Source organism: Dreissena polymorpha, chromosome 11, assembly GCF_020536995.1.
Source record: "Dreissena polymorpha isolate Duluth1 chromosome 11, UMN_Dpol_1.0, whole genome shotgun sequence".
Classification (NCBI taxonomy): Eukaryota; Metazoa; Mollusca; class Bivalvia; order Myida; family Dreissenidae; genus Dreissena; species Dreissena polymorpha.
In genome coordinates this window covers 62,975,947-63,048,035 of record NC_068365.1, presented here as the reverse complement: position 1 = coordinate 63,048,035, position 72,089 = coordinate 62,975,947, and the positions used below count along the sequence as shown (strand labels likewise).

The 72,089-nt window shown below is 34.8% G+C and overlaps 4 protein-coding genes across 5 annotated transcripts; 2 read left to right on the top strand and 2 right to left on the bottom strand.

The window, feature by feature from the left end:
* The first annotated feature begins 15,426 nt into the window (after positions 1–15,426).
* Positions 15,427–17,216, top strand: LOC127849894 (cytochrome P450 4F6-like). The gene is made up of 5 exons (XM_052382645.1): positions 15,427–15,494; positions 15,926–15,988; positions 16,329–16,461; positions 16,955–17,078; positions 17,179–17,216. Exons 1-5 carry the CDS (start codon positions 15,427–15,429, stop codon positions 17,214–17,216), a joined length of 426 nt encoding a protein of 141 aa, XP_052238605.1.
* A 12,956-nt stretch (positions 17,217–30,172) lies between these two features.
* Positions 30,173–34,333, bottom strand: LOC127849893 (transient receptor potential cation channel subfamily A member 1 homolog). Its single transcript, XM_052382644.1, has 5 exons — positions 34,202–34,333; positions 32,388–32,588; positions 31,247–31,486; positions 30,838–30,963; positions 30,173–30,385 (listed from the first exon to the last, which is right to left on the bottom strand). The coding sequence occupies exons 1-5, from the start codon at positions 34,331–34,333 to the stop codon at positions 30,173–30,175; spliced, it is 912 nt and encodes a 303-aa protein (XP_052238604.1).
* A 317-nt stretch (positions 34,334–34,650) lies between these two features.
* On the bottom strand, positions 34,651–59,103 carry LOC127851713 (transient receptor potential cation channel subfamily A member 1 homolog). Of its 2 annotated transcripts, XM_052385567.1 has the most exons (21): positions 58,928–59,103; positions 58,206–58,286; positions 54,927–55,040; positions 53,290–53,452; positions 51,971–52,101; positions 51,271–51,471; positions 50,207–50,428; positions 49,431–49,530; positions 48,380–48,575; positions 47,406–47,589; positions 46,238–46,345; positions 45,729–45,817; positions 45,033–45,179; positions 43,838–43,949; positions 42,212–42,348; positions 41,027–41,142; positions 39,747–39,914; positions 39,496–39,558; positions 37,714–37,781; positions 35,523–35,692; positions 34,651–34,759 (listed from the first exon to the last, which is right to left on the bottom strand). In XM_052385567.1, the coding sequence occupies exons 2-20, from the start codon at positions 58,245–58,247 to the stop codon at positions 35,582–35,584; spliced, it is 2,472 nt and encodes an 823-aa protein (XP_052241527.1). In that variant the 5' UTR covers positions 58,248–58,286; positions 58,928–59,103; the 3' UTR covers positions 34,651–34,759; positions 35,523–35,581. The 2 variants fall into 2 exon arrangements, with proteins under 2 accessions (XP_052241527.1, XP_052241526.1); XM_052385566.1 differs by having other exon boundaries at positions 58,206–59,103.
* Positions 59,104–59,610: 507 nt separating this feature from the next.
* Positions 59,611–69,486, top strand: LOC127851716 (uncharacterized). The gene is made up of 2 exons (XM_052385571.1): positions 59,611–59,787; positions 66,472–69,486. Exon 2 carries the CDS (start codon positions 66,473–66,475, stop codon positions 67,688–67,690), a length of 1,218 nt encoding a protein of 405 aa, XP_052241531.1. The 5' UTR covers positions 59,611–59,787; position 66,472; the 3' UTR covers positions 67,691–69,486.
* Positions 69,487–72,089: the final 2,603 nt, after the last annotated feature.

The window sequence follows — 72,089 nt, the reverse complement described above, 5'->3', positions numbered from 1 at the left end:
GTGTTGAGATACCTTCAATATATTTTGGGGGTAAATACGTACATAAACTGACCCCATATAATATTGTTGAACGAGTGTACCTACTAAATATTCAAAATTGCAACACATCTTCAAGATGTTTTATGCATGCAAAAAATTGACTATTAACCTTTTTCTATTCGCAATCCCACATTTATGTGGGTTATAACCGGTAAATGAAAAAAGCCAAAGTTAAATGGTGTGACTGTTTCTTTGCATAAATGCGTAATACAAGTTAGGTATAATGTATGTACCTGGGAAAACAAAAACAGGAAGTCCACTTCTACCAGAAATCAACATTCGCCATTCGAATAAATGTCTGCGAGCGTTTCAATGATTGTGACTGTTTAGAGTAGTCTGTGTTATTCCGGTTTTTGAGGGGGAAACAAGTTATTGTTCATGATTGCATAAATTGTTTACTTAAAAGTGGTGATTTTGTTTTAAATGTTGTATTATTTTCGAATTGTTTCGGACATGGAGAATGTTCGGAACTGAAGACCTATTTTAATTGATTATTGGACAAAAATAATATATATCATGAGAAGAATACACAGGAACACTTATCTCTATGCGATACTAAACACTGTCAATGGATTCGTAACTTAATTCAATAGAAAGAACTCGCTTGCGTTATGTCGACTTTATCATTTGTGCACTTGAACATAAGTCCCAAAATAGCACACGCATAATTCTACGCGGTTAATTGACAGTGCGTCAGAGAGACTTATGAATATATTTTGACATGTTTGTAGTTCATCATTAAATGCTAAACATTAAGAAATTTCAACATTGGAACATCGGAACATTAGTGCTCAAACATTGAAGCAAGAATAAAATTGAAGAAGAAAAAAACGTTAACGCTCACTTGAAAAGAAACAACTCCGTTACCACTTCTTTATATCCAAGTTGTGTCACAAAATATAACGAAAACATCAGAAACTCTCAACATTATTATATCGTGTGGCGTTTGTAACGATCTATACTTTTATCAATTTCATTTGATCAATGATTTCTCATTAGCGAAAATGTTCCGTACGAATCGATATCAATCGTGTTATATCGTAACCTAATTCACAGTGTTTGTTTACTTCTGAATCTGTGACAAAAAGTCGGAAAGTTATATTTTCGACATGTTGTGAAAAAGAACCTTTTAGGATTTGAAACGCTACGTAACAATTGTGGAAAATTGAAATATGAATATGTACTTATTTTTTACATATGATTGAAGTGTTCCGTTGTCATTTCACATAATAAATAAAATCATATTTATAACTATTAAAGGGGCCTTTTCACAGATTTTGGCATTTTTTAACTTATTCATTAAATGCTTTATATCGATAAATGTAAACATTGGATCGTAAAAGCTCCAGTAAAAAATCAAGAATAAAATTAAAAAAAGGAAAAAAACATTGCCCGGATCAGGTTTCGAACCAGTGACCCCTGGAGTCCTGCCAGAGTCCTGAAGTAAAAACGCTTTAGCCTACTGAGCTATTCCGCCAAGTATACATACTTGACGTATTTTATACCTTATATAAGCAATCTTCGTAGTTTCACAAAATTTAACGACAAAAACAGAACTCTCCAAATTATTCAATCGTTTCGCGTTGCAACGCTTTATAATTTTTAGGTTTTAAAATCGTCAAAAGATGCATATAATGGTTATATTAGACCATGGTAAATGTTCAGTATAACTGTTTCCTCACAAATATCATAACTAAAACGAAAATTTGCGAATCTGAAACAACTTTTTTCAATTTTGTCAATTTACCAAAGCGTGAAAAGATCCCTTTTATGGAACAAATATTAAACGATTTTAAGGTCAGCGTTATAACACGTCTAAGTCCATGCATATAGAACGTTGTAATTTAGGTAATAAATTCAATGTTCCATCAAATTGTTAAAGTATAATACTGTTACATTTTCCATTGATAGCAATCTGCTGACTTTCGCATAGGTTTACTCTAGTTATTTTATACTGTCTTACTTAAATCTTATGATAAAAACTTACCTACTTTGTTACATACGGCTATACAGGTACACATTCGATAAAACAACAATTTTATTGTCTATCTTAAACATTACAATTTTAAAGGAGCCTTTTCACATATTTTGGTATGTTTTGAAGTTTGTCATTAAATGCTTTATATTGATAAATGTTAACATTAGATATAAAAAGCTCCAGTAAAAAATCAAGAATAAAAGAAAAAAAGGTAACCCTCAGCAGGGCTCGAACCACTGACCCCTGCATTCCTAGAGAAAAAAGTCTTCTACTAAGACCACTCGGCCATCCTTCCAGATGGAATATTAGGTGTACTGTATACTTTATATAAGCAATCCTCGTAGTTCCACAAAACAAAACGACAACAACAGAACTCTTCAAATTATTAAATCGTTTCGCGCTGCAACGCTTTATAATTTTCGGGTTTATAAATCGTCAAAAGATGCATATAATGGCTATTTTAGAGCATGGTAAATGCTCAGTATTACTGTTTCCTCACAAATATCATAACTTTAACGAAAGTTTGCTAATCTGAAACAACTTTTTTTTCAATTTTGTCAATTTACCCAAATGTGAAAAGACCCCTTTAATACATATTTCGCACTACAACTCATTTTAAATTAACGTGTCAACGCAATTTTTCTGAAATCAGTTACATGCAAATTGTGTCAAACTCGGGTATTTTAATTGCTAAAGCGTTACACATGCAGTCTAATCACACGAAACTATGAAAGTGTAAAACGTATAAGAATTACTTGATGTTGTTTTAGTACCAGTTGCTCCATACAAATTGTTATTTTGTATTAAACAAAATACATATTATAGAATGACATACTCAGACTCATTAAGATAGTACAGAAAGTAATTGACTTAATACACCAAATGCAAAATTGAAACTGAAATTATTTCCCCCTAATAGTAATAATAAGAGCAAAACTATTATAATAATAGATCTACTAGTTATAATAATTATACTTATAGTTATATTCGTAATACAACAAATAATGATGAAGATACTTGGATATTTGTTCATGTCAGCGTATGATCGTTTGTTATTTCACGAGAGATCATAGAAAATATATTTTTACGAGTGCCCCTTTTCAAGAAAATAATTAACAGCTGTTTTCATTTTGCTGAAAAGTTACCCTTTCTAAGCGTTTCTCCCGTGGCGTGCCTCAATACATTTCAAAACACAAAATGACGTCATTAGTATACAAGCGAAATTCTCCAGTTAAACTCTTTACAGTGTAAATAAACGATGACAAAAGCATAAAATAAAAAGAAAATGTGTTGGATACGGTGGAATGTCGATTTTAATTCACTCGTGATCATAGAAAATATAGATACAATTATTTATGATACTCTTAAAATAGAAAAAGGAGTTCCGAAAATTTGTTCGTTTCACTGGTGAAAATAACAATTTGTTCTTTTCACTGCTGTTTTTGTCACTGCAGAAATGTCATATTTTATCATTAGGTATAAAAGAAAATGATGTATATGATTCTAATAATGAATTATATAACGTGACTTGGAATTGCGAGATTCGACCAGTTCAACGACCGGACATGGCCAGTGTTTTGGAGGCGTTGCTAGGCGACTGACGAAGCTCAACGAGATACGTCGCAGTCATAGCAACGTGCTATTTTTGAACGCTGGTGACCAGTTAATGGGCACCCTGTGGATCTTCGTCTATAAAGGGAAGGCCGCTGCTCATTTCATAGATAAGCTTGGATATCACGTCATGGTAAGTTATGACGTAATAAACATATTTGTTGTACGTATTTAAATTGGTAAACGATGTTCCAATATTACCATATAAATTAATATGTTACAAATAAAGCCTATTTTGGTTTAATTTCTATGTTCCTTGAAGTGAATAGCGCGGTCACTAATATAGATATAGAATTTAGATATACTAAATCTCCTCATGGTAATAAAGTGGATTTTCACTGTCGCTATAATGCTAAACATTGATTCTCCACTAAAGTAGTAAATTAGGAGTAAATCCTGTCCCGCGTGTATATTTTCCTGTGATATTGCTGGAAAACATGTGTGCTGCTTGTATTTCTCGATAGTGTCATTACGTACTTAAAACATACAATAAATGATGTTTCGTGTGCGTTTTTTTCGATAATTCCAGCGTTTGGTTATACATCCCTTTACCAAAAATCATGAGATGAAAAAACTCCATCAAGTGTATACATCAAATTTTGTAAGAATATTTTATTTTAGAAAATATACATGTTGAAAACCCTGTCCCTGAACCATCGAACAGATACGTTACCACACTTCAGAGCTACTTGAATAACACTAGTATAACCCGTTTGATTATTTAAACTGCATTTTTTAATCACAAAACATCATATGTCATCATCTAGACATTAATACTGCTACCAGAAACATTGAAAAGCAATGATGGCTTCATTAAGGTAAGGCGACATGTAGTTTTCTTTAAAACGAAACAGATAACCAGATGATGCCATATAGCTGATGGCGTAATGCATTAAGCAACATCGCTGGACGGCGTTTTTCCGCCATTTTTGTTTAAAGCCACACACCTTGAAATGAAATACATGACATAGAAAATTTAAGTATAAATAAGAAACATATGTTTTCTATGCAAATTAGAATATATCTGAAGGTAACAAGGTAGAAATGTCTCTTTTGCGCTTTAAAACTTAAAAATAATCGCGTTTGTCGAAAATGGACGTATACGTCTAGAAATCCTACTTTCGGTTTTAAAAACGTACTGTTTGAAAAATAATAAATTACTTGCTAACTATGCTATAGATTTAACTGTATCTGCGTCAATTAAAATATATCTGGTGGTTACAAGGTAGAAATACGTCTTTTTTGCGCTTTATAACTTAAAAATAATCGCGTTTGTCGAAATGGACCAATACGTATAGAAATCCTACTTTCTAACCATGTTTCAAAGAAGAAAAAATGGGTTGGGTACGGGGGGTTGAGCGGGGGTATAATGTGGGGTGTAGTCATTTATTAGACAATCTTTTTAAAAAATATAAAAGGAAAACACAATTATTTTTGTTTCGGGGGGGGGGGGGGTGCAGGGATTCTGAGTTGGGGCGTGGGGTATTGGTTTGTTTGAGTGGATTCCATTGTGGTATTCAGGTAAGTATTGTATTGTCAAATTATGAATAAAATCTTATCATACATAAAGAAGTTATGGAAATTTAACTAAAATGTATTCTTGTGACCTTGAGAGTCAAGGTCATTCAAAGGTCAAGGTACAATTTAACTTGCCAGGTACAGTACCCTCATGGTAGTAAAAGAATATTTGAAGTTTGAAAGCAATAACTTTGATACATTAGAGGTCAAGTGGATCTAAACACAAAATTTAAGAAAATATTTAGTTACTAAGACAAAAAAGGGCCATAATTTTTACAAAATGCTTGATACAGTTGTCTGCTCTTGTTTATAGATTGGGGTTATGTTGGTAAAAAGTTTGCAAAATATGAAAGCAATAGGTCAAGGGACATTGAAAATATTTGAGGTGGTACGCAAACTTTGACATATATTTTTCAATAATATGCATATTCTAAGTGAAAAAATGGCCCTCATTCTTACAAAATGCTTGATACAGTTGTCTGCTCTTGTTTAAAGGCACGTACAAGGTGACAATCCGTAATTATTACCGATTTTAAATATTGTTTGAATATTTTATTTATAAAGGTTATCACAAAATAAAAGATATGTTATAGGACATTACCATAAAAAAAGAGCAATACAACTTGTTGAGAGCTCAAAATACAGTGTCCTCCAAGTCAATAGTGTTTACAAACAATCAGTTTATTTACATCGCTGTGAGCTAAACATGCCGAGCGATTCCGGACGATTTTTCGGCAACAAATTTTTATTGGTCGGCACAAGACATTGTGTATCACGTGATTTAAAGGTGAAGAGGCCAGACATTCAAAACAAAAATGGTGTAAATTGCAAAGAGAAAGCGTACACTATCGATAGAAGAAAAAGCGAAACGCAGAAAGGATGCGAAAGTATCTTATAATCTTGGCCGTATTACTATTGGAAGTGAAGTTGTAAAATGGAGGGACTTTCAAAGGCAGCACAAATTTCGATCGAACAAGGAAACCGCCCGTTTTCTTTTAGATCAGTGAGTAACCTACGAGTACGAGTACGAATACAAATAGTGTTGTTTACTTTTCTATGAATATTCTTGCTTTAGGTGAAAAAATGTTATTTCCATGTATTTGTACGTATATATTAAATTTTATTAGATAGTTTGAATATATACAGCGAACAAAGAATAACGATGATAATCTTCCAAACCATTTTGTTGCATACTGTGTGCAATTTTCATTTATTCTATACAACATGTGTTGCATGAATTTTCATGTTTGTCATATTGTTTGTTTTCAGTATTTCCAGCTGTGGGAAGAAAGTAGAACAGAAAGCTACAAAAAGCACTCCATTCAAAACAAGACCACCTGTTTTTGAACCTCCAGTATCTGGAATATTTTCCATTTCCAGTGAAGCAGAGAGCTTTGTGTAGATTTAGGTCAATTTTGGGTAGATTTGTTAAGATTTGGGTAGATTTAGGTAGTTGAATGGGCAGGCAGTTTGAGTTGATTGTTAAAACTGTTGAACACGGCAACAAACAAATAAACATAAAAATGTCAAACACGTTTGATCTAAAGGACAATAACTTATACTACATCGATAACATGTATGACCACAATTTATTGGGTAGCCAGAACAGAAATCAATTAGCGAAGTGGTGTGTAACCTATATTTGATGTTTATTGGGGAATTACACAGGTGGATAGCGTGTGGCTATGATATTAATGAGTGAAAACATCATTTTGAATGATAAATACTCAAATTTTAACGAACAATTAACTTTTCTGAAAAAAAAAAATTAAATATATATGTAACAAGGTATCATAGAAACACGCTAACCACCTGCATGTGGAAAATTACATATCGTGCCGAGTAAAGATGAAGAATTAAAAAAACAATAGTGCCCATCTCACAAACGTGATGTAAAATAATTATTTGTATAAATTGTGTGTAGATTTGGGTCAATGACGGGAAGATATTGTAAGATTTTGGTAGATTTGGGTTGTTGAATACATGTAGGCAGACAGTTCGAGTTTATTGTGGTAAATGTTAAGTATGGCAACACACAAGTGAACTTTAAAATGTGAAACAAATCTTCAGAACGGTAACATATACTACAACGACAGCATTATTGCCAAAATATATTGGGTATCGGATATTGGGTCCTAGAGGCCAGAACAGAAATCAATGCGTAAGTTGTGTGTAACCTATATTTATTAAAAGTAATTTTATTTGGAAATAAAATATTGTCACGCGTAAAGATGAAGCATTAAACAAAACAATAGTGCCCATCACACAAACATGATGTAAAATAATTATTTTTACAAAGATTTATGTAGATTTGGGTCAATTTGGGAAGATTTGGGTAGATTTGAGTAGATTTGGGTAATTCGTGTCGCCCGTTCCTAGCGTTAATTTCGTCTTGATATTCGCTCTTTATGTCGACTTTACTCACTGTGAAATTTCTTAGTGTGATGACATAATTAAAGCTCCACGAACAACATTTGCGGGGAGTAAAGTCGAGATATAAAGCGAATTTCAATATGAAATGAACGCTAATCACATGTTTAGTTGTTTACTGATATGGCTGGAATGGAAAGTGAGCGCCATTTTAAAATTAAACAAAAGTAATGAAGGGTATAAAACGGCGAAAAATAACTGTCTCGGCATGGACGTTGCCATCTCGACTATCACGTGATAACCCCCTCTGATAATGCATATGAAAATTGTTTTTATCTATTACCGAAAATCCGATATATTTTTTAGTAAAACATGAACTTTAATCTGATTCAATAAAGTTTATTGCGTGATATTTTAAGTTATTTTATGTATTTTACAATACAAGTCAATCATCTGAAAAAATGCCGATATTGACCGCAAGTATTGATGAACTTCCGATCCGGTGTATCACGTGACTGAATTTTTGCTTGTCGCGAGAATCGACGGGAATTCGCGATATAACGAATAATTGTTTAATGATAGATCTGTTACTTTATTTGTATTTCGTTGACAAAATACCATGTTGTTACATCATTAAAGATGATATTTGCCAGCTAAGTACGGAGGCACATATATTACATAATGCTTGTTTTTAGTTGGTCGCGTTAGCCGCCAGCTAAATTCACAGAGCATATTTTGCAAATCAGTATGTGCTTAGAAGCCTTAAGTACGGTAAGAACCACAACTCACTCTGCAAGGGACGATTACCGCTGCCTTTCTGAAGCAGACGACAAATGATTCTGCTCTAGCAGTGAGTGTGTATACCCTCTAGCAGTGAGTTTATATACCAGCTTAAAAGTCGACATTGGCCAGTCTAGTGTTTATCATTGAAATCTGTACATATCGGCTGCTTTCAGGGAAAACGTGGCTTAATGCACGTCAAATAAGATAAGCCTGTGCACACTGATTAGCCTGTTTAATGCGCACAAGTTAATCAAGGACGACAACAGCGAACAACTGCAGTGCCTTCAGCGCTTTGATCAATTACATGTGTATGTCGTTCCCACGACTTCGCTACTCGTTCCAAAGACTCCGTACTCGTGGGAACGACTTAATTACGCCACGTAAAGACAGCCTACTAGAGGTAAAGATTTTTACGGCATGTTTGGAAATGGCTTATAACAAGGAGGCTTGTATTATTTCGAACGAAATAAATTGGACATATTTGCGCTGTTAAATGCTTCATAAACTGTGTTAGATAGATAGATAGATAGATTTATTTCGGCATAAAAAGCATATACACAGTTCACAACATAACATAGAATAAAATAATAAGCAATTATTAAAAACTATATCATGTACAATAAACTATGACATGCTCACCAAACCAAGGATAACACAAAAAAGAGCAAGCCCTTATTTCCATTGTGGTCCTTATTATTGGTGGCATGACAAAAAGAGGCAGACCTTAAACATAACTATGTTGACCTTAAACATAACTATGTTCATAGTAAAATAATTATTTAATGAAATAAAAAATATATATCACCGTTCAAAAGAGATCAAACTAATTATCACAGTAGTGCTCAGAAAATATGACAGGAGCTGGAAACTAAGATCAATTGATAATGTTATCAATTATTGCAACACATAGATATTTTGACAGTTGTAATTTGATGATATGAGGTATCAAGAATTATCTAAATTAAATATATTGCTAAAATGTATGTTATGAAGTATGAACTAATAATTATTAAAAATAAAAACCTGAGACGAAGTTAATATCTACTTATTAAAAGTGAAACGATACACATATATAAAAAATTAAATATTATTCATTAAATGACTTTTAATGGCAACCTTAAAGCCTTCTAACCTGTTGACCTCTGTGAGTGACTCAGGTAAAGAGTTCCAGAGTTTAATGCTGTTAAAAGAAAAGGATTTGGAACCATGACATTTGATTTTGGATAAACAATACCCACCCTTTTTACTAAGCCTAGTGCTGTAATTATGCATAGAATCTTGGGAAACAAAGTGTTCACTCAAGTAATCTGGAAAAAGGCCATTTCTTATTTTGAAGACATGACATAACATTATTTGATTTACTCTCATATGAACTGGTAACCAATTGAGGGACTTAAAGTGAGATTGGTCAATATGAACTCTAGAATCAAGGTCAAGAACAAACCTAATTAACTTATTTTGACAGGTTTGTAACTTATTTCTTAAAGACTGAGTTATACTATTATACCAAACAGAACAAGCATAATCATAATGACACTGAATCAGTGACATTACAAGAAGTTTCTTCGTATGCAAAGTAAGGAAATCTTTCTTACGATAAAGGAATTTTAACCTAGAATTGGCCTTTTTCAAAAGAGACTTAGCCATTGAGCAGAAAGAAAGGTTTTGGTCAAGGGTAATTCCAAGATACTTAACGGATGATGTAGAAGCAATGGGTGTACCATTACAAGATATATCAATGCTAGATTGTGACCTAAGTTTTTGCTTGGACCCAAACACAATTGACTCAGTTTTACCTAAGTGCAATGACAACTTATTGTCGATCAACCATTGGCTAACCAAGTTCATATCATCTGTTAGTGCCTTTTCAACATCAAGAACACTTTTACCAGAAACAAGGATTCCAGAATCATCAGCATATAATAACAATTTATTTTTAACCACAGCTGACATATCATTCACGTAAATTAGAAAAAGAAGGGGTCCAAGGATTGAGCCTTGGGGTACGCCACAGGTTATACTGGCCTTAGAAGAAAAGGTACCGGAGACATCAACAAGCTGGTTTCTATCCGACAAGTATGATTTGAACCAGTTTAAAACGCTATCACTAAGACCGGATGCACGAAGCTTCATGAGAAGAATTGAGTGGTCGACTGTATCAAACGCCTTCTGTAAATCTAACATAACCATGCCAACAATATTACCTTTATCATTTTCATACCTGATAAAATCTGTTAGGTGAATTAAACAAGTATCCGTGGAAAAGCCACTTCTAAAACCTGACTGAAATTTATACAATAATTTATTATCTTTAAAATAAGATTCAACCTGGTCATAAACTACCTTTTCAAGGATTTTAGAAATAAAATGGACACAGGCCGGTAATTACCTACAGACAATTTGTCATCCTTTTTATAGAGGGTAACAACTCTTGCCGTCTTAAGATCATCGGGGACTTGACCTTGTATGAGGGACAAATTAATGATGTGTGTTAAGGGACTAACAATAACAGAGGACCCGTCTTTGACAAAACGCGAAGGTATGCCATCTAAGCCAGTAGCTTTCTTTGTACAAAGTGAAGTTAAATATTTAAGAACTTTACTCTCAGTTAGAATGGAAAAAGAATAACTATTAGCATAAACACCCTTATTTGCATAAAAAGAATTAACAAAATTAACACCAAATTTGTGTACACTTTCAGGTAATTTTGCAACAAGTTTACATGCAATAGTTGTATAGAATTCATTAAATGTTTCAGCAATTAGTTTCTTTTCAAAACAAATATTATTATCAATGTTTAAACACATGTTGGAGCCAGATGTTGCTGAACCTTTCTTGGAAGGCAAACCAAGATTTTTAAGAGTTTTCCATAAGGATGATGAATCATTTTTATTTTGATCAAGTACATTGTTAAAATAATCTTTTTTAGCATTGTAAACAAGTAACTGAACTTTATTTCTAAGAGTCTTAAATATGTTATAATTATTTACACTTATATCCTTTTTATAATTGTAAAAGGCTTTGTCTCTTTCATTCATAGCACTGAGAATGTCTGAGTCTATCCAAGGTTCTGTTCTCTGCTTAATTCTAGTCTGTTTTACAGGAGCTATGTTGTCTATCACAGATAAAAAAAGATGTTTAAAAAAACACCAAGCTTCATTAACACTATCACATAACAGAACAGGAGTCCAGTCAATGGCTAAAAGACTTGCCTGAAAGTCTTCTGTATTGTAATTTTTAATTATAATTAAAAATCTAATTGTTCATTTAGATTTGATTATGACCTTGATAACGTTATCTAGCAATAATCAAAATATTCTTCAAAATTTATTTGTTGTGCCTTTCAGTTTCCCTACGAAGCGTATGAATCATTTTATCGAACTATGCAATAAGAATGCCTGCGAGGAGGGGTTTGCCTTCCTGTGGGGGTTCTTCCGGCGTCCTATCGTCATCGCGTGTAGCCCGAAGCTATGGGCCAGATATGTAAAAGCAACGGTAGGTATATTTGAGAATGGTAATGTTTGAAGTTACATACATAATTCCAACATCATCCTCGATTGCCATGTATTGATTACATGTACTATTCCCTCAACAAAGTGTATTTTACGGCGTGTCGTGCCTGGGTCATTTCTGTTTTCTTATGGTAAAGTTAACAATTAGTGAAAAATACTTATTAATATCTAATGATCAAACAATCATGAACACACATCGGTTTTTGATACACATTAACTAAATTGTTATACAATTTTAAGTACTGTTCAATACGTAGAAGACAGGCTAATGTCTGTGTGCATATACATATGAGGTGAGATCTGTGAAAATTGGGTTTAATGCATATGCGAAAAGTGTCGTCCCAGATTAGCCTGTGCAGTCTGCACAGGCTAATATGGGACGACACTTTCCGTTTTTATGATAATTTTCTTTTAAAACAAGTATCTTCTTAGCAAAAATCCAGTTAAGGCGGAAAGTGTCGTCCCTGATTAGCCTTTGAGGACTGCACATGCTAATCTGGGACGACACTTTTCGCACATGCATTAAACCCCCTTTTCAAAGAGCACGACCCATATATGCATGTTGAAAGCACCGATGACTTCTTATCGCAAGGTAATGTTTACATTGACAGTGTTTTACTACAACCGCTAAATACATGTACGTGCTGTTAAACTACTTTCCGCTGAATTCGTGCTCGTCCATTTTGGTTACTGAGTACCAAAACGCAGTGGGATTCTCGTTGTATGGTATTCATGCCACGCGGTATGAGGTTGTTTGAATGTGATACATGTGGTAATTCAGTGTCATTTTGCACACTCCAAATTTTTTTTTAAATCTATAGAAGGTTTACATACATTTTCACTGTATATCAGAGGGGGCAATCACGTGATAGTCAAGATGGCGTCGTCAATGCCGATACAGTTATTTTTTGCCGTTTTTCCCCTAATTACTTTCGTTTATTTTTTAAATGACGCTCACTTTCCAGCCATATCAGTAAAATGGCGATGAGCGTTCATTTCATATTTAAATTTGCTTTATATCTCTATTTTACTCCCCGAAAATTTTCTTAGTGAAGGCCTAAAAAGGTAATCCCGCTAAGAAATTTCGCAGCGAGTAAATTCGATATGTATACCGAATATTACTATGAAATAAAAGACAGTTACTTTCTTCCTAATATGTCTGGAAAGTAAGCGGAATTAAAAAATAATACAAGTAATAAAGGGTATAAAACGACGAAAAATACCTGCCTCGGCATGGATGTCGCCATCTTGTTTGTCACGTGATTACCCCTCTGGTATATGCAGTTTTGATCATGAGTGTTCACAGGCGGTTTATACTTCTAAGTCTTTACATGTAGATTTGACCATGAGTCGTTATGCAACATAGTCCGTACATCCAAAAATGACCGTGTGTGGTCAGATACTGGTTATATTGCTGAATCTGTACATGCACTACCAATGCATTTACCATGAAAATAATAATAATGGCGTGCACTCGATCATGGATAAGCATAACTTGCTTGGATAACACAAATCATCATCTAGCTAGCATTTTAGCTCAGCTAAACAAAAAGTGTTTATATTGAAATTTTGTGATTACCTCATATCAGTTTTCCATCGAGCATCGTGTCTCGTCAATATTTTCAATGTGAACACTTTACAGGGAAACTTTTAGTGTACAACTTTTTGAAACTTGATCACGACATATGTCCAAATGATATATGGGATGAATTCGAAACTGATTTGACTGCGAGAAAACGAAAGCAAAATCACGAAGATAAATATTTTGCAAAATAATCACGAAACGGATCAGTCCTTCTGCTTTAATAACCTCAGCCGATTTAAGAGGGTCGGGTAGGGAGGGGGCAGCTTTCCTGACTTTTATTATTGTGAAACATTGATAACATTCTAAAAGTCATATGTTTTGTCCTAGCTACATGAAACTTATTGATAAAGGTGTTCTAATGAGATCGAAGACGTGTTTGAACGTGGTTCCTGTTCGTTGTTAAAAAGAATGGCCGTCAAGGGGTGGGCGAGGCAGTTGTCCTTATATTGTTTTGGTGAAACATTGGGAACACTCTAAAGTCACATCTGTGTCCATCGTTGTCATGATATCTCGGCCTAGTTTAATACGGTTCCGGTTCCTTTAATGTCAAATAACCCTATGTCGGTAAAATAATTTGGTTGAAACGTAAATTGCCAACAACATTCATTCTACACCAGCCATGTTAAAATTAAAATTAACATTATGCTACGATAGGAACGTATTATAGTGTCTGACTTTGGCTGATGTTTGGGGAAATTGATTGTAACATAAACAGTTGTATATATCATATCAATATTCCTCTTTATTCTCTTGCTCATCATCAGCTGTAGTAGAAACAACATCATCAACATCCAAATCGTCGTCGCCATCATTTACAGCCAATATCACCATGATCAGCAACAGTATCGTCATCATTTAACACCATATACATTTACCTTATGGAAGTATATGTGTCATGTTTCAAAGAACTATTACCGTACACATGAATAAATATTAGTAATATTTACATGGATCAAATGTGTTTACTAGCGTTGAGAACGCGTGTTTAAGACTTATTGTATTTTTATACGCCCGTCTATGACGGGACGTATTATGGTATACCCCGCGTCTGTCCGTCCGTCCGTCCGTCTGTCCGTCCGTCTGTCCGTCCGTCCGTCCGTCTGTTAATGTCGTACGCTACGTCAAATATCCTTTGACAGATTTTCTTCAAATTTTAACACAATCTTAATATTGATAAACCCTGATCCCCTTTCGTTTTTGACGGAATTCTGAATTGTCGTTCCAGAGTTATGGGACTTTGTTCGTCAAAATTTCGTGATTTCATTGAATGTCCTACTGTAGCTCAAATATCCTTCGATGGATTTTTTTCAAATTTCAACACAATCTTAATATTGATAAACCCTGATCCCCTTTCGTTTTTGACGGAATTCTGAATTGTCGTTCCAGAGTTATGGGACTTTGTTCGTCAAAATTTCGTGATTTCATTGAATGTCCTACTGTAGCTCAAATATCCTTCGATGGATTTTTTTCAAATTTCAACACAATCTTAATATTGATAAACCCTGATCCCCTTTCGTTTTTGACGGAATTCTGAATTGTCGTTCCAGAGTTATGGGACTTTGTTCGTCAAAATTTCGTGATTTCATTGAATGTCCTACTGTAGCTCAAATATCCTTCGATGGATTTTTTTCAAATTTCAACACAATCTTAATATTGATAAACCCTGATCCCCTTTCGTTTTTGACGGAATTTTATTATTGGTCAAAATATCTATAACAGGTTTACTTCAACTCCATATCCTCTAAAGAAATGCATACATATACTCAAAAAAAGATATGGTATGAATGTCAAGGAGACGGCGCTCCATGCTCATGTACTTATAAAATAAACCATGTATTCAAATACAAATAAACTGAAGTAAAAAAATGATTCAAAGGGTTATTTATTACCTTACTACTTCATTGGCGAACGACGGGCGTATCATGCGCTCATGGCGCAGCTCCTCAGTTCTTATTGCCACGTCAAGCAAAAAAGTGCCTTATGCCAAATGCGGCTTGCGTCTGTCTAGCGCAGTCTGGTCAGGAGCTACCATGTCCGCTAAAGCGCTCGCGATACCTTTGCCTGACTTTATAGAGGACACAGTATCTGGCCAGACTGAGTGAATGCATGTGGCATTGAGGCAAATATCCGCATGATGCCCGTATGGGTAGAAGAAAATAATGGTGGTCCTTATTATAATGATAATTTTACCTGTGAGGACGAGTATACGACAACAATGCAGATACATCACCATCATCATCATCATCATCACCATCATCATCATCACCATCATCGTCATCGTCATCGTCATCGTCATCGTCATCATCATCATCGTCATCATCATCATCATCATCATCATCATCATCATCATCATCATCATCATCATCATCGCGGTCATCATCATCATCACGGTCATCATCATCATCATCATCATCATCATCATCATCATCATCATCATCATCATCATCATCATCATCATTATCATGTTTTGCATATGGCGATCTACATTTTTGTAAAATATTTGTTTAGCAATTTCATTTATGTTTCAAGGGAGACAAATCCGTACGTGAAGGCTGTCAACAGAATTACTGACACTGTGGTTTTCAGATTAACGTGAGTGAATTTACAAAACGTTCGTCCATTGATCAATCTACACATAGAAATAAATGCTGATCATTTTAAAATGCAAACCAAATCCAATCTGATGCACCCTCATATTCATAACAGTTTTCGTAAAAGCAACAGTTTCTACAGTTAAACAACAGGCGCTTTAAATCTGTTAGCGAACATATTGCGTGATGCATTTTTGATGTGTGTGCGATGTTCTATAATTATTGATATAGACAATCTGATAAAACAAATTAAATCATAATGTGCATTTACAAAGAAAAGGGTTAATTGAGATATTTTTAAAGAAAAAAATCAACATCTATTGAAATAATCATTTTTGCAGACGGCCGATCCTACTGTGGGACTTCGTATTCTATATGACCGGTACCGGTCGCCAGTTTAAGAAAGACTGCGATTTCGTGCATTCTGTGGCGGAGAAAGTCATAGACAAGAGGAAAGAGACTTTAGTAAGGGCCATTACTGTGTATGGTATATTGGTACTTCCAGCAGATAATGGTTATAGTTGCTTGCTCTTGTAATATACCCTTTGCAGTCAGGTAAAGAAAATATGAGAATAAAAACGAACAAGTTTGACTTGCACCAATGAAGCTATTTTTTACATTATTAAAACTATTTTCATGTTCAATGAAGCTATGGTATAATTATGCTTGTAAAATACTTCAAAGCTATAAACTTGATTTAAACCTATAAGTATTCCAATGGAAAATATATTTGTTTAGTAGGATTATTCTATATGAAAACTTTAATGAATTTAGATGCAATGTTGTCTACGACATGACGTAAGAAAACAATATTGTTATACGTTTAGTCGTGTATCATATTTTGTTTTAGTATGTATACCTTTGAAAGATATACTTTAAAAACTTTAAATACGGAAACACATCCCACGCGAGTTTTTTTGTCAATACCTTTATTTGAACTGACAAAATTCAGGCGTCCAAAGCAGACGCTATCGTTACGGAGAAGCGTTTCGTCGACTTCTTGGATATTTTGTTGACGGCACGGGATGAGACGTGGAACGGACTTACGCGCATCGAGATCAGAGACGAAGTCGACACCTTCCTGGTCGAAGGTTAGGTCTTGGAGAGTCGGGGGGAATGTGAATATGAAATTTAAAGTCCCCGTTCACAGATGCTGAAACAATAAACTGCAGAAATTGTTTTTGTTTGTAGTTTCTATCCAGGCGGAGCTCAGGATGCTTCTATGGTAAATGGAGTTCGTAAAACACATTTCTAGAAAATTTATTATTCTTAGATAAACAAGAACAATATTTATTATAGTTCCAGTAAAAAACGCTTAATTAAGTATGAATATAATGTCATTTGGTTTATTGAAATGTCCTCGTTTAGCATGCATACAGTGATAATTGGTTGACCGGGTATAATATCAATTCTTTATTCTGTTTTATTAATTACAGCACTGTAACTTATATCTTTATCTTTAGCGCCTTTGCGGTAGCAAAACTATAAAAAGATCTATGTAAAATATTTGTTATTAAAATCTCTGTTGAACCAGGTTGTAAAAACTATGTTAGCCTTCTGGCACAACATCCGGAGTACCAGAGCAGATGCCAACAGGAAGTGGATGCAGTGCTCACTGGCCGCGATACCGACGACATCGAATGGTGGGGATACCATTGTGTTACATTCATTCCACACCTTTTCGTGTTACATGTATATGCTTTAGTGATCGTCCTATATTTGCGTTCATTTATTTACTTTTTACGTATACTCACAACAACTTTTTTCGTCGAATTTTATATTGACTCGCCAAATACAAATAATGGCCCGCCTGCGAGGTCATTTTGTTATCATTTAATATAACGTATTTCAATTATATAACCGTTTGTACAAATGGCGTTTTTGAAGCGGTGAATTTTGAAATGTAAAAATAATATAGAGTAATGTAGATAGCATAAGAGCTAATAAGTGGAGAAGGAAAGGGATAGCAGTGGAAGAGTAGAGTTTCAGAATAAGAGAAGTTGCGGTAAGAAAGGAAGCAGTTGCGGGAACGGGCAGAAACAGAACAGAAAGTTTATTCATATAACTTGAACATTTACAGTTCATCGTTACATATACAAAAATGACAATATATAAGCAATAAGCACATGCATAGTAATGCGAAAGTGACCAAACTAGTACATAAAAAGGTGTTAAAAATGCACTTAGGCCATCGAATTACTCAACGTTAGCATTCAATGTATCAGTTCTCATTTTAAAAGCATTTTTACAATATATCGCGAGTTTATTTAGGACTTTGGTTTTATTATTTGTTAACAAAAGAATACATTTATGCATACTAGGTCGGTTATAATAGAATTTGTCAATATACATTTTTCTTTTATCTGTATAAAGAGGACATACAATTACAAAATGGTATTCGTCTTCAATATCATTTGAGTTACATATATTACATTTGCGTTCGTTGTTAGGAATATTTGTTTGTCTCCCAGATTCAATTTTTTAACATGTGGGACAAAAGTCTTAATTTTTATATGTATTTTCTTAAATTAAAGTTTTGGATTATAGTAAGGTAATCAGATAGTTCAAATCGATGTTTAAATTATTTGTATAAAGTTAATGAACTTTTAACGTTTAAATCATTTAGCCACAGACCTATGTACATATCAATTAGTCTATTTTTAAATATAGGAATAAATACATTTGCATTTACTGATTCTGGGTACATCCAAACATCTACAAAACCAGTGTTTTGAAGTAAGTCTCGTACTTTGGTAATCCAATTGTTACATCGTGTTATATTTTCAGCACCATTTCTCATATAACATAGTGTACTATATAATATACAATAAGTTTGTTTAACAGTATACAATTTATGAAATATTTTATAATTCGTAAATAGCGATTTATATATAATGGGTATCGCCCTATTTCCCCGTACACAGCTGAATTAGCGGTACTCATTTTGACACCCAGGATTCGTTTCAAAAATCTTCTGTGAACTCTTTCAATATCATCAGCATTTACAAACCCCCAAACCTCACATGCATAACACAGTATTGAAGTAACATAAGAATCGAACAAATTTAACATTTTTTTAACAGGAACATGCATGTCTTTGGTGATTGCAAAAAGCGACCCCATAGCCTTTAAGCCTTTATCGGATAAAGCTTGAGTAGTTTGTAAAAATGATCCACCACTTGAAAGTACAATGCCGAGATAGTTAAATGATTGAACCATTTCTATTTGCTCATTGTTATAAAAAAATGGCTCGGTCTGTGAATTATTTCCTCCCTTTTTATATATGACCACTTTTGTTTTTTCTACATTGACTTTCAACTTCCATCGTTCACAATATTCGTATAGATTATCTAAAGATTTTTGCAATCCTTTTGGTGTTTCTGAAAAAATTACAGCATCATCCGCAAACAATAACAAATAAATAGATAGCTGGTCCAACGTGATCATGTTTTCATTGTTATTACTCAAAAAGCGTTCGATGTCGTTAGCGAAAAGAGAAAAGAGAAAATAGTATAGGTGAGATTGTCTCCCCCTGCAATAATCCAAATTCGCAATTCAAGAAATCCGACAACGTCCCCATATGTCTTCACATAATTTCACTTCACCATACATAGACCGAATAATTTTTAACAATCTACCGTTTATTCCGCTCTTAATAAGCTTGTACCATAGTCCGTTTCGATATATTGAATCATAACATTTCATAAGGTCGATATAGCAACAGTATAGTTTCTTTTTAGTACTGAGTTGTTTATCTATAAAAGCCTTTAGTGGGAAAATAGCATCCACAGTGCTATAATTGGTTTTGAATCCAAACTGAGCGTCTGTGAGCGTGTCATTTACAATAGCCCACTTTTTAAGCCGTTCATTTATTACGACTGTGAACAGTTTGGCGAAACAGCTCACTAACGTTATGCCTCGATAGTTGTTAGGATCGAATGAATCTCCTTTTTTGAAAATAGGTATAATTACTCCCTTTGATCAAGATTTGGGAAATGATCCTTTTTCAAGAATATAATTAAATAATATTTCCAGTGGTGTATCAAGCACATCCTTTCCCGCCTTAAAATATTCGTATATAATATTATCAATTGAATGAGATTTATTTATTCCCAATAATTGTATTGCCTTTCGTATTTCTTCCTTTGTAAATAAAATATCCAACTCTTCAAATGTCCCTGACGTCATGTTATCTGTATTGTGACGTGTTACGTATTCGATAATATCTTCTTCATCATCACTTCTATTTAAAGAAGATACATTTTTAAAATGTTCAAAAAAGGCATCTATGTCAATATTATCACCCGCATTATTAAATGATTTCTTTTTAACAAGTTTCCAAAATTCTTTTGGCTTTTTAAATCGCATTTCATTCATTTTAAGATATTGATTCCTGTTAAAATTTCGCTTAGATTGTCTGCACTGATACTTATAATCTTTTTTCGCTGTAAGCATATCATATCTAGTATGACCATCTTTATACAAGTTGTACCTGTTTAACTACTCAACATATATATTTCGTTTTTGTTAACATACAATATCAAACCATTTATTACTTGTGTTTGAAAACTGTGAGTATTTATGCCGTGGTTTAGCCTTCTTAAAATATTTATTTCCGTTATTATTTAAAAACACTATGAATCGGTCGACCATTTCATCCGTATCTAAGTTATTTTCTTTGCATTGATAAAGGTCCTCGCATAACCGGTTAACTCCTGTAGTCAAATCCCTTAAAAACTGATAACTATAATTATTATCCCATTTAACGTAATAACTTTCCGCGTTTATATTATGAACATATATTTTTTAATTTTTTTTTCAAATCAAATTTTAGTGGTGCGTGATTTGAAAATTCGGTAAAATCTTGATCGCAGAAATTCCTTATATGGTCAAAATAATTGTAGCTTGCATACAAATAATCCACAACGCTTTCGCCATTATGCGTGAAACACGTGAATTTACCAATACTCGCATCGTTACCTATTCGACCGTTACATATTCGTAAATCACGAGCTTTGCATAACTCCAGTAATCTGTCGCCAAATGCGTTAGTTCTATTATCATTAGATACCCGAGGAATGTAAATATCACTTTCGTCATCTGTTGATTGAGATACATGTCGATCATAGCGTAAAAAGTCCGATTTCTGCCCTACCCTTGCATTACAATCACCACAAGCTAATACTATTCCTTTGTTTTGGAAATTACATATATCGTTTTCTAATTGGAAAAATGCATCTGTATTAACCATATTGTGAATAGGTGAATTTTCTGGTGCAATATAGGTAAATACAATTTACATATCTTCTGCATTAACGGGGCATCGTTAGCAGAATATGGTTTGTTCCTGAGATAGAAATGGGTTAGAATCTATGACTATCTCGGATGAAAGACTGAACATGTTTGAATATTAATGAATTTACTTCATCTGAGTCGTCTTAAACACCGAAAAGAAGAAGTTGCAAAGTTATGGGTAAGAATCTAGACAGATTGTTAAAAAGGATAACTCTTTTTTCTGTATAAATGGGACAATTGAAGAAAAAGTGATATGTGTCTTCAATCGTAGTTGCAATAATCCAACTCCCAGCTATTGACCCTCCGGGTCCTGGGAGTTGCAACTCGTTTCGCGATTTACCATAGCAAAATCACCGCCTAAAATCCCGGCGCTCATTTATTGGTAAAATTAGCAACATAAACTATTTTCTGACATGAATTAACACAAATAGATCGTCAATATATCTATAATAAGCAAATTAAGATAACTTACATGATATGGTGTGCTCGTAGAAGAAAGATTTTAATCAAAGTTTCAAACACGTCAACCGTAAATGTAAATGTCAACTTGTTTGCATATGGAACAGTTTTTATTAACCAAAAGAAAAATTAAAGGAACGCACGCGGTGTGTTTACAACAACATGTACCAATAAACGGTTTACCTATGCTTTTCTCCGAACATACACTTTCATGTTTTTAAGAAAGGTTATTTTCAAATATTAAATATTTGTTTTAAATGGACAGAAATTTTATATATAATTCGTTCAAATTTTAATTAATACTTATGTTAATTGTATATAAATAGCGGTCAGATCTGCCGTAAGGGAATTATAATACAACATCTACAGCAGCAACATGTATTAGCTCGAAAGCATACAATTGCTTTTAGCCATATACAAAATAGAAAATAACAAAAGTGTAATGCATGGATTATAAGAATAATGATTTCCCCAGGCGATTTAAGCCCAGCGGGCTAAAATGCGTGCACTTGAAATTCTCACAAGCGCTTGCTGTCTGCATTCGGCCAATGTTCAATCAAAGCATGCACGCTCTTATCAGCGGTGTGTGCATAAAGGGCTTAGATAACATGTATGAACGATTTACGGGTCGTTCATGGGGATCAATTATGGTGTTTGTCCCCTAATAATGGCCGATAATGATCTATTATTACCGGTACATGTGGAGTAAGAGCAATTAAAGATATGCTCAAATTGTTTGTTTGTTTTATTTTAATTAGTTTAAACCTATTTATTGTAGCTCGATTGCATCGAAAGCCGTAGGCTTATATAAACGGTCTCGAGTCCGTTTCCTGGGACTAGAACCAGTACTTGGTGTCTTTTGGGGGAGATCAAAGGAACGCTCCTAGTGGGTTCGAACCCGTGACCTCCCGATCTCTAGGCGGACACCATATCAACTACGCCACAGCGATCTTTTAAATATTTTAATTGCTTACGACTATTGCAGAAAATAAAAAGTATGAAGAACTTGCTTCAAAAACAAACCGTAACTGATGTGTGTTGCGGTTGTGCGTAATTTAAGTTATAAATACAATTAATTGGAATCAAACGTCTTATTTGATTGCTCTCGACCATATACAGTAACATTACTACTCAAAATCATTAAAAGATTTCATACAATTGTTCGTAAAATAAACTTAACCAATTAAAAATCAGTGTTCTTTATGGCAATTGCCGAAAATTCAACGCCAGATGTGGACTGGTAAAATAGATGTTTGTTGATACAAAATGCTCGTTTTCATTATTGTTTTGCATATCTATTCATACGACACATGGACACTAAAATGGTGTTCGTGTGTCGTATGAATAGATATATTCGCGGGAATTAATTGTGGCCACAACTAAATAAACACGAGCATTTTGTATCTACAAAAATCTATGTAATCATATCATATCTAGCGTTGAAATTTTGGATATTGCTCTAAGGAACACTGATTGTTAAGGTGTTAACTTTATTTTACGAAATACTTAACGAAATTTTCTTTGATTTTGAGCGTTATAGAGACTTTAAAAAGAGTTCACAATATTTTCTTAACGGCGACTATAGCTTAAAGCGGGTATATACGATCTTGTCAAATATTTATTAATTAATATAAAATGTGTAAAAAACTTATTATACATATATTTCAATATAAACTAAAATAAAAGTTAATAAGAACATGTGTCGAAAAATGCTGAATAAGCCAGATATTTAATTCTGAAATCGAAAAAGGCTGTACAGCCGAATTCGCCAGCATGTATATCATGCATGTACGATGTGAATCTAAATTTAGTTTAACGGTTCATTTGAAATTCCTGCAGCGATATCGATTCATACGACACACGAACACTTACTAAAAAGACGAATGCATCGGTTATTGTAGGAAAATAATTTACGAATTATCTTCGTCACAATCGGCTCGGGGCGCTAATTTGTTTTTGCTGTATTTTATGAAATTCGTCTTAAATGTATCATTTTTCTTGCATATTGTGTGTTATTATAACATATTTGTATCAATATTTTACAATTCAGCACATATAAAATTCGTATATACCCGCTTTAACAGTACCAATATTTAATATATTCAGATCCAATAGATATATAGTTTCTTTCATATTTACGAAATTCGCTATATACCTGCAACACATTTTTCTTTAGTCTTTGTGCATGACAGAATACAATCTAATAAACAACCAGTAGTTGGAAGCAAGATTTTCCATGGGTCGCATAATGTTTTTCAATATTTATTTTTGCTTTCTGTTTATTTTGGTTGTTATTTAATATTATAATATATGACTTGAATGAAATGAACTGAGGACAAATACATAAATATTAAAAGAAATGTTGTGATTTGGTAGCTCCAAAGTAGTGTGGATTTTGATTTATAACATTTAGAAAGTATATTAAGAATTCGACACCAACCGCCTGCCGCAGTGCCTGACAAAATTCCTGGGGAAATGCCAGTATAAATATATATTATTCGCTTGTTATTCTTGTCTGTTTATCATTACATTTTAATCAGTGACAATAATCAAATGAAAAAGCTCTCCCAAACACCTATAACACCAACACATCCGCATTTTGCACAGCACCTCGAACAACACTGACAAAGATCACACTCACATACAGAACAATTCTTTAAAACGCAACCTTCCCTAACGCATAACACACTTTCACCCATCTCTTTAGTCAACAAAGTCTTTAATACAGACAGCCTTAAGCACTCAACACTCTTAAACGTCTCTCTCAGTCAACTGTCTCCCACTAACAAACGACCATACGGATAGACAACTGCAAGGGACGGGTTCTATATGCTTTTATTTTAATATGTATTTCAATATTTACACACATTATCAAAGCTTTACAGTATGTACACTAGGAGACATACATCTATACACTTTTATTTTAATATTTATTTCATAATCAGACACAGTATCAAGCTTTACAATATGTACATAAGTAGACATACATCTATATACGTTTATGCTAATATTTATTTCATTCCGTTAATTAATTAAGTACTAAATTGTATAGCATAAAAAAATAAATATTTATTAATTATTCCATACTACAGCCTTATCTCTAGGCAACCCCTTTCAGTAATAGCTTTATCTACCCCTCGATAATCAGTACCCTCATCAGCTCTGAAATAGTCTATTGCCGTATCAAAGACATTCGCACGTGTTAATCCGTTTGTCAATGCACCGCAGAGTACATAACAGGGCGGTAGACTTGCTAAGCATGTAAGAACACCCGACACTTCATCCAGTTTTTTTCTGGATTTTCAGTTCAATTAGTATACAGCAACCGTTTATACAATGCCGTATCTAAAAGCACGGACTCTACCACTTATCCGATCGCAGTGAGAATACAGTAATAAGAATGTGTCCTAATTCAAACTACATTGTTATCCGCAATACAATTTCAACTGCTACCACAAGACATCGTCAGATACTACAGTGAAAACAATTTGTGCAGTGTAACCGTTTCTTTTGCTTTGCTCAAATCGACAATTCACTTATTTAACTTGAATGTGTAGTAGTTTTGTTAATATTAAAAGTACAAAATGACTTTTACATCAAGTATGCAAAAAACTACCTTTCGGATTGTTTTTATTTCTGGACATTAATGGTGAAAATTGTTACTGGTAAAAATGAAAACGGTCCCGAGGTGAAAAGGCCTCACAGGTTAAAACGGTCACTGTCAATTATCAATGTACTTACAACCGGACCCAAATTATAATGAATATGTTTATAATGAAGTGTTACCACAAGTTTACTTAAAACGTTTAGATATCACACTTTCTGTGAACGCTTATATGTGGAAAATATGGTTAATTCTTAAGGTATTGGGTATCTGTAAGTGTTTAAATTGAATTATAATGATTTGTTATCTTGGTAAATTATTTTATTTTTTAACCAGCCAAAATTACTTAAGCTATGGGAACCAAAAAGTGAATATTGTTTTATTGTGTAATACATTTACAGTTATTTCATTATTCGTCAAGTTATAAACAAAAATAATTGTGCTGGTGTTGGAAATATTTTATATTTCTAATGGTTATTTCTAGCTTTTTCCCATTTTTATATTCCTTAAATATTGTTTTAAATTATAATTGTGGTGATGTCCTGTACTTATTGTCTATAGCTAATAAAATATTTATTATAATATATAATTACATTTGATTCATGTAAGACTCATTTTAATATTGACTGAAATAATGATGTTGGTAACTTGGTAGCGGTGTATTGTATTTGTCATGGCTTGCAAAAATATTTGCCTCTTAGATTTGCAAAACCAACTTACAGACTGGCATTACCAGCTGATAATAATTGCCCCCAAGAAGTGCAAAACCAAGTAATTGTCTGTAATAATGATATTGGTGGTGATTGTGTCTTATATTTGACTTAAAAAGCTAATACTTATTGCACTTGAGAAGTGCAAGAACAATCATTTGTCTAAAAAAATAAAATTGGTGGTGGTTGTGTCTTAAATTTGCCATAACCATCGTATACTTATTGCCAGTGAGAAGTGCAATACCAAGTAATTGGCTGAAAAAAATGAAGTTGGCATTGGTAATGTGTCTTATCTTTGGCTTGACCAGCTGATAGGAATTGCCAGTGAAAAATGCAAGACCAATAATTTGTCTGACATATTGATGTTGGTGGTTCTGTCTTATATTTGGCTTGTCTAGCTGATATAAATTGCCCCCCCCCCCCCGAGAAGTTCAAGACCAAGTAATTGTCTGAAATAAAGTAATGTTGGTTGTGGTTGTGACTTAAATTTGGCTTGAACTGCTGATACTTATTGCGGATCAGAAGTGCAAGACCAAGTTATTGCCTGAATTAAGGATGATGGTGGTTTTGTATCAAATTGTGCTTGACCAACTGATACTTACTTTCATTAGAAATGTGCCAGACCAAGTAATACATGTACCTTTCGCTTTCTAGAGCGGTACACACTATGTTACGCCGTCTTATTTAATCTTGGCATCCCATCCTCAACATATATAACTGGCGTCTTGATATCTTGAAATAGTAAGCATAGTATTACTTTTCGGTTGTTATCTCAAAATGAGGTATGATATGTTTTCACTGTTCTCACATATTGATTTTGTTGCAGTAACGGCTTCTTTATGCCTTTTTAGCTCACCTGAGCACAACGTGCTCACGGTGAGCTTTTATGATCGCCTTTTTGTCCGTCGTCCGTCGTGCGTTGTCCGTTGTGAGACGTCAACATTTGCCTTGTTCACTCTCTAGAGGCCACATTTATTGTCGAATCTTAATGAAATTTGGTCAGAAGATTGGTTTAAATTATATCTTGGATGAGTTTGAAAATGGTTACGTTTGCTTGAAAAACATGGCTGTGAAGGGGCGGGGCATTTTTCCTTATATGGCTATATATGGCTATAGCAAAATCTTGTTAACACTTTAGAGGCCACATTTATTGTCCGATCCTCATAAAACTTGGTCAGAAGATTCATCCCAGTGATATCTTGGACGAGTTCGAAAATGATGTCGGTTGGTTGAAAAACATGGCCGCCAGGGGGCGGGGCATTTTTCCTAATATGGCTATAGTAAAACCTTGTTAACACTCTAGAGGCCACATTTATTTTCCGATCTTCATGAAACTTGCTCAGATGATTTGTCCCAATGATATCTTGGATGAGTTCAAAAATGGTAACCTTGGCTTGAAAAATATGCCTGCCAAGGGGCGGTTGTTTTTTTCCTTATATGGCTATATATGGCTATAGTAAAATCTTGTTAACTTTCTCGTTTGCTCAATCTTCATGAAATTTGGTCAGAACATTTGTTTCCTGTGTAGTAAAGTTTGGTTTTATTATGTCAATATTATGTGACATTAACTGTATCATGTAATTTTTCATAACACAGAATTTTCATAGTTAACATAACTGTTTTAGTCATTAACACTTATAATAAGCCTTTAACTAAGAGATAACTGAAAGCAAGACAACTTTGCAGTCTTTATGCAGTATTTATCTCCCTTGTTTAACCTTGTTCAGTAATCTATTTTTAGTTCTGCTCTGGAATTTGGGAAGATATTGATCATTGATAAATGCACTGTTCTGAGGGAAAATTGACTACTCTGCCATTGATCTCTTCTGAACTGTATACAATAAGCTGTTTTGGCTGATTAAAACACCTCTTAATGCTTTCTTGAAAAGTTAACAGCTCTTGAAAAAGGTTGGAATTTTGAGATAATTAAACTCTAAATTATTTTTAACACCAGCATCAAGACATTTTGGCATTATTTTCTAAATTATTCTTATTATTTAGATTATTTTTATTTGGCATTTTCTAAATTAGAAAGACTCTATTCTATTTCAATAACTTTAGTATTTTTTTCTTATTTTTACATTTGATTCACTGAAGTTTCCTAATCTCCATAAATATTGTTCTTTAGATTAAATTAGACCTATTTTGTAAACTAGAGTTTTGAAGCACTTTCTAGACTAACAGTAACTTATATTTATATCAGTTTTTTTGACAGATTTTGAACTTTTTTTTTACATTCATTAAGGTATTTGCTGTATGTTGTTCATTTTTGTAACGATACTTAGATTCTTTAGACTTGGCTTGTACCTGTTCTTAATTTTCTGTCATTGTTCTTCATTTTCCGAGTTCTTGGAATAAAAATTAGTTATTTTTGTTAAAGCTGCCTTGATTTTCACTTATAAATAAATTCTTTGAGTGTATTTAGGCGTCCCTGACTGAACGCTTTTAGTTAATTGAATTACAACCAGTCAGTATAGTTATCCTGACCGGAAATAAGAGTTCGCCAAATAAATATTTCCGCATTACATAAGTGCTCACAAAGTTACATAACTTGTAACCGTCCTGTGACCGGTTCATTTGCGTAAGAGAAGGAGACCGCACTACCACACCTGGATAGGACAGTTGAGTTCGATAATGGTTTGGATAGGTAAAAAAACATGGCCGCCAGGGGGGGGGGGTCTTTTTCCTTATATTTATATAGTAAAAACGCTTGTGAACACTCTAGAAGTTACATGTTGTGCCTAATCGTCATGAAATTTTGTCAAAACATTAGTTATGTGGATGTCTCGGACGAGTTTGAAAATGGTCATGATCAGTGAAAAAACATGGCCGCCAGGGAGTTGGGCAGTTTATATGTATATAGTGACGACATGTGAACAGTCTAGAAGACACATTTTTTTCCCAATCTTCATGAAATTTGGACATATCTTGGAAGAGCTAAAAAATGGTTCAGGTCTGTTAAAAAACATGGCCGCCAAGGGACCATTTGTTGTTCATTCTTCATGATACTTGGTTAGAACATTTTTTCCATTGATCTCTTGGGCTGCAAAGAACAGGTCATTTCTATTTATCTCAGGTGAGCGACTTTGGGCCTTTCAAGCCCTCTTGTTTTAAATTGACAATTTTCTCGTGCTTTTATAAAGTGGCTCATTATACACACCCGGATTTATTCCAAACTGTTTGAAAAAGTCTAGGTCTGACGTAGAATTTTCCTGAATTAAATCGTCTCTGTGAAACTTATCATGATTCTGACCGTTTGAATTTTCTCTTTTATAGTTATTCGTTTAAGATTGTTAGGATTGTTGTATTAGATATTTAATAATATTAAGTGTAAGTTTTGAATAAGATATTTACTGCAATCCTCGCCTTTTCACTGTATATTCAGTAATTAGTTAATATATTTAATAAATCATTAAAAAGCTCTCTAATATTATGCGCCGGAATTCTTATTTTGTATGAAGGGGAGAGATGTTGTTACAATACACAAACACACACACACACACATTTCTTTATGAGTATAAATGAATCTGGTTTTTATAATTTATAATTTTCTAATACAACATCATGAAACATTTTTAAAACATATATATTTAAAAAAGGAAATAAAATCTAAAAACAATTAAACGATGTTTGAGCATTAAACATAACATTAAACGCATAAGTATTTCTATCTTAATATATTTTCTATCTGCAACAGGGAAATTGCACAGTAAGCAAAAAACTTAAAAAAGCAACAATGTTACTCTTAATCAAAACATAAAATACTTATACATCAGGTAAATAATTACGTCATACAAGTACTCATCCTTGTTCATACCACATTTCTTTACTCATGATATTAAAGACACCCGAATATTGTTACAAGTTCTAGCGCAAAATATTCATAATGAACCAGCTAGAAACATCCATAACGCCACATAACGTGGCTAGCAAATTAAGAAACTTCGGGTGTAATTCTAAGAAATAAAAAGTTTTAATTTGTATATATCAAAACGGTCTAATTAAATGTCCCTCAAACATTTGCGTTTACATGAAAAAGTCTCAAAGATATCACATAAATAACTAACATTTGTGTGAACACACTAAAAGCATCGACCCGCGAAATATTTAAACACCCTTAGTTTTCATCGTTCTCTCTGCGCTTGACCCAGCCGTCTTCGTTGATAGTCACTGTGTCGACTGCGTTCAATTGGATGTTGCTGGCATGTAGAAGAGCATTTAGCATCTGTTCTATCTTGATCGTGCGATCGTTAAGCGTTTTCATGTTGGATTTTAACTTTTCGATCTTCTTTATTGTTTTCCTTTGGCTCTTCTGAATCTGGTTCCCGAACTGAAAAGTGTGATTCCTTTGCTATTAAGACAATTGTGACATTGAGATAATACACTGTAATCTTCATAACAGGGATAATGTCATACATATTAAGTTTTACAAACTAACAACGTGAGGTAAACAGTTCGTGGAATACGCTAGATTCATAGACAATTTTTATAACGAGATAATACAATCTTATTTTTAAACACATGGATAGTGTCATGAATGTTTGTTTCGCAACTTAGCAAACCAATCGAATTATAATGGGACTATATAGATTTTAAGAACACACCAAATAATGTGTGGATGCTTACCAAACCAACCAATTTAGCATCTGTTCAACAAATCATTCCTTATCAATACCGTTATCATTGGAATCATGGCAAATGCGAGCCTTGTTTGTAAGTACGGATTCGTTTCTTTCTGAATTAGTGAAAATACGCATGACGAGTATTACCGCCACCACTTACCTCCTCGGGATGCTTGGTTGCTGCTATGACTTCCTCCATGTTGCTGCTATACATGGTCAGCTCCCGCCGCCACCATCGGCTCGTAAACGGCAGACTGAGTCGCTCCACGTCAAGAACCAGGTCCGTCTGAAAACATCAGTGTAGTGTAGCCTTTCAGTATATTGAGGACTAACATCAGTGTATTATAGCCGTACATCAGTGTATTGTAGCCATACATCCGTGTAATGTAGCCTTACATCTGGGTATTGTTGCCTGTACACTGTATTGTAGCACTCTGGATCAGCAGACGATTTATTCCATAAATCCGGAGATAGCCGAAGTATCACGTTTGTGTATTGCAGCCTTACATCAGTGTATTGTACCTGAACGACAATGACCTATTTAGCGATAGTATGAGAAAATGCCCTACCTTCATCGCAAGCCTTTTCAATGATGCCTGCTCCTGCACGCCCTTTATGTCATCGACCGCGAGACCGACAAGTAGGTTCATTATGATGATAGACATGACGATGAGGAAGATGCAGATGAGCACGTAGGTGATCCAGTAGTGCACCTTGTCGTCGCTGTGGAAGATGTCGTTGTAGTCCATCTCACCGATCATCATCACCATGGTGCGGATGATCGCGTGATACGATGTATGGTAGGGCGTCTGTAATTGTAATATATTAAAGACTCGCTCTGGCAAAACGGGGCTTAATGCATGTGCGTAAAGGGTCGTCCCAAATTAGCATGGAAAGTCCGCACAGGCTAATAAGGGACAACAGATCCCGCCTTAACTGGATTTTCGTGAACAAGAGTCTGCCTTTAAAGGAAAAATTAAATACAACCGGACAGTGTCGTTCCCGTTAAGCCTGTGCGGAAAAGACAGACTAATCATTTACGACAGTTAAAGCACATGCACTAAAAAAAATTACTTCAGGTACCAGCGACTGTTATGAAGAATTGATTTTAATAAGACTGGAGTAAGCGGAGGGTGTCTATATAGAATGTTTATATTAACCATTATTAATACAAAACACGTTGACAGAAGGTCCTGTCGGCGTAGACGAACTTTAAAATTTATATTTTGATGATTCTTGAAATTGATTTAAGGTCAACCAAACAGTAAAAACAAAGTAAAATCACCGACAATAAATTGTACAGTAATTGTTGATCGTGCTACCCGGTATATCATTTTACACGTGGACTGTCAACGATTTCAATTGTAAATCTGCATACAAGGATTAATGGCACACCGGAGATTGAACAGCAACATTACAAGTCAAATTCTAACATTATTGTCCGGTTCAAGTTGGGATCAGTGATAAAATGCAGAATGTAAACAAATAATAGTAGTGTTATGTATTGTTACTATAATACAAGATACAACTACTAAATGGAGTGTTCAAACACATAAAATTTTAACTAGGTCGTTGGGAGGGTGACATAACTTTATATGTTAACATGCAATAGTAACCAAGATCATGAACCAAACAGAAAATATTGAAAAAGAAAATGGAAGTATTTCATAAAATGGAAAAAAAAAACAATAACACACTTAAAGTACTAACCTGGTTCTGAATGAGTGCGTAAAATCCCAGCCCAAAGGCGATGATGAAGAGAAGAAAAACGATGAAAAAACGGAAGAACGTCTGCAGGATACTGGTGAACATGACCACATAGATGCCGATGTAAGCAAATTTTTGAATGAACATGACAAGTCCCAGCCAGGCCGTTACTATGGCGATCGCACCTAAATTCCATTGCCAGTCCTGCGATATAAATATACAGTTATGTACTCGCAATTAGCATTCTGTTATTGGGCATTGCACCAAAAAATAGTGTATATACATATATGAGGGTATTTTACACCTACAGTGTATATACAAATATAGTTTCAAATAACGACATTACAGATGGGTGATAAGTGGTTAATACATAACGGATAAAGGTATAGTTATTATGACAGTGCCATACACGAGAAGGGCGTCGTTTTATTTTGCGTGTGTGTGCGTGCGTGCGTGTGCGTGCGCGTGCGTGCGTGTGTGTGCGGGTGCGTGTGTGTGTGTTTTCAACTTGTGACTTAATGAATCATGTGTACGCTTGTGCGTAGGTACGTAAGCAAAGGCACTGGCAAGTACCGGTATTGTACAGTGCAACTCATGCATCACGAGTTTAGTATTGTTGTAACAAAAAGGACCACCGACTTGACATAAACATTCCGTATACGTATGGCGTAGGTACTTAATACAGTAAACTATCTTCGACAGACTTTCAAACAATAACCACTACCCCTAAAAACTAATTCCAAAAGTTTATTTTTTCTTTGCAACAACTGTTCAAGTCTAAATTTGATTTACTTGAAAACAAAGTAGCCATCGCTCTTGAACCCGGCTTACCAGTGTATTACACTGACAGAGCCAGGCTCAGAAATATCCAATCAACAACAACAACGACGTTTTAATAAATGTAAATAAATGAAAATGCTTATCATTCTGATTGTATTGGAATTAATTTTAAGGGGTAAGTGGTTGCATATGCATGCATTATTTATCACGCCTCGTTGTTTCAAAGGAATAGGGCGCGAGCTATCGATTAAACGGCAACAAGTAAAAAATATTGTTTGAAAGTCTGTCTTAGATTTATTCGGGTTGACAAACGGACTGGAAATATTGCTTGGTTATCGACCGACTGTGAGTTAACGGCTGGACAGTTTTTTTTGAAGTTTTTTTTTTTGAAAGGTTGTCCAAGTGCCCATAGGAGGATCAAGGGATGCTTTGGATTTTTGACATTTTTGCGGCTCGCGAAGACAGGTCTATGATATATTCTAGTTAATGACATTGTTATGATTCGAATATCAATATCATGGCTCTTTGTCAATTTTTCTCATTAAACATGATTTTATATATTAATTTGAATATATTGGGCTCCTTAACAAAATACTATCCTGGGTACGTTACTTCCACCTGTGACTTGACAGAGGTCGGGCGTATTTTGTAAGAAATAAATCCAAACATGCAACACATAAAATGGTAAAATATTGACAACTATTATTCAGCATAGAACCCATTTTAGGAATGTGTGCTTGATATTATTAGTGACAATGCTTCTTGTTGATATAATGTGCATATCTCGCCCAATATTACATGTTATAAACTGACCGTGTATCATTCTGCATCAACAGACACTTTCTCTATTCTGTAGTATACATCACGGTCGTGTTTTTATCCGTGACGTCATTAAACGTTACTGACCAAATATGAAAAGCTTACAATATAATATTGAAAAAAGTCGGCATATGACCTGGCTTAGCCAATGAAAAAACGAGTATTCTGTACGAGGTAACATAAATTATTATGGTAGAGCAAACTAATTCCATACGTACATAACGGTATCCGGTGTCGTTCTGGCATGGCTGGACGTCGAGCACATACAGGAAGCTAGAGATGCTGATGCAGACCTCCAGAAGATTCTCCCAGTTGAGGTACAGCAGCCTCCTGAGGTAGGCTTGGAACATCTATTCAACAGAAGAAATCATGCATAAAGGACGTTTTTTTTGTTTCCGGTGTGATAGCTTTCGCGTAGAAACATCAACGGAAATAATGTTTGATGTATGTGATTACACACGTTTATTTTAAAGCACAATCGATTTGTTTTTTTTCAATTAGTTTGTCAATAAATGCACTTCTATGACGTTAATTAGTTGTGTTGTGAAAACATTTTGAAAACAAATACCATTGGTTCAGTCAAACATCTATAAATACATATGTTTATTAAAAGTCTTTTGATTTAATCTAAATCTCTGTGCGGACTTAAAACACGGCGGTAACGTACCTCTTTCAGTAAGTTGGCCACAGAGAGTATCAAGATCACATATTTCCCTATAGAGGCAAACAGATGTTGTTCTTCTCCCGCGTTTTTGTATTCAGTGCACGTGGAATTCCTATCAGTAATATTTTAAGTAATTATTACTACATTGCAAACGAGAAGCTTACTTACAATCGATATTTAATTTTATCACGTGTGCACTTAATAATTAAACAATTTATAGAGTTACACGTTTCTAAAAATAATGTTTTCATCGGTCAACACACATCATATTTGGAAGATTACACTAAATCCAGTTCGTATACATATAGGTTTTCATATTCATTGTAAACCGATAAAATATCAGGACATTTCACAGCTTTTACATTCGTTTACATTATCATGGAAGCGATCAAAAGATATTTATATCATTTTAAAAACAAATTGCAATAATACGATAAATGTGCTGCTTCAAAGAAATTGCATCTCGTCTTAATGCATGGATGCAAAGAAAGAAAACAGGATTTCTGACATTGACTTTCGACAAAATTTCAGTATCATATTAAACATCCCCAATAGTTTTGTTTAGCTTAGTATGCAATGACATGCACTAAATGTTTACTCACACACAGAGTAATTAAGGAAATATTTAGAAGAAGGCGACACTTTCAAACAGACTAAAGATGGGATACATAATGATTTAGTAATAAGTAACTTACACATTGACGGGTGTAGCGCAAGCCTTATTGGACTGTTGAATGTTTATCTATTAATAGAAGTAATCAAATAGTGGCTGATCATCTGAAGCATGAAAGTATTTATTAAGTATACACCACATTGTTGACGTAGTCACTACTTAAAAATATACCGCCCAGAAGATTTAGTAGTAAGTATCCTACACTGAGAAGGGTGGCGGCGTAACGAGCACATATCCAGTGAGGAAGCCGAGGAATATACACTAGGTAATGAAGGTGAAGTAGTAGGAGAACTTCCCGAAGGCGTTCCACTTGTGACTTTGCAGCGCCGTCACCAGCGGGTGGTCCAGAAGGTCCATGCATGAGGAGTTCACCTGGAGACAGGAACGAACTAGAAATGGCGCGGCAGAGGCCGACGCGTATCCCCACGCCGCATGTTTGACCCAGGGGGCACCCCAGGGTTGGTAATGGGGCCATGCATAGTTGAGATTGACCGTATTGTCATAAGAGATATTCAGTATGAATTAGAAGAGAATCGGTGTAGAAATAAAGAAGTTAATGTAAAATAACATAAAACAACACAATGCCACCTCCTGTGCCGCTTTGATTTATTTAAAAGAAATTATCATTTGACAGGTTCATTACTTACCTCCATTTAAAGCTTATTAGTTCCCTTGCATTTGTTTGTTTTTACCTTTGATCTTGAAGGATGACCTTTACCTTTCACCACTCAAAATGTGCAGCTCCATGAGATACACATGCATGCCAAATATCAAGTTGCTATCTTTAACATTGAAAAAGTTATGGCCTATGCACCATACCGGGGGCATAAAAAAAGAGTAAAAATCTCTGACCCGGCCAAGCAGACGGACTGCGGAGATAACCACAATATCTATAACAATTCCATAATGCGAACTTCACAGGCTAATCTGAGACGACACTTTACCCACATGCATAAAGCCGCCGTCGCCAGCGGTTTGTCAATGAGACAAATACACAAAGACTGCACCCGGCGACAGGAGGCCGTATTATTTAAAGCTCTTATGACAAGGTAGATTACAGTTACGAATGAATATTTAGTTTCACCCTCAATAAGAATTTGTGAAAACTAATTTTACTTATCGAATTTCTAGTTCACAACAAATAGCCATTTAATACCCGGGCCCGTATTCACCGACCGATTCTTAGACCGAAGTCTAAACCAGACAAAACGGAAACACGGGGTCAATGCATAGACATATTAAAGGCTCTATAAAGGTGAAGATCCGTAATTATTACCCGATTTTTAAATATTTTTTTTTCATATTTTATTTATAAAGGTTATCAAAAAACAATATATATATATGCTATTGGTCATTACAATAAAAAATAAGCAAAACAACTTGTTTTGAGCTCAAAATAAAGTGTCCTCCAAGTCAATTGTGTTTACAAACAATCAGTTTATTTACATCGCTGTTAACTCGGAAAAAAGAAAGTGAAAGTGACTCAGGTCACAAAAAATATAACGATGATTTTTAACGTTTTCCGGTATCACCCACAAAGTAGGTCTCTTCTAAATGGTTAAAACGTTTGCAGTGATCTAATAAGTTACTTTCTGCTGGTTAAAAGTTGTTTAAAATAGAATTAAAATTGAATTTTCTTTCGGCTATTTTTAGCATATGTCACCGCTCTGAGGCTACACATCACGTTAGTTGCAAAAATGTAAACATTTCTTCCAATTATGAAACGGGTTTATCTTCCATAATTTTTCACAACGTTGTACCTAAGCTGTTTTTAGCAGTTTTTATGCAAGAGTAACTGAAATCCGGTAAAAATCAGACCAGTTGATATGCATAATAATTGGATTTGTCACCTTTATAGAGCCTTTAATGACTGTTTTTATTTGGTTCACCTCTTAAGTGCATTTTATCTTTAATTTAATTTAAGAACGTACGAGGTTCAATATGCATCTAAACTGGTATGGACACGAAATGATTTGAGCTTTTGTTTGTTGGTCTATGTGCGTCAAACATGTCGTAAAGAACACAATCAATGATTAGCCATGACACGCACGCATCTATTCTGAGAACAGCTTATTTAAGTGCATCGTATACAGCACAGGCTAATCAGGGGCGACACTTTCCGCTTAAACTAGATTTTCGGTAAAACGGGACTTCCTTTAAACAAAACTTATCATTGAAGCGGAAAGGGTCGTCCATGATTAGCCTGTGCGGACTGCACATGCTAATCTAGGACGACACTTAACGCACATGCATCTTGCCCAGTTTTCTCAGAACAAGACACATATATTAGCACTTGCAAAAACAATACCGATTTGTGCTGTCGAGAGTATATTACAATCAGAAATGGACGGTGTGTAGTCAGGAAAAACGACTAAGAGAAATAGCGCACTTACCATTATAATCAGGGGGTGATTGTGTAGAAACATTTCTGAATCCGTTGTATATGGAACCAGAGTCCGATCTGAAACCATAAAGGCATGCATTCAGAGAAACGGTTCTGAAATATTATTGTTAATCTTTGTTTTGAATTCGTTCCAATTGGAAATGGGCTATTTGAACTTTCGGAATAGTATATTTTGAAATAATACAATCATTTCATCAATGTGGCCAGGGGACTTGACATTAATTGTTTAAACATTGGCAACGAATATATTATCTTTGTCACTGGAGATGCAACGGACCCAAAGGATGTCATCTTGTAATACATATACAAGTTTGGTTTGTCGTGTTTTATTTGGCGGTCGATGGTAATCGTTTCGCTTTTCAAATCAAAACATATTCATATACCCACACATCATCAATAAATAACATCAGCTTCATTCATTGTTTAGTTATTGAGTTAAAATGTAAGTTTATTTTCTAGTTTTTGAAATAATGACACTTGACCCCTGCATCCTTATCGGCAATCACAATGTATGTGTGGATATAAGGTATTTATATATGAAGTTTCATTTCAATTCTCAATTCTTTCTAAAGGTTTTGAGCGTCTTCTAATAATTTTTTCACGGTGGCAAAATCGACAAGAACGGAAAACCTGAGGTAAACAGCATTTAATGACTGGAACATAATAAAATAAACAAAGAAAATAACATACATTGAATCTTTTTTTGTACTTTATGGTGAAGAGAACGAAAGAAACTGTTCTATGACTAAATGACGTTGAAGTGTTTTGGGTATGCATTTTATTGAAAAACTCCGTTTAAAAAAATCGCAAAGTGTTTGACCAAAATATGTTTGCCATTTTCAAAATTAAATACCTCAACTTTCATGCGTTTTGTGCGTAAAATCTCTTTATTTGGGAGATATGATAATGTTTATATGATTTAAATAGATAAGTTTAAAGCAAATGTTTTATATATCTATAAATGAACCCTTTATCGTTCATTTTGTGAACTAGCGACCAGACCATGCATCGTTGGCAAAACTTGTGTACTAGATCCGAGTGTATTGTATCGACTTTTACGATTCTTTTTCAGGTACACAATGCACAATTACGCTCGACGTCTTTGCAATCCAAAGCCGAGTCTCAACATAATGCATCACTTCATTTTTCAGTATCATCATAATTATGCTCTATTATAAGTGAGAGTGAAAACCAAAAGCTTAGAAGACTCGAAAATGAAACAGCAACAACTCCAGAATTACGAAGAAACGTTTTTTTGCAATGCAACTATTCTTAAAGAGATCAATTCACACAATAAATCCATCATGAAATACCAGTTAGAGGTTTCCCAGCACATTTAAAGTAATAGTTGCGCACCTCTGGATTTCAAACTTCAATATCGAAATAGCATTCACATGCTAAATTAGATAACATAAACTTACTACCGATAGATGTCGCACAGGTAAAATAGAAATATAATAGGAATCGCTCTCGGAAAACCGTTCTTAATGCATGTGCGTCAAATTGCTCATACGATAAGCCTATGACGTCCCTACAGGCCATCAGAGACGACAACTATCGCTTTATTGCACTTTTCTTTTACGGGAAGACTTAGCTAAAATCTTATCTAAAAACTTAGCGTAAATCCTGTTAAGGTAGAAAGTGTCGTCCCCGATTTGCCTGTGCTGAATTCACAGGCTTATTTTGAACGACACTTCACGCACATGCACCAAGCCCAGTTTTCCCAGAACTAGGCTCTTATTATGTGTTCCAACATTAAATGCAGCCTTACCTCGCCATGTTGATGGCTTGAGCTTCGAGAGAAACCAATTAAGGCCTTCTACGGTAGCTTTTTCTGCAAGAAGACGATGATGCCACTCAAATGATGATGTTTTAATATCAATATAAATGTACCGCGCAAATATAAGTTACTGATACATAAAAAAACCATCTAGCAACATTTGTAACACGCTTGTATTAATGTCCATGCATGACAATAAATAGTCATACATGGCTAATAAGTATAATAAGATTTTAACTCACTCGGCTCGCCTCTCTTTCGTTTCTTTTTTTCTTTCCAATGGGTGATGCTGTAGAGGTCATCAAGAAACTCGAAGTTGTACTTGACCTCGAACATCTCAGCTTTCTCATTCGGGCCACCGTCGACCTTCTTGGACGTGATGCAGTTGTCAAACACTTTTTCGGCCGCCTCTGTAGGTGCAACAATGGCATGCATACTAATTTTAATGCACCTTGGGATTTTAAGTAAACACTTTTGTAAAATTGGTGAATGAACTATTCTGTCGTCATCTGCAAAAATTTAATGCATCGAAACATAAGCATGTTGTTACGAGTTATAACTTACTTTTGCATACGCGCACTGAAACTTTGATTGATCAACAATAAATCGTAACAGACAATATTTAATGTCGACATAAAGCTTATGTAATTCTCATTCAATAGAAAAATGACGAACACTAGTAAGATCTAAAATTACAACGTATGATGTTATTTGTAAAAACGTATCACGTTGTGCTGTGTAAAACAAACATAAATAACACACAATTTGATCGAAGAGAAACAACGGGAGACAAAACACATTTGCAAAAGTTGACAGATATTTTAAAAGAACGCATCGATTCAAAGCTATTGAGTGTTTCGACCTTGCTCCAAAGAATAAGAAGAGCACCGCATAACGGGTGCCACGCTCGGTTGCGGGTGCAGTTTTGAAAAAATGCAAGCTTGTCATTTTTTAATTTTTTTAGAGGTCACAGTGACCTTGACCTTTGACCTAGTGACCCAAAATGGATGTGGCATGTAGAACCCATCAATGTGCAGCTACATATAAAGTTTCAAAGTTGTAGGTTGAAGCACTTTGATTTTAGAGCCAATGTTCAAAACCTTGACAAAATGTTAAGGTTTAAGCACGACGCGGACGACGACGGACACACGACACGACGAGCTGGCTATGACAATACCTCGGGTTTTCTCCGAAAACAGCCGAGCTAAAAACTTCATGGTTACATCAGTATGTGTATTTTATAATATGAGCCTCGCTATGGAGAAACTTGCCTCAAAACATGTGCGTACAGTATGGTCCCAGATAAGCCTGTGCTGTCCGCACGGGCTATTCAGGGACCACACTGTTCGCTTAGATATGATTTTCGTTTATAAGAGGCCTGCGGTAAACGACACAATTTATGTAAGCGAAGAATGAAGTGCCTGATTAGCCTGTGCGAATTACACAGGCTAGTCTGTGACGACATTTTCCGCACACGCTTGAAGTCATGTTTCCCTAGAGCGAGGCACAACGGATTCATCACCTGGCATTTTCCTGATGAGACGTCTGAGCGGTGTGCACACGCAGCCGTTCTCTATGGTGGTGTTGCGGAGGGCGTTCTCCCAGACGTCAGACTTCAGAATATCCATCACAACTTCTCTAAAAAACCGTAATAAGACAAATTATTGGAACCTTGTGTGAAATCTGGGCTTAAAGCGTCGTCTCAGATTAGCCTGTGCAGTCGCACAAGCTTATCAGAGAAGACACTTTCCGCTTAAATTGCATTTACCCGACAAGCGGATAGCTTCGGTCCTGATTAGCCTGTGCGCACTGCACATGTTAATCTGGGACGACACTTCACACACATGCGGTATGCCAAAGTTCTCCCAGAACAAGGCTCATTTCAATGTTCACTAATTTGTAATTATTCATGCTGCTTTGCATACCTGTGAATTTGAAAAGGAACTTACTTAATCAACTAATGCATTTTGTTAATGATTGTTAAATAATTGTGCATGCTTTATACTTATTAGTAGTAAGCTATACATTTCCGGAGATATTTTATTTCACATCGCCAATAAACGTACAACTTGAACTTGTTAACTAATATTAACGTTAAAATGTTTAATGAAGGACTATAAGCAGTGTGGGCACTTCGATATCCAGCAAACCAGGTTTAACACAAAGTGTTTGAATTGACCGTTCCAAGGCCGTGACCGCAGTTTTGACCTCGTGCTTCAATAAGTATCTCTGCGGATGGTAAAATTCCAATTCTTTTCATTGTAACCAAAATGATTAACTCGTTTTATAATAGATCTACCACGTTTAATCTTAAGCAAACACACACACAAAAAAATAAAAAAAAAAACAACAAAATGTTTTGGGTATCATGTTTGCCAATTTTTTTTCCAAAAAATCAAAACCGCGTTTAGGCGGGCGGAAGAAGCATTTTCCTTAACCATTTTGACTTACTGTTGATCATAGGTGTGCGTAAAGTATTGTTCCAGATTAGCGTGTGCAGGTATGACACTTTCCACATTTTCACGTTCACTCAGGATTTTCTCTTAGAATAGCAGAGATTTTCTTTCAACGAATAAAAATACACGAAAAGTGTCCTCCCTGATTAGCTTGTGCGGAATACACGGGTTAATTTGGAAGATACGTTATGCACATTCATTTTGCCTCATTTGTCTTTAGGATGGTAAACTTATCAATTATGTTGACTTACTGTTGATCATACTTCACTGCCAGGTCCAGGCAATTCAAGCCCTGCTTGTCAGTGAGAGTCACGTCAGCTTGCCTCTCCAGAAGGTATTCCACGACGTTAAAGTGGCCGTTCATTGACGCCAACAATAGGGGCGTTAGCTGGAAATGACATTGTGATTGTACTTAGAAAAAAATCAATCAATTGAAAGCCATCATGCGATATTGACCTTATTTCCAGGCGACGCTTTTTGCTTTCCATGGACTTTACTGGACAGTTTGTCATAATGTAGTAAACTGCCATGTTGACTGGGAATAATTATCACTTAAATATCCTAGGTATGGGGACTGGGATATGTAAAATCGTTGTAAAGAAGTTAATGTCGTGTCCCCCAGATAACTGGGAGTACCTCTTGCCGCCAATTAAGCTCGTCGCTTCTTATCGATAGTTGGTTATCTTTTCTGTCGATTGTTTGCCTTGTGTATTTTTTACGTCCGCCATGTTTGAACTAAATTTTGTTCCATCAATTTTAATATAAATGCAGCGTTATGGAGGCTGCATGGTGTAAGTCACTGAAGTATTTAAATATTTATTGATGTAATCGTTACTTTAACTGTAATACTTTCGTGTTTAACTCTCTCAAATTCGGTTTTTATAGACTTCTGGATTCGTACCCAAATTTGTACGTACAAGTGCTCATTTCGTATTTTAACCTTAGAGCTTAAAGTCTTCATTTATAAAACTATTTTTATAATTTTTCTGAATCTTTAATAATCTAGTTCCTGAATGCAACTGCAGTATTTGCATTTTTGAAGTCAATATGTGTTTATATGTCAATGTTAAATTAGAAAGGTCCTTCGACAATGTCTTTTAGTAAAATAGCTTAATTTGTTTCTTTGTCTATTTTCAGTATTTACCGCATGTATACCATCTTACATCATCGTATGTCATTGTGGAAAATAAAACGCATAAAGGACTTTGTGTAGTTTTCCGGTGGTATTAAATGGTTCTACTTGCTGGCCTTATCCTTGTTCCAGTACAGTTAACAACCATTGTTTCCCTTAATGACTATTAACACCATATCACATCATTTAAAACATTACTTGGTTTGAGTTAGAGTCTCTATAACGCTCAAAATCAACGAACATTTCATAAAGTAATTAGTAAAATAAAATTAAATCCTATACAATCAGTGTTCCTTATAGCAATAGCCACAATTTCGACGCTAAATGTGGTATGATTACATAGATTTTTGTAGATACAAAATGCTCGTTTTTATTTATTTGTGGAAACAATAAATTCCATGCTAATTTCCTGCGAATATATCTATTCATTAGACACACGAACTCTAAAATGGTACCATGTTAAAACCATAATAAAATCGAGCATTTGGTATCCACAAACATCTATTTTACCAGACCAAATCTGGCGTTGAAATTTCGGCAATTGTCATAAGGAACAATGATTTTATAATTATGTAGCTTTATTTTACTAAATAATGTAAAAAAAATTCGTTGATTTTGAGCAGTAATGTTACTTAAATAATAAAAGCCAAAGAAGGCTGCGCACTGATACCGTTTCAGAACCGTTTTATTACAAAAGAATGACACACATACGATAACGTATAAATAAACATAATTGTGGACGTACTCCAAGTTTATCAGGAATGTCAATGAAGGCGCCCGCTCTAACCAGAAGCTCGACGACCTTCAGGTGACCGTCGGCCGCCGCCGCCGCGATGGGTGTCTGTAAATTGCTATTCCTGCAGAGATTGGAAGCGGAACATGACGTTATGTTATGCTTATATATATATATATAAACACGTGCAAATAAGCCAATCCTAATCATGTACGAACATTTCCGTTTTAATTGGATTTTTAATCATAAGAGACTTCGTTTAAATAAAAAACAAACATAAAAGCGGAAAGTTTCGTCCCCGCTTACCTGTGACAGGGTTTTTTTTTCCACTTTTTGGGAAGATAGCCCATGGCTTTGGAATTGGGAATTTTATCGGCATTTTCATGAAATTGGGAAAATAAATTCATTAGCCTTTTTTTCCACACGAAAAGTCCACTGATTAGGGAAATACTAAATTTGATAAAACCCTTTATAATCATTCAAATTAAAAGAACAAAATCATATAATACTTTGTAAGATGTAATTGAATTAAAATTGAGATAAAATACACATTAGACATCTTTAAAAAAAAAAAAAAAAAAAAAAAATTTTTTTTTTTTTTTTTTTTTTTTGGAAATTGGGAATTTTTTTGCCACATTTTGGGAAAAAAGTATACTTTTTGGGATTGGGAACATAGCCGAATTTCGGCTATAAAATCGGGCAAAAAAAAACCCTGTGTGAAGACGGCACAGGCCTGTCTTGAACGACACTTAACGCACTTGCATTAAGCACGATTTTCCCAGATCGAGGCTCATATGTACATTTTCATGTTTGATTAACGTTTAAGAAAACGGGATTTGTTAATGCACATGATAAGAGGGTTAATTTAGCTGTTAAATAAAATATACTTTGTCCACAGGAGTCATTGTTTTGTGTACGTTATTAATATATATGATATATAAAGGCCATTTTCGGCTGCTATACAGCGTAATACACTACGCATATGCCTAATGCACAGTTTTATCCGAGAGTGGCTTATATATTACCAAGTCAGCAAAATCGGTATGATTTTGCCGATCTAAAAGTTCCGATTGTCTATTGGTCGGCTCGTTGTTAATAAGAAAATATTTCCCAATTTTTATTTTTTTATTTGAGGGGTGTATTTTAAACAGCTTAAACACATTGTTATTCAAATATCAATACATCAATGTAACCTTGACCACCTTACATGATTTCGTGGTTCGCGCCCAACGTCAGAAGAACGTGAACGAGCTGAACGTGACCGTTAGAGGCCGCCAGGTGGAGGGCCGTGTCAGAGTTCTCATCATGGTCGTTAAGCGTTGTCTTGTCGTGGGCAACAATCGCCTGGACAACGCTGAAATAGTGGGAAGTAGTCAGTTAAATGGAAAAACCTTTGCTTATACATCGTAACGGTCTAGATTCAGGTATATAACGGATCTATTGAGCTATTGGTTCACACAAATTGTTATGAACGAAAACCATCATTGAGTGAAACATAACCCCATTGTCATACTATGCACCAAAAATCATTTATAACAATTTCAACAGTTTAATTAGGAAACATGGTATTTTGACGGTGGAGAAAGTTCATCAGACATTCGATTTTTATAGTGACAATAAACGAGAATTTGAAAGCTGGTCTACCAATTATATTACACAGCAAATGTTATCCCGGTTACCACGCACATGTTTCGCGGCAAATGAACGACATTATGGCAAAGACGCACACCCTATGTATCACAATAAACCTTTTTGTATCTGATTTTCCCAATGATTTTATTTTGAAAGATACATTTATCATAACGACAATATTGCCCATCTAATTGAACCATATGCGTTTAAACGAAGAATCTTTTATACCAGTTATTTTAGGACGAGTCTCTGCTAAGACAAATAAGCTCACCCAACGTATCCTTTTATGGCTGCCAGGTGTATCGGAGTCTGCTCACGGTCGTTTTTCAAGGTCACCATTGCCCCATTTTCTATCAAGAACTGAACCAAAGAAACAGTATATGAAATATTGGTAAAATATGTTTTTATTTGGTGAGATGATTTTAACAAACAACTTAAGCGTAATACGTAAATATTACGAACGTTTCCAAAATTTGCTTGTGATTTTTACACATGTTGCAATTAGATTATTTTTACAGATGTTAAAACAACATACGCAGTAGGGGTGTATTTTTGTTTTGGAGTCACAGTTGATAAGAGTAGGCGTTGTTACTTACTAAACGGATTATATGTTAAGGTATTATAAGATGAATATGGATATGAACAGGCTGATGTGTAATTACAAGACATCAGATGAGGTTTAGATATAGTAATTTAAAAGGCGATGGTTGCTGTATACAAGTCAAAAGTCCGCATTACAGTTTTTTTCATATATTGTTGTTTTGCATTGTTGTGCGTCACCTTGACGACGTTCACATGACCGTTCTGGGATGCCACGTGCAGGGGAGAGTTGTTCCATTCGTCTCGATGGTTTATCAGCTCCTTTATCTTCGGGGTTGTCATTAGAACCTGTCATAAAAGCATGGTTGTATTATGTTGAACTTTATTTTTAAAAACCATGCATCAAAACACACTCAAATAAGTTAACGTTATATTTTTTGCAAAATATCATTGACATATGTCATAAGGACATGTCTTTGAATCGATTTGTTTCATTCAAAATTGCATTGCAATACTTTATGCAATTAGAAAATAGCTACTAAAAACATATATTTGTCTTATATTTAGACCAGGACTCAAAGTTTAAATCACTCTTAAAATCTAATTTCTCACTTTCACACAATAACAAAATTATAAATACCAATCAAAACGTAAATTTGCAAGCTGTTTAGTCGTTTGCTGTACAATTCAGTATATTTTCAGTAATGCTGACAATTCAGTCTTTGGCATATTACTAAATATTCGTACAGTTGAATCTAACTGAATGTTTTAAGCAGTCACATTTTTACGGTTTAATTCCAAATTCAGACAAGTTGCGATGTTTCAAACATTCTATACATGGAGCAGAGCATGAAATTACGAACTAAACCGGTCAAGTACAATTAGCCGATTTCTTAAACATACTTAGGTCTGATTTAAGCTAAACAGTCATTTGTCGCTGCTTTCCTTTTAATTTGATTGTCTTTTATAAACAGTAATTGTGTTGTTTAGTTTTATAAATAAATTTCATTTTAAACTTGCAATCAAATCGTGACAAAAATATTACATTGCCCAAAATATTCTTTTCGATACACGCCTTCGTTGGAGGTACAATAATCACTCACTTCAATACGACTTTGGCGATACCGGAACCCTTATCGATAGTGCGCATGCCAGAGGCGTAAATGTATGTACATGTACATTGCATAAAAATTCTATAATTCGGAAAATATGTGTAGTGCAACCGTACCTATAATTCGTCAAGCTTGTTCTCATCAAAAAAGACAAAAAAAAAAATTGGCAGATGATCTTATATTTGAAAAAAAACATAATATAATTATTAACAGTAGATGTGCCCCTTAAGAATATTCAATAAATCGAGACCAGAATATAACGATATAACGAATTAATAGTTAAAGCACAACCGCACCTTTAACACGTCGAGCTTATTCTCCTCGGCGGCCAGGAACACTAGCGTGCTGTCGTTCTTGTCCTCCACTGTGACGTCAGATCCGGCTGCCAGCAGCATCTGCACGACGCGCACATGTCCGTGCACTACCGCCAGGGCCAGGGGGGTGAAGTTTTCAAAGTCCTTGGCCTCTTTGTTTGCACCTCTGGAAACATCAAAGCATGAGCGAAGCATTTAAAAGTATTCAATAAAGATACACAGAACACAAGTTGTCATATTCTTTTAATGCAATAACAAGATAATTGCAAACTGCACTTATTTAATGAAAATACCTTGAGGAGAGTAAAAAATGTCAACTAGAATCTTATTTAACCCATTTATGCCCAGTGGACTCTCCCATCCTTCAAAATTGGATCAATTTATTTCCAAAATTAGGGATGTCTGGTATATTTATTTCTATTTTTAGAATATTTCTTACAGAATTTCGTTTAAGCAAACAGTGTAGACCCTGATGAGACGCTGTTTGCAATGTCCTTTTTTCAGGACGCTAGGCATAAATGGGTTAATTTAAAACAATTAAAGAGTTTATGAAACTGTTCATTTCAGTGTCAGTTTCTTGAAATATAGACGTTAATAATACTTAGCAAGACGTTTGGGATTGATTCAAACCATTTACAACTTGGTAAATCATGTTTACGAAGTAATCGTCTGAATGAGTATGAGTTTCTAGTTGACATTTTGACTCTCCTCAAGGTATTTTCATTCAAAGTATAACGCAATTAAGTGGAAGCTCAAATCGTTTAAATATTAAATAAGTCTCTAGCTGACGTTTGACTTTTTCAAGACATTTTCATACAAAGCATAACGCAACTATGTCACAGCAAAATGCTCAATCTGCTTCAATATTAAATAAGTTTCCAGTTGATGTTTGACTTTCTAAACGTATTTCAATTCAAAGTATAACCTCACTAGCTACACAAATCTCATGAGCCTACTTCTTGAGCAGGTACTCGATGCAGGCGACGCTGTTATGGGTACAGGCCTTGTGCAGCGGCGTCTGTTGCTCCTGGTTCATGACGTCAATTTTCGCGCCCTTTTCCACGAGAATCTCCATGATTTGCACGTCGCCGTCAATTGCCGCAAGGTGGAGTGGCGTCATACGCATATTGTTGGAAACGTTGATGTCGGCGCCTTTAAACCGCAGGACAAATATTATGAGACTTGTTCTGGAAAAAATTGACTTTATGCATGTGCGTTAAGTATCATGCATGAATAGCCTATGCAGTCCGCACAGGCTCATCTGAGACGGCACTTTTCGCTCGTATGGAATATTTTGTTTAAAGGCAGTTTCTACTAAACGAGATGGAAAGTGTCGTCCCTTATTAGCCTATGCGGAGTAATCTAAGATGTCACTTCACGCACATGCATTAAGTCCAGTTTCTAGTAGGCTCATATAATTCAACACAGTATACATTTTCATAAATCCTTACTTATAAACGTAAAATACTTTAAGCAACAATCCATAAATATGCATGTAGTTTAAACCATCTTAAATAAGGATACGCTCTGACTTTTCATGAACGTTACTTTGGTATTATTCGACTGATTTTTTCTTTGTATTTACGAAACGCATTATACACTATTTTCGTATTTATGTCTGGTAGAAATGGAGTATTACGTGCAAGTGCATGTAGTATATGTATAGAGGAATGAATACGAAAGCTTTTGTATTTCAAATGTTTACAATCAATAACTGTTGTAAAGCAAAGGCGAAAGTAATATATAACAGGCAATAAAGTAGTGTATTTCATGCAAAAATCAGTTAAAGATATTATAATTAAGCATCAGCGCTTTATCCGTGATATAATTCAAACCCCGAACTTGGATAGCACGTGTTAAGCGGTTTAACTATTTGTAAAAAATACACTGAATTTCAATGGGTTGACATTAATCCACATTGAATAGATAATTATCTTGTCTTTATACGGAAACATAAATAGCAATGATAACTATGTACGTCTGAAAGAAGCTTTACAATGCAAATACCTTTTTTGATAAGGAACTGTATAAATTTCGTTTTCCCCGCACCAACCGCCAACACAAATGGCGTATTTCCGTCTTCGTCCTTGTCAAGAAGCAGGAGATTCTGAATGTAAAATTGTGTCATAAGACTAAATGCATAAATACGTACGTTTTGATTGGCCTGCTACTTGGTCTAAATTCACACAGAATAACTATGCTGGTTTTGATAATTCCGAAATTATGGACAGCTTGATAATAGGAAAAATGTAAACATTTTTGTAATATCCTCGAAAAGTCAGTCTTTTGGCATGAGTCGATATGTTTAAATCAAAAGAAGATGCAAATTTTATTGAAAACCGACCGGTCAATGTTATGGCGGAGTTTTAAAAAAAAACAGAATTCAAAGCATACGATAGCGTTCCTAATGCAATACTGATGTTTTCTACACGCATACAATACTGACGTGTTTGAATGTTGATCAACGTTCTTCCAACAAAAGTCCTCATAACAATATCACCATATTAACATGAGCCGCGAATAAAACGGGGCTTATGCATGTGAGTCAAGTATCGTCAGAGATTAGCCTGTGCAGTCCGAACAGGCTAGTCAGGGACCGCGCTTTCCGCTTGACTGTTATTTTCCGTTAAAAAAATATCACCTCCCTACGAAAATCAATTTAAGACAGAGAGTGTAATCATTGATTAACAAGTGCGGACTGCAAGGCTAACCTGGGACGACACGTACGCTCATGCATTAAGCCCCGTTTTCACAGAGCGAGACTCAGAAAAAAAATGACTCGCCTCTTTGTCGACGTCAGGTGTTCCGTCTGCTAAAACGCAATTGTCAAAGATGAGGCTGCCAATTATAGTGTTGCCTATGGTAGCGGCCTCATGCAAGGGCGTGGAGAGGTCCTCGTCTCTGCTCCTCGCGTCGGCACCGGCCTTCAGGAGCTGCCGGACTATGTCGGAATGCGACTGGCACACGGCGGTGTGGAGTGGAGACATGCGTTGCACATCCTGGGCCTGATATGGAAATACAAGCATCTTTCTGAGAACACTGGGTCTCATGCCTATGAGTTAAGTGTTCTTTCAAATAAACATGTGCAATCCGTACAGGCAAGTCAGGGACGACCCCCTATGCCTACACTGGATTTTCGTTTAGAACAGACGAAATTCCATAAGAGCTGAGAGTATCGTCTTTGATTGGCCTGTGTGGAATGCACGGGCTATTCTGTGATGACACTTAATGGAGATGCATAAGGCGCAGTTTTCGCTGAGCCTGGCACATGAGAATAAAAATGTGTACTCATGCCATATACTAACACAGACCACACGCAAAGTTGCACACATTTTCTTCTCAAAGACGCGCTCTATTTTCAATGATAATATGTCTAAAGAATTTGGAAACCGTAATTTATCAAATAAATTATTATTATTATTATTTTGAAGCACGTTCACTCTCCCTTGATAGTCATATTTTAAAAGCAGCACGCACGCAACTTCGCCTGGTCATAAAACTGGGTTCATGGTTAATGGTCTTGTCCCAACGGAGAACCCACGCCCAATTGTTTTAAACTGTGATACAACTAAAATCAAACTAAAGAATGTTCCTAAATCCCGCTAACGTTCTCGCGCCCGGTATATCTTAGGTGAAGAACGCGAATACTAAGTAACTTCGTTTAAAATGCTCACTTATTTGTAAACAAGAGCACCGCATAACGGGTGCCACGATCGGCTGCGAAAGATTGTCAGAATTTTTTTTAGAGGTCACAGTAACTCCGAAAACAGCCGAGCTAAAATTCATAAACATGCTAATGATTCTCAACTGTGATAAATTTCTATTAAATCCATAAACCCTGACTTACGTTAACGTTAAGCGCTCCTTGCTTGGCGTATATTAGGAGTTGTTCGCACGCGACCTCGTCGCCTCGCAGCGCCGCGTGGTGCAACGGCGTCATATGGTAGGCGTCCTTGTGCGCCACGTTTGCGCCATGAGATATCAGGAAGTGGATCGCCTGAGCATCCGTGTCAATCTTCTTGCCGCCGAGAATGTCCATCAACGTCATCTGACGGAAAAGACGCATGGTGTTATCTAATGTGAACAGGTGTCTAGTATGTAAGTTTGTTTTTCATGGATAAGTCGGCAATTCTGATGATAAGTTGTTGTTAAATACTGCCAATTCTGTGAATAACGTAATGGGAAAGCATAAGAATGTCCTCTTGGTGTAAAAAGCGAATGCGATGGGTATTTTAATAATTCGGCAAAATAATGATTTCGGTGTAAAACTTAACGGTCCATTTACTCTTTAGTAATCATTATATGTTACTTGATTACAAGAGACATAATGTGTTGTTTAAAATAATGAAAAGTTCTTTTTTACCAAGTAATTGTACTCAAAAGACTAGGTCGTAGGAAAGTAAGTTAATCTGCGTTTCTTTGTTTATTTTGAGCGTTAATGAGAGAAACAGCCGTAGATCTTTGTCAACTCTATACGAAGTAAGGATTTTTCATTGCGGGCTTACTTTACAAATTCACGCAGGAAATAATGTTTAAGGTATATTTACGCTTGTTGAAAACTTCGGTGAGTCCAATAATGACAACTTAGCCATGCTCTCCCGGGATTTCGTCCGCTTCCGCTTCAGGCGACACGCGTACATGAGGGGCGTCATGCGCTCATTGTCCTCGGTGTCGACTTCTGAAATGACGTCAGTGGCAATTGAAAACTTGAGATCCTCGTTCTGGAAAAATTGGGCCTAAATGCCTAAATGCATGCACGTGAAGTGCCATCACATATAAGCCTGTGAAGCCCGCAGAGTATAAACAGGGATGACACTTTCTGTCTAAACTGGATTTCCGATAACACACTGCGCACAAGAATTAAGCATTATTTATACAGAATTGAGGGATTTTTTTTAAACGTTTAATGCAACAGCATGATGATTTTATTATAATAATCTATGTTATTTAAATTATGTACAAATAAATCTACGTAGGGAAGATTAGAATTAATGTGCCACATTACACGTAATAAGTAACATTCGAGACGTGCTCTGTGATAAAGGGGTTTAATGCATGTGCGTAAAGTGTCGTCCCAGATTAACCTGTGCATACTGCTTTCCGCCTAAACATAAATTTCGCTAAGATGAGACTTTCTTGAAACGAAACATATCATAAAAGCGGAAAGGGTCGTAACTGATTAGCCTGTGCGAACTGCACAGGCTAATATGGGACGACACTTTACGCAAATGCATTAAACTCCCAATCCACAGAGCACGGCTTTTATAGATCATGATTTTATTCACGTGTTGATTTGCATCCAAATTAACATTCAGCCCTTATAATACACGTGCCATGATAACATACAGAGTGAAAAGGTATAAAAAAAGTAATTGATTATTTTCTTATATCTGCCGATAATAATTTGTGTTTAAGTTTTTAATTGTAAATTCCATTTTCATTTGAGTTCGGCGTATGTTCGAAATTCACATGTGGTTATAGCAAAAACAAAAACATAAACACATTTTCACGCGTGGCGTAATCGCGAGTGAAATTATCCTGTTTTATCTATAACAACGAGGAAAATAAAAAATCGACAATTTGCCAACATTAAGACATGATATTTTAATTTGATGCTTCAGTACAATAAATGAACAAAAATACGCGAAAACTGTATTCGTATGTTTATAATGAAGTCCTCAAAACGTGTGATATAGACCGTCATTGAATGAGTTTGGGTGGCAAGATGGTCATTTTCAGTGTTTCATTGTAGCTAAAATACATAACATCCACTTAAGAACGCATCAACTACATGTATTTAATATATGATCATGATTGCGTCTTTGTGTTATATTTAACATGACGAAGATAATTAAATTGTTCTCACCGGCACCGTTCTCCACTAGCAGCTTGACCAGTTCGAAGTAGTTGTACCTGGCCGCCAGGTGGAGCGGCGTAAGTCCATCTGCGTCATTGTTGTTAATGGACGCTTTCACCTTTGGATTACCGAGCAGATTCTTGGCTCCCTCGAAATCGCCATTTCTCGCGCACTGAAATGTACCGTTGACTCGAAACCTTTTTTATGTGTTCTACATTGCGTTGCCAGACTTGGGGAAATGTTTTCGAGTATGTTGCAAGATATCTCGAGAACGCTCTTAGAGGGAGGATCGAACTCGGGACCTCCGGGTTGCGAGACGGAGGCGACCGTTTATCGAAACACGGTATATAATAACTTGCAAGGGAAACGATGTCATATTCATAAGCGTTTGCGATATCACACTTAAACACCAACATCACAACAAATGTATTGGTTATGCTTAAGTGTGGCATTTCATCACATTTTATTATAAATATGACTTATTTTTCTGGTATTTGTTTAATATATCACGCAGGCAAATTAATGTTTTTAACTGATTTATTTGTCTTGAAGTGATATGGAATGTATTCGTTTTTTTTAGTTTATACAAATCTAACGTTTTCAGACAGATAACAGCCACGATTAGATAAATAAAGTATGCATTTAGAAATTACCTCAGCCTCTACTTCTTATGCCAGTGAAGGATCTAGGGTGCGTCTCATTAGACAAGGCATGACACATTTAAGTTACCATATTATTTGCAAAAGAGAATTCATGCTTGGCTCCAACACTATGATGACTTTAGTCCAGTAATTTTAATCATTTTCACTGTCTTTTTCAAGTGTAAGTTTTTATGCGTATTAATATGCACATACAAATGCAGTCGTAACATAAAACTGTAGCATGATCTTTGGCAAGCCCTTGATGCTAAGCCAGTGATTTGTTTTACCTGCGAGTCCTGCATCCTGTATTCACCAAAAACCTCTGGGGATATAAAATTTCGAATTATACGAGTCCCAAAAAATGCATTGAAATTAAAAATAATATATATAATATTTGGACTCATTCTTTCAATTCGGGGACTCATAGATTTGCAAGTTACCGAGTCCCAGGACTCGGACGGGAAAATTTGTAAAAGTATCACTGCTAAGTACGCATGCAGGGGTATCTGGAACGTGTAAAACTACTCGAGCCTCGTAATGTTCGAGTTCGGGATGTCTGCTCTGGGAACACTGGGCTTAATGCATATGTATTAACCCTTTTATGCCCAGTGGACTCCCCCATCCTTCAAAATTGGATCAATTTATTTCCAAAATTAGGGATGTCTAGTATACTTATTTCTATATTTAGAATATTTCTTACAGAAATTCCTTTCAGTAAACAGCGCAGACCCAGATGAGACGCCGCAAAATCATCTGGGTCTACGCTGTTTGCAATGTCCTTTTTTCAGGACGCTAGGCATAAATGGGTTAAGCGTCGCTCCAGATTGTATGTGCAGTCCACACAGGCTTATCAGGTACGACACTTTACGCGTAAAATAGAGTTTTGCTATGAAAAGACTTGATTTAAACGAATTATTACACAACAGCGGAAAGTGGTCGTCCCTGATAAGCCTGTGCGGAATGCACTGGCTAATCTGGGACGACACTTAACGCACATTGGTATACCTGGAAGAGGTTGAACTCCTCGAGCCTCGTGATGTCCGTCTTCGGGATGTACGTAACGTCCTCAAGAGGTGCCACTGCGTCCGCGCTCGCTTTAGCCGCCCCATTGTCGAGTTGCTGAAACATGCGTGTGCTTAAAATACATGAGCTTCTCTCTAACAAAAAGGGGTGAGTGCAAAGCGTCGTCCCAGATAAGCATGTGAAGTCGAGCCTGTGCACAGGCTTATCGGGGACGACACGTTCCGCTTTTATGATATTTCTCGTTTAAATAAAGTGCATTTTTAGCGAAAATCCAATTGAGGTGGAAAGCTTTGACCGTGACAATCCTGTGCGGGCTGCAAAGGTTAATCCGAGACGACACTTTACGTACAGGCATTCAACCCCCCTTTTTTAAGCGTAGCTTGCATGTTATAGTCGAAAGATATGTCTGAACGCTCATCACCAAGACATACAATTCAATATCACGTTTAGGAGTTTAGCGCTTGTTTTATTTCAACTTTGGTCGTGGAATTCAATAGCGTTAATGCTTTGAAATTAGACCTACGAATAAACTTTAAACGTTCTGTATCAAATAATCTGTTCACGTTAGATATTTATAAAGGTTCATCGAAATCGTTAGAATTCAAATTCAGCGTTTCATCTGCATGTGATTAAACCATCAAGCAAATTGGAACAAGAACACGTCAGGACGTTGCGTTTATTTGACAAGCCTGCGCACTAATGGTAAAAACACCTATATAAGTTCAAGGGTATACACAAAACACAAATCTGTACAGTAATGGAAAGAGATCAAAGTTAACGACCCAAAAACATCAATGTATTAATTATTTAAAAGAAGAAAAAAACACGCGAAGAAATAGAGCATACCATAGGAAGTTAGAATTTATTCAAGAATTGCGGCAATTATTCGAAAACATTGTACTGTATCTTTGGTGTAAACATATTGTTGTTATTCGCAAACCATAATGGCAATTTTTGCACCCTATAATTCTAAAATTGCCATTCGAACTGTTACAATCGGTGTTTGTATGACATTAATATCGAGTGTACCCCGATTCTCTCTCATACGACCATGCTTTTTATTAACTTATTTCTTTTCTTGCAAATATTAAAATACTTCTACGCTATCAGCACTCCTATTTTGGATTTCGATCCTCAATTTTTGAGCATTTCGGTCATAATGGGCAATGCCGTTAGTGTATAGCCTTATTTACAGTTAAAATAAAGTAAGTTTGATGGGTGACCATTTAACGTCATATCCGTAATTAATCTAAGTTTTAGAACAGTTAACAATAATGTTTAAGTTTTTCGAGTCCGCAAATTTAAATACACAAACATATTCCCAAAAGTTAATGTCCGAAAAATTAAGAAACAGCATGAAAATATACCTATTTCGTCTATGTTAATGTTTGATGTTTACAGACAAATACTAATGGTTGAACGTTGACCACAGAGTTAAACGATCAGCATTCATATACTTCAGTATGAACCTTTAATTATAAAAATAAAAACCCAACATCTTTATACTCTCAGTAAACTGATCATGATTATGTTGTTTTTTTGTTGAATCGTCGTCCCAAGCACATTCAAGAGAAGCGCAATTGGGCTGGAGCCTATTTGTCAAACAAAAGATTTTGAGCGATGAAATGTTGATAACTAAATTGATATTACTAAACGAACACTAACCAACAAAATATTTATTTTCAAAAGCATTAAGATTATGATAGTTGGCGCTTAATGAACGCAACCGTTTTTTTTTTTCGAAATGATCGAAAAAAAACATAAACTGTGATTTCCTTACGACGATCATTAAATAGAGGATATTTGTTGGATTCGGTGGATTATCGATTTTAATTCACGAGTGATCATAGAAAATGATATTTTCACGAGTGGCGCAGCCACAAGTGAAAATATATATTTTCTATGATCACGAACTGTGAAATGACGTCACTTTTTTGACGAATTTCGTCAAAAAAGTGACGTCATTTCACAGTAAACAGTGAAAATTATCGATAATTTTCACTGATAATTCTCACTGTTTGAAACAATGAAATTTTAATTCACTGATATTTCTCTATAAACCATCGGAAAGCATAAAATAAACAATTTTATTTTATGCTTTCCGGTGGTTTATAGAGAAATATCAGTGAATTAAATCTGATAATTTCACTGTTTCAAACAGTGAAAATTATCAGTGAAAATTATCGATAATTTTCATTGTTTACTGTGAAATGACGTCATTTTTTGACGAAATGACGTCATTATCCCAGCGAAATTGTTTAGTTAAACTCTTTAACAATGTATTTAAACGGTGACAAAAAAATTCGGTGGGATATCGATTTAAATTCACTCGTGATCATAGAAAAAATATATTTTCACGAGTGTAGCCACGAGTAAAAATATTTTTTTTTCTATGATCACTCGTGAATTAAAATCGATAATCCACCGAATCCAACAAATATCCTCTATGTTACTACAACTGGATCGTCCTCTGAGAAAAAGGGGTTTAATGCACGTTCGTAAAAAGTCGTCACAAATAGCCTGTGCAGTCCGCACAAGCTAATCAGGGACGAAACTTTTTACTGTTATGATATTTTTTCTTTTAAAGAAAGTACCTTCTTAGCAAAATTCCAGTTAAGGCGTAAAGTGTCATCCCTGATAAGCCTGTTCGGAATTAAACCCCTTTTTCACAGAGTGCGGCTCATATGGTTATCGTATGAAATCATTACCTGTATCGAGTGCTGACTTACTCACACAAAACAAATCCAGCAAACCGTACAGTGCACTGACTTTTTGTTTTATTAGCTAAGTTCTTTTACCGGTTGTAAAAACAGAGGTGTGCTATGTCAAGGGATAAGCACATATTCCTGTAAGGTTAAATCGAATACAATGCAACTATCCGAGCATATAGAGTAAATCAAAACGTTTTTTTTTAAATCAAAATATGGAAACATGAATATCCGACAAATAAGAGTCACATAAATAATTATTTTGACTAAAATGGCGGCTCTATCAAAAATGCCATAAAACGTATAGTAATTGATGTATATATAATGTATCTGTGAGTAATCTCCCCATCCTGATTGTTGAGACGTCACTCGGCACCAATATGTTTTGACATTATTAAGTTGTTCGTGATGCAAGCGACATACTACAGTTGACCATGGACTATCACATAAAATAGCGTTTTAATCAATGTATCACAATAAAACATATTAATCCGTCTTTAATATCGTACCGAATGTAACATGATAAAGACTTTAAGAATATGTGAATACTTACCGAAAGTGAGACATGATTTTCTAGCGGATGCACAGCACTCATTTTTCTTGATTTGCTGCGGTGATTTCGACTGTATTGTACCTGAGTGTATACTGCATCAGGTATGTGTATTAATCTTATGTATATACCTGCATGACTGCATGTATATACATTATAAAAGTCATGTGGCCGTGTTTTAAAAGATCTTATTTTATAAAATAAGGATTGAATATACGTATCCCGGAAAAAGCAACTTTTTGGAAAAACCCACTAATCTGCTGGTACAAATAAACATGGCCCATTTATAATCTTTTCAAAATCACACACCGTATCAACCGTTATAATTTAAAGTAAGCTATCATTGGTTGATTTAATGGACCAGTGTTGTTTGTACTGGGGTGATTAGTGGGTTTTTCTAAACTCGTGCTTTTCCGGGATATATCTGTTGTAAGCTATTATCAAATATAAACAGTAATGGCACGTGTTCGGATAGTCTATGCGTGCAATGAAAAGTTACACAAACATATAGCATGGCTACCAATAAACCAAAGACCTATAGATTGTAATCTATAGGTCTTTGAATAAACATATGGGTATTGCGAAATCCAATAGTTAATCAGCTCGTGTTACCGCGTTTAATACAAACCCAATGAAATAAACAATATTTCAATTAATGCAGGTAGTTTTTTTTCCATTAAACATAAATTTTAAAACAACTTTATTATACATTAAGCAAAACGTACCTTAAATTAATCCTTTTTCGAAATATATCAAGTAAGCACGTTATTCGTCACAATAATCATTGTACTAATTGTGTTATTGTAGTAACACATATTATACAAACAACCAGTTTTATACGCATGATTTCAAAATATTTCATTTATTGACATCAGCGATATGCTTCAACACACGCTTAAGTGGGTTAGAAACAAGTCATACGGATCTCTTTATACAGCAAGCAAACAGGTAAAGTGTGATCGATACTCGGATCAATAATTGGATCTTTAATAAATTGCAATAATGAAAGTCCAGGTACCGCATTGGGTATTATTGGTAATGTAATCCATAACACGTAAAGCTCCCGTATCGCTTCGCTTCGCTTCGTTTATTTCAAAATGCACATTTTCACAATATGTGAATAGAATGAGCAAATACAGTTTACAAAACATAATAACAGAGTCACATTATTTACAGGAAACAATGGTAAATTACAACGTTCAGGAGGACAAGGTGAAAATATAAAACATGCAGAATTATAAAGTGCCAAATTTGTTATGTTTATTAGTTATTTCGGTCCAAATTTACGTATAATAAGATGTTTACATGTAAGAGATCAAACTTTATTTTAACTATGGTTACTGGGTTCTTTGTTAACCTGGTATAGTGTAACCCGTTTTTTCATCGATTTACCACTGTAGTGTATTTTAACCATTGTTCTCAAATAGGCGACACCATCATGTATATCGTGTGGTGATGGGAGTGTAACGGTTCAGTAGAATGGAGATTTGCTCATTTAATTCACGTATTTTGTAACCTTAGGGGCATAATTGGAGATGGATTACAGTGGTTTACTTAAATGGAGTTGTTCGTGATTCTCGTAAAGGTATTATATCTATTGTTTTGTTATATTTGACAAAGTAACAACAAACAAAACGTACAAAAAGTTGAAAAACAATCTGACAACAATCATGAATCAAGGAAAAAGGAACAATGTCAATCTTAAGATTTCAGAGCATAAGTCAACATAACCCCACATTATACCCCCTCTTACCCCCTACCCCCCCCCCCCCCCCACTCCCCGCCCCCCCCCCCAATTTTATTTTTTATTTTAAACATCTAATAAATTACCACACCCCACATTATACCCCCCTCTCACTCCCCCCTACCCCCCACCCCCCACCACGCCACCCCCCTACATTTTTTTTTAAACATCTTATAAATTACCACACCCCACATTATACCCCCCTCTCACTCCCCCTTGATCATGACTGGCAGATGACCCCTATTTATTTTTAGGTCACTAGGTCAAAGGTCAAGGTCACAGTGACTCGAAAAAGTACAATGGTTTCCGGATGATAACTTACATTAGATCAAAGGTCAAGGTCACAGTGACAAAAAAACGTATTCACACAATGGCTGCCACTACAACTTACAGCCCATATGGGGGGGCATGCATGTTTTACAAACAGCCCTTGTTATTTTGTAATCACTATCAGTTTGATCAACATATGTCGTGGCTCTTTTCGAAAGGCTCAGTCAATACTAGCCCTATATTAATCTTATGGGTATCTTTACAAACATTACATTTCAACGCATTGTTTGATGCTAATTTTATTTGTATTATTTGCAAATTCATGATTTTGAATGAGCACAAAAGCAATACAATTTTAGTCATTTTTTTATTTTTTTACCACTATCAGTTTCATCAACATATGTCGTGGCTCTTTTTGAAAGGCTCAGTCAATACTAGCCCTATATATATCATGTTGGTATCTTTACAAACGTTGCATTTCAATGCATTGTGTTGTGCAAATTTAATTTGCATTATTTGCAAAGGCATAATTTTGTATTAGCTCAAAGATTATACAATTTTAGTCATTTTTTTATTTTGTAATCACTATCAGTTTGATCAACATATGTCGTGGCTCTTTTCGAAAGGCTCAGTCAATACTAGCCCTATTTTAATCTTATGGGTATCTTTACAAACATTACATTTCAACGCATTGTGTGATGCTAATTTTATTTGTTTTATTTGCAAAGGCATAATTTTGTATTAGCTCCAAGATGATACAATTTCAGTTATTTTTTTAGCACTAAACGTGTTATCAACATATGTTGCAGCTTTTTTCAATAGGCTCAGTCAATAGTAGCACTATTTTGATCATGTTGGTATTTTTGCAAATGTTACACTTCAATAAATTGTGTGGTGCACATTTTATTTACATGAATTGCAAAGGCATAATTTTGTATTAGCTCAAAGATTATACTTTTTTAGTTATTTTTTAATTTTTTAACCAGTCTCGGTTTTGAATGTGTATGTCAATGCTTTTTTCAAAAGGCTCGGTCAATAATTGACCTATGATAATCATGTTGGTATCTTTAGAAATGTGACACTTCAATGCATTGTGTGTTTCACATTTAATTTGCATTATTTACTAACTCATAACTTTGTATAAGCTCAAGGACAATACAACTTTAGTCATTTTTTAATTGTTAGACCGCTTTCAGTTTTGTATACATATGTCATTGCTTTTTGCGTAAGGGCCAAGGCTCTGTAAATACTAGCCCTATATTATTCATGTTGGTATCGTAACCCTTTCAGCGCTGGAATCAAATTTTCAAGGCCTTTGCAAACTGTTTGGATCAAGATGAGACGCCACAGAACGTGGCGTCTCATCAGGATTCAAACTGTTTGCTATTCTGATAGTATTCTGTGAAAAAAATCTAAGAAAATGCTAATTTTTTCAATTCAGCAGACGACATTTTAGCAGACGACAAATTTCCCAGCATGCTAAGGGTTAACAAATTGTAAACTTCAGTGAATTGTGTGGTGTACATTTAATTTGCATTATTTGCAAAGTTCTTGATTTGTATAAGCTCAATGATGATACAATATTAGTCCTTAATCAATTATTTAAAAAAAACAATTGAGATTAACATTTGTCTCCGCTTTTTCTTAGGGATTGGTCAATACAAGCTCTATTATTGTTTGTGTTTGTACCTATTTTACATTTCAATGAAATGTATGGTGCATATTTTAAATGCATTTTTTGAAAACACATAGCTTTGTAATAGCTCAAAGAAGATGAATGAAAGTTTACTTATCTATAGTTGTATTCAAACGATAAATCCTATTTAATGAATAGATATATCCGAAGCTGATTGAAATCCTAAAAAAGAGACATTTTGATTCTTAAGCACAACTTTTTTGTTAATTGGCAAATTCCAATTTTTGTAAACTGCTTGGTTATTTATGTTGCTAGAAACGTGCAAATCCATCATCATAATGCCTTCAGTTTTCAAAATTCTCTCATTCATGAGCATGTATGCATAAATGCGTTATTTGAAGCAATCGCTTATTATTTAAGACTAATATTGAATTGGTAAAAGACATAAACAGGACAAGTGCAACCTACAGCATTATTATTATGCAAATATATCAAGTTATGAGTCACTCACACAAAGTATGAACCACTATTCACTATTCAGTATGTTATAGTGAAAAAATCACAGTACAATATGCTAAGGGTTGCGCATAAATTGTAATTATTAGAAATTGGTATTCATTAAGTTAACAATAAACAGCTTTGACTCATTACTCAGTAAGGATAAAATCTGGAATTAATTAGTTCAGGGTCACAAATAGAAGGATAATTGCTGTACTAATATCTTAAATATCCTTGGCAACACACCAATCAAGGAAGGTCTCAAATTGTCACCAGTTACTAGTGCTGTATATTATTCCATACATAAATGCCTTTTGTGTCATACAGTTTATGGCTATTAGTGTGTTGAAATGCACCTTATCTGTTATAAAGGGATATATCTCAAATTGATTATGTCTGGCACAGTATGATATTAGATGAGAGACATCCCTTTCCCAATTAAATCAACTTTGCATTATAAACCTTATCCCTATGCCTGACAAAGGGGTGCCCCTATGACACCATGGCCCCATTCCCCCTTGGACAAACACCATGTCCTTGTTTTAATGTCATCATCATTATTAATAAAGTTGTATTTGAAGCTTTAATAAGCTTAGCAACATTTTCACAACATGAAACTAGTTTTATTTATTAAATAACAGTGTTGTTGATGAAAATCAAAATCAGTTAATACTTTTAAATGTCAATTTAGAAATTCTTTCCATTCAGAACTGGTTTTAGTACCCTTTCTGTGTTGCTAATTACGCGCTTGTACTGTAGTGTAGAATAACAATAAAGGACATTAAAATAGTGTTTTGTTAATATCAACATGTGCTTTGAACATAGTAAGAAAATTATATGTTTACAAATCTGTTTTTTCAAAGAGCTTGTAATCCTGAGAATATGCAAAAGACTTGATGTCCTAATCATATTCAGAAATATCTTACTGACAGTACAGTAACTAAATGCTGGCGCATACATCCACGGTTCGATAGAAAAATCTTCATATTCACTATCATCTTCCATCTTCATCCATTTTCTTAATAAAGTTGTAAGCAATATCACATCCAAAGTGTTAAAATGCCGGTTTGATATAAAGTGTGAACGAACATGTGACATTCCTATGCAACTCAATTTAAATGAAAATGGCGATTAAAATAAAACTATTTTAAGCATTATTTTATTTGTATAGAACATAATATGTTATAAGGATAAAGATGTAATAAAGAGTAACATTTCCAGATATAAAATTCACATATCATTCGTATAAAATTAGAAACATATGTATCAACATTTAGGAAAAAAAAACATTGAAGGAAACACAACTTTTAATTGTTACTTTCAAGCAAAAACAAGAAACATTAAATGTTCTTTCCCTTCAGTTTCACTCAAATACATGTAATAGTTCTACAAAGCCATCAAATCCTGGTGACATTTCGTACAGGAGTTCATATTCTTTATTGACCTACCAATTGTATTTAGTTACGGCTTAGTTGATCAGCTGATACCGGGTATGCTTTTTAAACTTCCTCTGAGACTTTTTGATGGAGCTGACTTGTCAAAAATCTTTCCTCTACTTATTGTGCGTTGAATGGCCCTAGCCATAGCAAAACCTCTTATTGTTAAAAAAATCTCAAGGCAGTCTTCAAGAAAGCACATGTCACTGACATCCTCTTCAGAGGAAAACTCAGAGTAAAATAATTTGTCGACTTAGTGTTGAATCATGAAAGCTTCAAGGACCTTTTCCTTAATTTCCTCTTTTGAGGCAATGTTGTGTTCAGTGTATTGGTTTTTCCTGACAACACGCTCAAATTCACGAATCATGCAAAAGAAGTCTTCACATGGCTTCTTGAGTCCACCTCGATTCTTTTTATCATACCACACTGAAAATTTGTCAGTAAAGGATACTGCACCAGAAGAATTTGTTAATGCTGACACTGTTTTAAGACTTCTGTCCCTTAGTTGTTTATTTTTCTGTTTTGAGTGTTTTTTTTCCAAATATTTGATAATGTAACCGAATGTAGGTAAAAATGCCATAGGTAAAAATGCCAGAGGTAAAAATGCCATAGGTAAAAATGCCAGATGCAAAGTGGTAAAAATGCCATAGGTAAAAATGTCATAGGTAAAAATGCCAGACGTTATATAGTAAAACAGATTTTTGAGCAATATTTTTTAAGGATATTGAGTATTGTACGGAAACAATTTTTTATTTATTTTGTTGTTTTGTGCTTTATTCATTCTGTTTATTGGTTAGGATTTTTTGTTTCTTTGATGAATCGGTCATTAAAGGAAACTTGTTAAATTCATTGTAAAAGCTATTGGATTTTTATTGATGTAGGTATGTAGTATAGGACTTTGTTGTCTGAGTCACTTATTTCAGATACTTTTGCTGCAGATGTTTTTTCTTTAAGTTGCCTTCTTGCTTTAATAACTTCAGCAATTAATTCTAATATGATAATTTGCAGGAAGTTGTTTATGTCTTTTGCACTTTGTGCTTTTACACTTAATTGTATCAAAATCACTCCTTTACTAACAATTTCCTTGTCAGTCCTTATACGGTGAACTAACTTTTAAAGAGAAGTTCCCTTTCTTCTGTAGAAGATAGGTTGTTGTTTTTGTGACAGATTGTAATTATCTCTTCAAAATATTTCTTAACCTCCTTGTTCATCTCTAATTGTTCGGCGATTTTAGCCTCAATCGACTTTCCAAAAATATTGTATAGCTCATTTGTTTGGATGTTTTTTTAAGCTGTTTGAGAAGGCTTGAGGGAAGATTGTGTGTAACTTAGTAAATTCTTCTTTGGGCCAATTACTGTCTTTTCCCTTCTGGTTGTCGTTTTACTTGTGATCTGATGCTGAAAAAACTCAGTTTATTAATAGCAAATAGGAGTACTGAAACTACTACCAATTTGTTATTCTATAATATACATGTCTTATTTTCTATGTAAAGATCCAAAAAGGTGCACCAGGACTTGCTTATCATACTAATATTACAGAAATTCTCTTGGCTTTTATTTTATGCTGAGAATTTACACTTAGAAAGTTTCCATACATTCCAGTTTTAGCTTAAATTTGTATACACTTTGAACTTTCTTTGTGAAATTATCATACATTTGCTAAGATGGACATTAATTCAAAGGAGATAGATGTAATTATCAGATATGCAAGTTATATCGCTTAACTTTGAAATGGTTTTTCATAATTGTGAAATTTTATACTTTTCTTATAATTGTTGAAATATTTATAAAAAAATATGATTTGTCTTAGCCAGTGCAGTGTACGGTCTTACAATTTTTAGATAATTATTTTTTAATTGATAATTAAAATTGTCTGTTAGATTGATAATTATTTAATCCTTTTTTACATCACTGAACAAACTATAGTATGTGACTGCAAATAATATGTGTTCATTATTATATGAGTCGTGTTCTGGGAAAACTGGGCATTATGCAAGTGCGTAACTGCACAGGCTAATCGGGAACGACACCTTCCGCATTAATTGGATATTTGCCAAGAAGAGATTTCATTTCAACGAAAAATGTCATAAAAGCGGAAAGTGTCTTTCCTTATTAGTCTGTGCGGACTGCACAGGCTAATCTGGGACGACACTTTACGCACATGCATTATGCCAAGTTTTCTCAAAACACGACACATATAATCGTTCTCATTCACAGAATGTTTTGCCAATTTTTTTTAAATATAAATTTAATAACTATTATCCTACTAAAAAATTTGAAAAATTGCAAAGGTCATATTTCTTTATCTTTGGAGAAAACATTTATTCTGAGATATTTTCAAGAGTTTGTTTCCACATTGTTAATGCTTCAATTAAGAATTTCTGAAATGTGTAGATAATTGTTATTCAATTACAGCAAAAAATCGGAATTCTTACATAAATATTTCAATTAATTTTATTAATACCTATGTTGATAAATCGAAGTACATTTTTATGTCCATCTGTCTGGTCGTCTCAAATTCCGTCACACTTTGCGTTTAGGTTTTGCGTTAAGGTTTCGAAAAATGTGGAAAAAGGTGGCATTATAGTCTTCCTCTGGTGGCAAGCCATGTTTTCAATAAATAATGGTGACTGTGTAAACATTTTATTAACTGATTTCTAGAATGTGTTTTGTTTTATGCTTTTAGAATGCCTAGAAAGCGCAAAAGAGGATCCCTTACGGTGAAACGCAAGTACCACTACATAACATCTGAACAGCCAAAGGAAGAAAACCATGTTGCCAGTGAACCCCTGGTGAACATAAAAGCTACAACAGATTCTTCTACCCAGTCAGAAAGTGAAAATGTCCAGTTCACAAGTGATCATAGTTATGCTATTGATGAAGACTCCACATATGAGCTTGATTCCTTCCAGGAGACAAACAATGATAAGCCTGAAGCTGATGTGATGGAATGTAGTTCAGGGCTTCTAGAAATGGAGGTGGAGACGACAACCTTCTCAGACTTTGCTGTGGAACTTAAACTGCAAAATATTTCATCTCAGTTCGTTGTAAAGGAATCAGAGCAATCAATTCAAATGTTACAGTTGTACACAAATGACAGTCTGACAGCAATCAAGCTATCGGTTGAAATTAAGAGTGATTTTACGTGCTCTGTCTATGTGCATCGGAAATGCATTCCGAGATCTCACCAAATATGGACTGGACTGCCACAACATATCAATCGCGTTGCTTATGTTCTGGTGTTATTGGAAAGACTGTTAAAAGTTGATGTCTGCATAGGAAATCCTGAGGTGGAATTTTCAAATTTAGTTCCCATTGGATCAGGGTTGTCCAGCAACAACTCCCCAGAAATTGTGGCGTACAGGGAAGGGGACTTCAACGCAACACATGCCAGTGGAGAGAGATATAATTCCACTATTCGATCTGTGAAATGTGACATGCTGTCCACATCAAAAAAGTGTACAGCCTGCAAAAAGTACTTTTACTTATTACAAAGCAGGAAAAAAAGGGTTAAAAGCAGACTAAATTCGTGCCGAAAATACAGCCACACAAACTTTAAACATAGAGACATGACTGAACAGGAACTCAATATGAAATTAAACGAGCAGAAACATGAAATAAAAAATTTACAAACAGAGTTGTGGAAACAAAGGAGGGAATTTGATAAGATCATCACAGCAAATGGGATCAGTGTTGAAGGCAGTGAACATCATGAACTGGAAGACCTGATGGCAAGTTGTGAGACAGAATTTAAAAACGTTCCCGATTTCTACCAGCCGACAGCGTCTGTTTTGGGAACAGCAGATGTCTTTTGCCAAAAAGAAAGACAGTCGAGGGATGCGCTGGCACCCCATGATCATTCGTTGGTGTCTCTACCTTCGACAAAAGTCAGAAACAGCGTATGATATTCTTCGCGAAACTGGATTTGTCAATTTGCCATCACCAAGGACATTATTTGACTATTCGCACTTCCTGAAGAGTGAACTGGCTCACCATGAGGCAGATGTTCTAGGTTTGTTGAAGGAGGAAGCTGTGAAGAGACACCTGTATGACACAGAGTGGAGGAATAATGTCGGTCTTCTCTTTGATGAGATAAAAATTAAAGAAGATTTAGTGTACGACAAACACACTGGGCAGCTCATCGGATACTTCAATCTAGGCGATGTTGCCAATGAAATGATGCAATTCAGCGAAACAAAGAATGAGACTAAAAAAGAACTAGCAAAATACATGTTGGTTGTGAGGCTGCGAAGTTTGTCTTGCAACTGGTGTTTTCCGTTATTTGGTTTTGCAACGACAGGCATAAAAGCCGATTCTCTGTACCCCATTCTGTGGAAGACAGTAGCGTTACTACAATTATCCCAAATTAATTTACATGTCTTGTTCTTCACTTGTGACGGTGCATCACCAAATAGACGGTTTTTCAACATGCATTGAGTGGGTATTGAATCTGTGGTATACAAGACGGAAAATCAACACAACAGTGACCAGAACATTTACTTTATATCAGATGTTCCACATCTTCTGAAGACTGTGAGGAACAATTTTAGTAACTCACATGCCCACAAAAAATCAAGAATGCTGTGGAGGAATGATAAAGACATTTCATGGATGCACCTAATTCGTTTATTTGAGGAACATTGCGAGATGAACTTGTACTCTCCCTGCCCAAAGTTGTCGCGAAAACACATTAATCTGCTTTCCTTCAACTACAAGAAGGTCAGTTTAGCTGCATAGGTTCTGTTGCTCTTGCCCTTGAGGAGTTGTACGGTCCAGAGGTCTCAGAAACTGTGCAGTTCATGAAACTATTAAACAAATTTAAGACTGTCTAAATGTTAGGAGTTTGTTTGAAGGCAGAAATAAACGCAATGACAATTTACTGCCTTACACTAGTGTGGATGATGAACGCTTGAACTTCCTGACTAAAGATTTTCTTGGTTACATCAATAAGTGGGAGGAGAGCATTCAAAGAAGACCAGGAATTTTCAATGATTCCCAGCGGGCCCAGATGATTTTAAGCCACCAGACTCTCGATGGACTTAAAATATCTGTAAATTCCATCACCGAGTGTGTGAAGTTTATGTTAAGCAAGGGGGCTAATTTTGTATTGACCCATAATTTCAATCAGGATCCTTTTGAGCATTATTTCGGTCACTATAGACATAAAGCGGGATCAAATAATAACCCAACTGTCTATGAGGTCAGAAATGTGATGACAACAATGAGAACTGTCGACTCTTTTGCTGTACCAGTAAAGCAGGGAAACATTAAAAGGGGTACGGTCGACAAAGAAAACATAGACCATTCCAAGTTAAAAAGACGAAAGTAAACAGAAAAGGTTGACTTTAATTATGTTTGCATAAAAATAAATCTTTTTTATGGAAATGTATGTTTACAGATTATTAACATAAGTTTCCATAAACCAATCATACAGATTTATATGTACTGGTCGTGTACGTAATTCCGGCCTGTACGTAAAAAATTGGCCACCTGTGTTTAATCATTTTTATGATCTAAACACACATATTTTGATTATTTTTAGAACAATCAACTTGAAAACCAACTCTACTCTCAATATTTTGCAAATTCAAGAAGCATATCACTGTAAACATTTGCAGTAAAATGTCTTATACATAACAAAAAATATTTCTTACATGGGAAAAGTGATGTCATCATCAATTGCGAAAATTTTATTTATATAAGAAACAAATATATTTGATAAAATTATTTTTTTTTTCTATCTGATAAATTTACATTTAGGTATTTTCAATTAATTGTATAACTACGTACATTAAAAACATAAAAATCAGGACCTAAATATAAACTTTTAATATATAAATTACCTCCCTTGATTAGAATATTAATAGGTTACATGTTGTAAAATTTAATATAAATATAAGCGTTTATTAAAATCGACACTTAAGTAAATTTTTAAACAAAATGTTTTTACTTTCTTAGCTATGTTAGAAAAAATTGATAAAATCTATTCAAAATTAATATTTTTTTATGAATTTGCAGTTCCCCATTAACAGTGCCAGGGTTTATATTTATTAAAATAGGTAGGGGGAGTACCTGGTATAATAATGTCGCATATATTTTAAGTTTCAAGTCGAAAATTTGTTTGTGTAAACCTTTATTAATACTCTTAAAATGAGGACATTTGTCTAAAGATATTGCTTTGTAATTGTACCTGCAGATTAAACTGAAAAGTGGCCGATTTTTTAGGTACAATTGCCCTACGAAAATTGATAGTTTATATGTCATTAATTTCTGTTCATAAAAGTAACATACACTGATCTAATTCTATTGAAATTTTTATGCTACAGGGCCCTCAATCTACTAAATCTGCCCACCTGAAAAGTACACTTTTTCCCCTTTTGGGGGGTAAAATTCCCCCTAAAAAAAAATTCTCAATTCTATTTCAATTTAAACTTTGCAAACATACTAAATTATGAAAAATGCAATGAATATAGTGCAAACATGTACAAATGTAATAATGAGAGAGTAAGTAAAAAAATCCCCCCAAAAGGGAAACGCCGCGAAAATTCCCCCTCCTAAGGGCTGCGGACCCCTTCCCCCAAAGTAGTGTGAGGGCCCTGTGCTAGGTGAGTTTCGAACCCAGGATTATATATGTGAAGTTTAGTTTCAACCAGTTGCCTAAAACAAAAGTTTGTTAAAATAGTCTCAAAAGTGGCTGGAATTACGTACACGACCAGTATGCATACATAATTCATGTAAACCTTTTCTGTAAATTTAACTTTTGTCAGTGCTGGGATGGTATGCACAATACATGAACCTCATACACTCGATGATGGAAATTATTTTATTTCTGTACATTATAAAATATTCTGCCATATGTCCTAGAACAAAACTGGTATCTTTAAAAAGTAACTTGTATCCTATAAATATTTTTTAGCTAATGCAGTGAACTTTACTTATTGATCAATTTAAATGACAAGGATAAAACATTAAATAAATTTCGGTGTTATATATGTTATGAATTTTTATGCCCCCAAAGGGTGGTGTATAGTTTTTTAACTGTCCGCCAGTCCGTCCGTCCGTCTGAAAACTTTAACATTGGTCATTACTTTTGCAACATTGAAGATAGCAATTTGATATTTGGCATGCATGTGTTTCTCATGGAGCTGCACATTTTATATTGTCATGTTATTATAAACTGAGTTCCTAAAACCATGCAAATACTGCTTAATCACTGGTTCTGTATGTAGCATCAATGTTACTTGAATATTAACATTTTCTTTAAGAAATTTGTTCTCACTGCAGACTCAAGAAAACTTTGAATAATTTAGTTTGCAAAAGGTATTGATCGCATTGAATGAATAACTAGTATTGGATTTTTTGGGTATAACAAGTATTGGATTTTTTTTATATGTTGTACATAATATGAATCTTATATTTGATTTTATTCAGTTTGTTCAAGTGTGATTACTGAATGTAGACTACGTGCCTATTTATGTAAAAGTAATGTGCGGTATAGTTAAAGCATAATATGTCTTAACCTATGGATCCATGTTTTTACATGTTGTACACTTGTACTATATTCTAAGAAAGTGATTAGTTACTGAAAAATAACATCCAACTAGTAGAACATGTGTATTGTTGAATGTTCATGTTACATGTGTATGTTTTTTATGTATAGTTGTTTTGTTGTTGTTTTTTTAATTTGAAGGTATTGTACATAAAATAATATTGTATGTATGAAACGAAATAATAGTGTGCTATTTGAAAAAAACAAATGCGAAAAAATAACTTACCATACAATTTGTATAATATTTTCCACATGTAAATTATTTTGTCGCATTTGTTTTTTAAAGCTTACAATATTATTTAATTTCCTACGAGCAAATATATCCCTCTAGCTCATCTATATATTTTTTCCGCATAGATAGTCGATGTTGGGATATAGATAAATGAAATTAACTAGTTTATATAGATGGAGTTATTAATTTTACTTATAGATTGCTCTCTAGATAAAATGATTGTACTTTATATGCTCTAAGGAACCATATCGCTATACATAAACTATAGTTTTGCTTTAGTATTATACTACAATACAGACATAGACTGTTTGATATATCAAAGTTGATCACTTAAGTTAATAATATTCAACAGTCACAGACATTTCAAATTGTATCACCAGTAATAAAATTACATTTTAATTAGCAAAACAAGTCATTGTTCTTCAAATTAGTAAAAAATCTATCACTACAGTCACTTAATTGTTGCTTGAACAAGCATAAAGAATAAGACATCACTGTTGAGTCTCTTCTGAACATTTTACTT

Coding starts and splice junctions, on each gene's coding strand:
- LOC127851716 (XM_052385571.1), top strand. CDS start 66,473: ATGCCTAGAAAGCGCAAAAGAGGATCCCTTACGGTGAAACGCAAGTAC.
- LOC127849894 (XM_052382645.1), top strand. CDS start 15,427: ATGTCCGCTAAAGCGCTCGCGATACCTTTGCCTGACTTTATAGAGGAC. Junction 15,495..15,925: donor ACAGTATCTGGCCAGACTGA/GTGAATGCATGT, acceptor TTATGTTTCAAG/GGAGACAAATCCGTACGTGA. Junction 16,462..16,954: donor AAGAGACTTTAGTAAGGGCC/ATTACTGTGTAT, acceptor TCCAAAGCAGAC/GCTATCGTTACGGAGAAGCG.
- LOC127849893 (XM_052382644.1), bottom strand. CDS start 34,333: ATGTTCCAAGCCTACCTCAGGAGGCTGCTGTACCTCAACTGGGAGAAT. Junction 31,487..32,387: donor ACGCACTCATTCAGAACCAG/GTTAGTACTTTA, acceptor TTACAATTACAG/ACGCCCTACCATACATCGTA. Junction 30,964..31,246: donor TGAAAAGGCTTGCGATGAAG/GTAGGGCATTTT, acceptor TGATGTTTTCAG/ACGGACCTGGTTCTTGACGT.
- LOC127851713 (XM_052385566.1), bottom strand. CDS start 58,247: ATGAGTGCTGTGCATCCGCTAGAAAATCATGTCTCACTTTCG. Junction 53,453..54,926: donor AGGAGTTCAACCTCTTCCAG/GTATACCAATGT, acceptor GGTACATTTCAG/TGCGCGAGAAATGGCGATTT. Junction 47,590..48,379: donor ATCGAGTACCTGCTCAAGAA/GTAGGCTCATGA, acceptor TGATGTTTCCAG/AGGTGCAAACAAAGAGGCCA.